A 61,392-nucleotide genomic window follows, 5' to 3' on the forward strand; every position below is an offset into this window, starting at 1 on the left:
TGATTTTTAAGGTTGCTTATAGTTAGTTTATGCCTAAAATTCACTTTCTTTCTTTGAACGAATAAACCTGAAGTGGGTGAGTTTTGAACAAGAAAATTTTGTACATTGGAATATTTGCTAAGGCCGAAACTTTATGGGTATGGAAAATGATGATTTTTCTCTTTGTACTAGGGATGACATTGATGGGTCTAAATAAAATATAAATAACTGAATAGGGAATGGGATGAGGAATTTCCCAATGTGGAATTAGTAGTTCTAATGGGTTAGGAAATTTGAAACTTTTTTGAGTTATCTACACTTTCCCAGACATTTACTTGTTAATTGTATTTGGGTAATATTGGTTTGGAATTATGTAAGGTGAAAATTGAAGGTTATGGTTGTGGTGAGAAGTGGGTGGGTGATCTTTCAGTGACTTGGTGCTTGACTTGGGAGTTTGGACGCCATGGCAATGGGGAAGGGATGATATTTTAGATTGTTATGAGTTTAATTTTGAGGATATTGGGAGTGGGTGTAAGGAATTCAAGGGTTGTCTAAGAGCTTGGATGAGGAGACACGATGACCTTATATATTTAATTATCAAATAATTTTATCTTTATTGCTCATCTTTGTTTAATCTCACAATAGTTTCAGATTTTGATTCCCATATTGTGGTCAGATATAATTCTGCTAACTTTAGGTCCCTTCTTTTGCAACATACCAACGGAATGGTTTTGAAAGAATTTTGTATTCATAAAAAATTGTGCATTTAGTCTACCTTCATTGGTCATTTGGATTGGATCAATGTTTAAATTAACTATACCGTTCTTCTGCTCATTTTTTTTTAATTTTTTCCTTAGAATTTTTTATTATCAATTTATCACTAGAGAGTAGAGAGCTTGAGTTGTGTCAGTTTCAACTTTCAAGAATACCCTTTTGTCTATTCTCTTTCTTTAACCCCCACACACTAACTCTCTTTCTCTCTCTGTCTCTCTCAGCAGATATTGGTTGAGGGCAAAGCTTGGTCTAGAACAGCAATTCTGAACAAGCCTTCAGTTCTCAATTGTCTTAGTACTGCAATGGTGTGTGTCTTTTACTAGATACTCTTTGTTACCCTGTGTGCATGTTTGTGTTTATATTTATAATTTAATTTCATCTTGAAGCACAAGACTAAATATTCTGAATGACTCACTACATTCGAGAAAAAGGGAAAAACTCGTTCCTTTTAAAACATGTAGTTCACCTTAGTAAGAAAAGGCATCATCAACAATCCACCACAATAAGTGGATGCAAATTAAAGACTCAAAAGTTCAAATACTCATCTTGTTACAACAAAGATTTACATACAGATGGATGAAGAAACACTATGATTTGCAATGAGGAAGAACTTCAGACCTGAATGAAGTGGACAAGCTGCACCTCAAAGTGAACTTCTTCCGAACCTTCTATCACAGGGATCAAAGGAGATTGAGTTAGGTACTGACTGGTGACATATACTACTGCCTTCTCTCCACGTGCCATCGTTCCAATACCCATCTCAAGACTTTTAGGTACCTACCTTATACATGAGCAATGATGCCCATATAGAAAAAGAGCATAAGTTAGGGGACAGAAAATAGTAGTTTCCTCTAAAGCTATGCCAATGAAGATAGTTTTCCTATTCAGCTAAAAAGTTCAATAGTTTCCTGAGTTACCATAACAAATAAGTACAGTATGTTGAATTATAAAAGAGGGCCTAAATATCAAACTCAGCAAATATAACCTCTAAAGCACCGACGCGGCTGGGAGGGTGCCGCACCGGCGTCCGACGTGGGGTGCGGCTCCCTGCGCATCAGTGCCGCATCTGAGCTTTTTTTTTTCCTCAAATTTGCACCAACTCGGCTTCGATTTGCGCCAAACCAGGCCGATTCAGCTAGAATCAAGCCATATCAGCCAGCGACCGAAACAGGCCAAAATTGGCCTTGAATCATGCTGGAACAGCCGAAATCGGCTTTAAATGAGGCCCAAACATCCTAAATCTGTCCTTGCTCAATTTTATTTTGAATATTTGTTGCTTCTTTTTTGTTGTGTTTTCTTTTTTGTTTTGTGTTTCTTGCCTTCTTCTTCCTTTGTTTTGTGAATCAAGGCCATAGTAATGTGTTTTTTAAGAATATTTTAATAGTAAAAATATATAGAAAATATAAATAAAAATATTTTTAATAATTTTTTAATCGCCGCACTCCGCCGCACCCACTCCCTACTTTTTCAAAAATTGCCAAGTCTCACACCCGCGCCCAAAACCGGAAACGCACCTGTGCTTCATAGAATATAACACACGTTTAGAAAATTCTAATGATGCACATTATTTCACTAAGTAAACCAAGCACACCAAACAAATCGAAGAAAGTAAATTATGAGAGATGTCTTACTGACCTCTGATTTTCCAAAAGTAAAGAAATATGGTTCTCCTTCCATATATAACAGAATCAATTTGCCATCACCAGTCTCTGCAGAAATCTTGGAAACAATCATACTCCAATAGAATCTTCAAGCATTCCAATTGGCAGTTTGACATAAAAACAGAAGCGAATATATATGGGCAAGAATAAGTTCCTACCTAGCTGTTACTTCATAAGGTTCCCTTGGTGATTCCCAACCCAGCCCTTCATTTATTACCTGTTCATGTAGGAGTATCTTAATACTATAGTTATTGCATACTTACCCAAGAAAGAAAGGTGATATTGCCATCACATTTCTTTTTCTGGACAGCAGATTAAAATCATGTATATTACAAAATACAGAATATCCACTCATATGTGTTTATATTTTGTTTTGGTGCATAGCATATATTAAAATAACTAATAAAAAACATGTTGACCATATTGAATTTATTTGTTCCCTCAATTCTACAATCTAACAGGAAAATATTAAAAAATATCATTCTTGACCCAATGATATATCAGATAAGAATGTCCTCAGGATTATCCGTTCAGTTCAATATAAGAATAATGAGGCAATGTAACAATTCAGAACAGAAACTCCCATTAGTAAACTAAAAAAGGAAGTTAAAAACACACAAATTTAAAAGGTTGCAGTGAGCAGCCAATAGAATAGAGACAACCTTCTTATATAGTGAAGGAGATTAATCATAATGAATTTTTCACTGTTTTCATCATTTGAAAGCATATCAGAATCACAATATGGCGCCCTTAAATAATAACAAGATGTTCCTATCAAAATTACTGAAATGCAACAATTCATATAGTTGCCAGTACCTTCTTTACAACTCCCAAATCATCACTTACATCCTGAAAATCAACACATTTATGAAAATATTGATTAGATTTAAAAGAAGTTGGATGCAAATATTTTTATTCTTGTCCTTCATAGGTAGAAAATGGAGATGAGGGGAAAGGCTAGTAAATGTGTGTTTGTTGTTAGGATCACCATAGGGAGTCTTCATGAAAGTTGGGTGCAATTATAGAACTACTCCTTAGAACTAAAATGTCAAAATTAGGTGTAATGTTAGTCAAGAGATACCAACATTGGATTTCAGATATAAAGGCCCTCCAATTGAAGGTCTATGATCTTGAATAAATTCCAATGAATGGAATTGATATTGCTAGTAATAACTCCATGTAATGATGAAATCCACGTGTGCAGTGTGCTGGTAGTAAAGTTCAAAATGTCATGATTTTAAAGATGAATATCATGAATCATTCCCATGATAAAGAATTGAAAGTGGACATTCTTGCCTTGGCTTTGAAGAAATCTATCATCTCAATCTCAAAATGAAGTTCATCATCATTCGGAAAGTCATGGGCAACAGAAACTGGACAATCATCCTCACCATAGTGCAATTGAGGTTTCATCTAGAACTGAAACAAGAAACATTACAACCTCGTAGTAAGTTAAATATACAAGCATAATTTTTTCTTTTCATAAAGTAAAATATACCAACATGATCAAACCATCATTTAACATAATTTTCACTCCCAAACAAAATCTGTATTTTTTTTTTTTTTTCCTTTTCTTTTTCAAATTAAACTTGTCTTGCTGTAGAAGGTTCTTTTTTCCAGGAAACAAAGAAAAAAAATTGTCAGATATGCCAACTAAAAATGAAACCCAATAGGATTAAAAAAAAAAAAGGCTACACGCCTTTCTTCAAATGTGCATTGTATACATAACATAATGATTAATTTGTTCCATTCTTTGCCATATTTTTTGCCAATTCTTTTTGTGATATGCAGAGTTTAAGAAACTAGGAAAACATTACCATTGCCACTTCACCCTTCAACATTGTTGAGATTCCTTCTAGCAATTCCACTATCATCTTACTTTTGCCCAAAACATGTCTTATTGGGGCACCTCTGCCTGTCATGTATAGTAAATATTTATTCAAGCCAATAACTGTAGCAGAAGGCATTTTAACATTGAAATCAATTTAGTCGAGGCCTAATTATTAAAGAAAGAATCCTCAATATTGTGTTGGAGGCAAAGGGACAACTTTCTTACAAAACTTCGGTACATCCATTACAAGCTAAACGAGATGTAAAGAACACAATTACATAAAATTAACTAGAAATATGTTGAAGCTTCCAATGGAATTTTAAAAGCATCTGAACAAAAAAACCTTAAAGCATGGAGCAAAGAACTTAAATGCAAGGGTTAAAGTCAGCATTAATGATTTTTCTACACTCATAACAAGAGTAAAGAGCAGCCTAAGCCAGATGATACAAAACTACCCGACCATGTAGGCATCAGTGGTGCATAGGATAGAATAGCAACAAATTTTTAAAATATACCATATAACCAGGAAAAAAGATAGGACTGTTTTTCTAGTTTAGTCACAATGTGCTTAGACACATATAATCATGCTGACCTCCATTTTCTGATCTAGTAGATTCAACAACTCCATCCAACGTTTGAATGGTGCAATGATATATGACCTGCAAAACATGAATTCAACATAAATTTCTTACTTCACTTCCCAACTATAAATTCCAATAGCCCAAGTTCCTGATGATAATACAGCCACTTTAGTATAGACACCATTTCAATTGCAAGAATGTCCACTAAACAGGTTGTAAATTTATAAATTAAAACATTTACCACCACTCAGATGCCCAATTGAGCATATATAGTACTGCCTGTTAAACCGGTCACAAACATTTAAGACTAAAAAGAGTACAATCAAGAACGACTAGAGAGAAACAAATAAATAAATAAAAAAGTAACCTGATCACCATCTGAAGGCCTTGAATCACCCCCACCAGGCCTCGTCAAAGCTTTCATCAAACTTCCAGGCACAATTTTCTTTCTCCTTTTTATCACAAATGAAAGAACAAACCAAACAAGTTTGAAATAGCATTTCCTTCAAAAATATTCTTTATTAGGAAACACACACACACATATTACATACATACATACATACAAGGTTATGATCCTGGTCTAACTCTTTGCAATGTTACACCAGTCCATAGTTTAGGATTAATATTTTAAAAATCCAACCATTGGATTACAAATTTTTGTAGTTCTTAATATGGACACCAAATTTTGTGTTGATTAGAGTTTATCTACTATCTGATCCACAACTCATGTTTTGTGCATTCACAAACCCGTTAACAAAAACCAAAAAAAGGTGAGCTTTGAAAAAAAAAATGTGGGGTTTTAAACACGCACAATGTAATTCAACCCAATAGTCAATTTTGAAATTATGGAGTGATATAATATAGCATAGAGCCTGACTCATATATATATATATAGCCATAGCCAATCACAACAGTGACTGCAAAATTGATGACCAGTGTAGATTTTAATTACTAGAGTTTCACAGTGAATTGAGCTTAAAGATAATTATAACTAAGCATATCATACCACATCATATCATATCATATGTATAGCAAACCCATTGATCACAAACCCTAATTTTCCTTCCTGTTTTTTCAGTATTAACTTTCACGCAATTTAGCTTGGCATAGCATAATTCAAATGGTTGGTAGTTCGTTCATTTTTCCCTCAATTTTCTCGGCAACCAAACAGAAGGAATAATCTTGCATATGGAAGTGTTCAAAACGGAGTAGAATGGTAATGACAATTACCTGAAGAAGACGAATCAAATTTAAATGTAAAGAGTAACTGTAAATTTTTTTTTTTTTTTTTTTTTTTTTTTTGAACATTGGAAAAAAAATCTTAAATTTTAGTTTTTTTTTAATTTAAAATAAAATTTATTATTTGACATTTATAACTCTATTTCTAAATGAAGTTACCATTCATTAATGAGGGTATTTTTGACATGAAAAAAGTCCAATTAAAGAAGGGCAATCCTCTTATATATAGTATAGATTTTTAAAATCGATGATTAATGTGTCTTAATGACATACATTAATGAAAAAAAAAAAAATTATGAGATTTTTTTTTTTGCTGGGAGAAAATATAACATAGGAGTTGGACAAACGGTTGGATGACACAAACAAATATTGGTCATTAATCCAAAGGGTCAGGCTTAGGTCTAGTGTCCAGTAGTACTGGACCTATTGAGATGATGACATGTGTCCACTTTTGGACACATGTCACCATCTAACCTAGTCCAGTGCATTAAATGCACTATACCTAAACCAAGTCCTAATCTAAGAAGTGAAAAACGCTCATACACCCCCTAAACTTTCAACTACTGGCTAAAAGACCCCCTGAATTTTTTTGTTGGCCAATTTACTGCTTAAATTATTCACAACTGCCAAATCAATATTTCAGTTAGTCACACGTTAAAACACTAACAAAATAAGCACATGAGACTCACGTGACTTTTAAAAACAAACTTAGAATCACCCAAACGTCCAAAACCCAGCAAAAAGAAGAGAAAAGAAACAAGTCCAGCGAAGAGAGAGAATCCACACTGTTCAAAGCCACTACAGAGCTTCTCTCCGCCATCTTGCCACCCTTGTCTCGGCGGCACCTTGATGGTTCAACTGCATTGTTCAATCATGTTAGGTTCTAAGAAATTAAGAACTAATGTATTGAAACTTCAATATGTATATGTTAGCAAACCATGATCAAAACGTTTAGTCTAGATTTAGGCCGCTCAAAGTGTATGTATGTGTAAAGTTGGAATTGAGTAACTACAGGAAATTACTGTTCAATTTCTGCAAGGCTCGATCGATCGAAAATTAGACTCAATTGATCGAAGCTTATGCAGATTGTTTTTCTGCAAAATTTTCCAACTCAGCCGAAGCCCATATAATGTGTAGGGTTTTATGTTTTGCTTCAAGTATAAAAGAAAAAATCCTAGCCACATTTTAAAGGTTGTTGATATGTTGTATGTGTGAATCTCTTGTGAGATCTAACGGTGTTTGCCTTCATACATATTTAGGGTTATCAAGATCAAGATTGATATCGAGAGCTTGGTGATCGCTTCGGTTGCCGTTTTAAGAGTTTAAAGAAAACACAAGTGAAAGTACTTGTGGTTGTTGTGGATCAAGGAAAGAAGTAGTCTGTAGACTCAGAGCTGTCACGTGGTCATGGTAGTAAGTTTTCTACTCGATGTAGCAATAGGATGTTAGTGATCTAAGTCGCTATTGTAAAACTTCAATTCTTTCATAGTAGATTTATTTTACCTTGGGAATAGCTAGGTTAAATCCTCCTAGGTTTTTTACTGGTTTGGTTTTCTTAGGTTATCATATCGTTGTATTTTTTTATTTTCCGCATTGTTTACTTGATATGATTTACTTGTGTTAACCTAGATTTGAATTATTTACCTAAGTAATCACTTGGCTAAATAACTAGGTTAAACAACTTATGTTTTAAGGGGTCTAAAAACATACAAGTGGTATCAGAACAGGTTAGCTCTAGTATCTAGATCTTTTGATCTAAGAGTTGATCCTTGGCCCCTGCTATCATAGAACACAATCACTCTCTTGTGATCCCACCTCACTTTGGTTTAATTTTTGGGTTGGGTCTCTGTAAAATTCTTGGTTTTTTATTATCTCCATGTGCCTTTCACTAGCTATTGCATTTGAGTTTGCCATAAAGCTATTTGATTAAATGCTTGAGAGAGAGATATGGCTACTACTAATGGGGTTTAATTGCTTGGTTTAATCTTTGGGATTAGTGTTTCTACAAGGTTGTTTGCAAAGGTCTCATCAATAACTATTTCATGTTTGATATTGGTTAAAGAAAACAACAAATACACAAAATTTCATAAGAAAAATATGATACGTTGGTATCAAGCACCTTATTACTGACTTAAAACAAAGCAAGGCTTTCTGGATTCTCTAGTTTAGTGTTAAAGTTATGGCTTTTGGTTAGTTTTTTTTTTTATATATAAATCTTAGGACTCCATGAGGTTTAACTTCCCCACCTTAAGGGTCTTGGTGTAATGATTTTAGCAATATGGTCTATTGAATAAGCCACCATCCAAAAGAAAAAAAAGAAAAAGGAGCACAACAAAGCAAGTAAAGAAGATAAAGCAAATTAAGTTGGTATTTGTTGCAATTATTACCTCATCTTTGAACAATTCCCTGCTCCATCAAAGTTTATTTGTTTGATTAATATTGTAAAAACTAAGAAGATGTAATAGAATTTGAGTATAAATTCAATATTTTGTGGGTCATGCTAAGCCACTACCGTGGAAACTAGTATCATTGATCATGTGCATAATCCATTTATAAATGGTAAGCAATGATATTGATTAGTAGCAATCATGCATATTGTAATATTTTAAATTATGTGAATTAAATTAGTAGCAATCATGCATATGTACATGTGCAAATTGTAATTTTTTTTCCCACTATTCTCTCTCTCTCTCTCTCTCTCTCTCTCTCTCTCTCTCTCTCTCTCTCTCTCTATATATATATATTCTTTTTTTTTTTTTAATTTTGTTTTCTCAAGCTCTTCTATTAATGTTCTTGTTATTTTTGTATTGTAGCAATGGATGAATGTCCGCTGTCACTCCCTGAAATTCATCTTTTATGCCAAATGTACAAGCCCCTCAATCCCAATATGATTCTACTGAGGCTGATGGTCAATTTGAAATTTTTAATGTTCCAATTGATGTGAAGGATGAAGAAGATTACAATTTGAGTGATTTTTCTTAATCTGATGATGATATAAATGAAGATTTTGGTATGGAGGATGATGGAATCAATAGAGCAATTAGAGTTAAGCAGCTTGAGGGAGTTTGGAATGGTGAAGGAGACTTGGACCATGGGGACAGTGATGAGTTAGGAGTCAGAAGGGTCATCTGATGATGAAGGGAATTCAAGCCTAGGTTCCTGAGTTTAACCAAGCATTGGCATGAAGAATGTAAGCTAGTGAAGGATCAAAAATTTGCATCACATGTAGTCTTCAAGGAGGCACTAAAGGAGTGGTGTATTAAAGAAAAACACATTTTGAGTATAAGCACAATGATAAGTGAAGAGTGACAGCTGTATGTAAAAAAAAAAAAAATATATATATATATATATATATGGTTGGAAGATACATGCATGCCAAACACAAATGGAAGATGCCTTTCAAATCAAAAGTTTTAAGAGCATACATACGTGTGGCAAAGATCATAAGAATAGTAAGGTTTCTTCAAGGTGGCTAGCCAATAATGCATTGAAGGGTGCAGTGTTTAGGGACCATGAAGTTGATGTGACTTTGGACCAATGTTATAAGGCTAAGAGAATGGCCTTTAAGATGATACATAGTGCTGAGGAGAAGTAGTATGAGAGACTTTAGGACTATGCAACTACTATTAGGAAGTGGAATATAGGTAACACAGTGAAGATACAAATTGCTAATAATGTGTTTAAGAGAATGTATGTTTGTCTCAATACTTGCAAAAGTGGATTCTTAGCAGGTTGTAGGCCACTTATTAGGATAGATGGTTGTCATTTGAAAGGGATAATAGAGGGACAGTTGCTGGTTGCTATTAGAAAAGATGGGAATGATAATATCTTCCCAATTGCTTATGCTATCGTTAAAATTGAGAATAAAAGCTCTTGGACCTGGTTTCTACAATGTCTATTGGATGACATCAGACATGCGGATAAGAATGGATGAGTCTTTATCTCAGACTGACAAAAGGCAAGAAAAAATTAATGTGCATGTGTATTATTTATTTATTTTTAAAAAATATCATGATCTATAACCTGAATATGAATTGCTAATGTATATTTGTGTATTTTTTATGGTAGGGATTAGTAGAGACCTTTAAGGATTTGATGCCTAATGTGAAGCACAGATTTTGTATTAGGAATTTACATGCAAATTTCAAGAATAATTTTCTTGAAAAGGTACTCAAAGATGCAATGTGGAGTGCTGCTAGGGCAGCAACAAAGAATTCTTTTGACGTCCACATGGATGAGTTGAAGAAGCTAGATGTGAATGCATTGAGTGGATTGTGAAGTTAGATGCGAGAACATGGAGTAAACATGCTTTTAATCCAAGAAGCAAGAGTGACACTCTAGTAAAAAATATAGCAGAATCTTTCAATGCTTGGTTTTTGGAGGCTAGGGATAAACTAGTGTTGACAATGATGGAGATTATAAGAGTGATGTTGATGCAAAGGTTGCAAACCAAAAGAGATCATATGAAAAGGTATGAAGGGAGGGTTTGTCCAAGAATCCATAAGAAGCTTGAGAGGATAGAAAGCAAGGTTAGACATTGCATTTCTCGTTGGAATGGAGAGTCCAAATATGAGGTCGAGTATGTTTATGGTGGAAGATATGTGGTGGACTTGAATGAGAGGACTTGTGGTTGCGGGAGATGGGGATTGAGTGGAATCCCATGTTTTCATGCTGCTCCTGCAATAATTGAGCATGTAGAGTAACTTGAGACTTATGTAGACATTGCTTACAATAAGGAGATATTCCTAAGTTGTTACCAATGGATGGTAAGCCCACTTCCAAACCATGAACAGTGGCCAAAAACACCCTATGACCCAATCAAGCCCCAAAATTTACAAAGAAAGTAGGCAAGCGTAAGAAGGTAAGAAAGAGGGAGGCAACGGGTGAGCAAGAAAGGAACTGCCATGAAATGTGAGAATTGTTTCCAATGGAGCCATAATCAAAGAACTTGTAAAGCTCCTGATAACCCAAACAAGAAGGCTTATAAAAAGAAAAAGAAAGGGCAATCAGGACAATCACCTACGTCTAAAGCTAAAGGAAGTAAAAGATTATCATTAAATTTCAAGTACTACTTTGTTGAACTTTTCATCCAAATTTCAAGTACTACTTTGTTTAACTTTTCCAGCCTTTTTGGCTTTTTATAGGTAGGTAATCAACGATCAAGTCAAAGTTATACGAAGGACAACACTAGTGGAAGCAAGAAGGATAAGGGAAAGGTTAAGGCCTAGTGGCAGCAAGAAGATAAATAATTTTTTAGTTCAATATATTGTTTAGTGATACATGGTTTTTTAAAAATACTGATGAAATCGGTATACTTTTGTTTTTCAATATTGTTGGAAAAGTGTAATTATTGATTCATTGTGTTATTTTTTGGCAAACAATATACTATTTGTAAACACTCATTTGATATTTCAATTCATGGCATATTGAGATCCTTTTAACTGATTGAGATCCTTAGAGTTATTGCATAAAATTCAATTCATGGTAGTTTGGGACACAATCATTTTTTTGTGGTTATTAATTCATTCATGGCAGCTTGCTTTAAACTTATACACGTTTAAACTTATACGCAATTAGAATGCACGTCTATGTTAGGGTGACATTTCTTTGGTCATCTTGAAAGCTATGACAATTATAATAAAAGCACATAAATGAATTTACAGCCCTTCCGGCCAATATTTTTCCTACCACACCCTAAATTAAATGGTTAGTTTCAATTAGTTCCTCCAAGAACCCACATTTAGAATGGACCAATATATATTGAATGAATTAAAAATTACAAATGGAAATGTGGCAAGTGGACAATGCTGTGGTGCAATTTTATTGAAACATTCAAACTGGAGAAAAGCTTTTCAAGAGATCATAAGCCTTGGTGCTTAGAGACATACTTCCATTGATACTGAGTTTTGGTAGTGCACTAAATAATAAGATAGGAAAAGGGAGATGTGGTAAATTGCATCTTAACAAACATAGGGCAATTTAAACTATAAAATCTAAGGATATTTGGCTCCAAAAAGTTCCAAATGCTCTTTTTTTAAAGGAAAGTACAAATCTGAGCATGGCAACAGATAATTACTAAACTTGAGAAAAAATACTGCCATTAATTTCATAAGTTGAACATTACATAGTTGTGAACATTTTTAAATTACATTACATCTAATTTTCACATATAGATACATTACATTATAAATCCTTTTTTTTAGTACTCCTACATATATAGTCATTGCAAATAAAGATGACTTTAAACGTTAACACTGGGACCCCATACAAAAGGCCATCACAATCCCACTATTGATTTAAGAAACCACTAATAATCACCAAAGCCACTTAGGGATTCTCTTATGCATTGCAGCTTCATTCTTTAGCCTTCAATTAGTGTCCAATAGTCTAGCAATTACACTTTTTTCTCATTGGTGTGAATTCAATGTCATGCCTCTCAAAGTAGTTACATACATTACATTCTTTAGTCTTCAATCTGATCACCTAAGACAGCTGTAACAAAAGTTCCCTGCAACAAACAGTTTTTAAAATCATAAGAACCCCAGGTTACATAAACCAATAATTTTTTATATCACATTCTACTACAATTATATATGATGTAGGACAAAATATTCTAATTAATTTCTGTAATCTTTTATATTTGGTATTTTTTTGTAATTTTCGTTATTTTAGGTTTAGGGCATTTATTTCTTTATTTTTAGGTGCATTTAATGCTTTTTAGGTCAAATTTGATTCCTGTTATGGTTAGGTATCAATTAGGAGTTAATTTAGATTATATTTTCTTGTCAGTTAAGTTTTAAGGAGCCCTTAAATAGGCTCCTAAGTCTGTAAACGTTTTTCATAGACTATTATCAATAAACACAAACATTTTGTCAATTTTCTCTTCTGGTGAATTCCAGTTTTATCTCCTTGTGGATTCAGGGAAACCCCTCGTGAATTCGAGGTTTACTACCAGAAACTAACAGTTTAGTTTCTGTTTCATCAAGAGAGCATCGTGTGTGCTTTTCTTCAGGCATCCGCGACATCAATATACTACCAAATGCCAGGTTTTAATGAAATTTTAACACAACTCATTTATAAGCTATGTGCACCTAAACTGACCGTTACCCTTCATTAGAAAATAATTATTAAAACTAGACAGGAAAAGGTTATAGATAAGAGGTACATCACTGGCCACTTTCCCTATAGGTTTGTATCATGAGAATTTAACCAAACCAACACAAATCTAATGCAAAGAACTCTGATTCAAACAGAGTTAAAAACATAAAATGCAATTAAGCTAGACAAAGCTTTTTGTACCATAGAAGGAGTTAGACCTGTGGAAAAAAAAAAAAATCAAATACTAAGGCCCATCTATTGGAAATTAATCTATAATATATAATCCTATATATAAACAAAATAAAATCAGTTTAATAGTAAACCTTCTCGTTATGTTAGCTGCGATCATATCTTATGACGAGAAGATCACTAGTTCAAAACTCCTTGGGGGTGGGGGGAGAAGTAGAACTCCACCTTGCATGATGAGGCACTCCAATGGTCGATGTAGGCATGACAATTATGGCAAGAACTTGATATCAGCTTGATGAAGTAATGGTCTGGCAGGGGGAAGCCAATAAGTGATAGTTGCATATTTTCTTTTGTGGCAGGGAAGCAAATAAGTCTTTGTAGTAAATGAAAATTTGAAGCCAATGTATTTGACAATTACTATAAAGAAAGCTTTTCATATTTGACAATTACAGCATTGAAATTATTTGCAATTTGTATCTTCACTGATGCGTGCAGCCAGTTTCAGGCAACATTGGTTAAACCATCAGAGCAGTAGCCATATGTCTTTCAAGCATTTAATCAAACACCTAGTGAATGACGCATGGAGATATATATATAAGAAGAAGAATTTCACAGAGACCAAACCCAAAAATTAAAACAAACAAATAATTCTTACTATAGAAATTCTCACATGGGCATAGAAAAAAAAAAATTCTTTGTGGATTTAAATAGCAATACATAAGAGGGGAAAAAAAAAACATCCAGGTGGTACAACACCCAACCAAGCTCACAGAGACCCAACCCAAAAATTAAACTAAACCAATAATTTCTATTATAGAAATTTGTACATGGAGATTAAAAAAAAAATCATTGTGGATTTAAACTCAGGGGGAAAAAAAAAATACCAAGATTGAATGGTGCGGCGGAACCACCAAGGCGCCATCGGGACAACGGTTGTGAGACGGCAGGGAAAAGCTTGCAGTGGCTCTGAACTAACCGCCCCTCTCTCTTCCACCGTTGGACCTGTTTCTCTTCCCTCTTCTTTTTGCTGAGTATGGGACTTTTGGAATTTTTTTTTGCATTTAGCTTTGTTGTTTTAATATTTTAGCTAGTTGTCTAGTTTACAAAACTATTCAACAAACTAGCATCTCGATTTTCTAAAACTTGAGTTCCAAGATACAACTCGAGTTTTTAAGACTCGAGTTGCAAATGGTAGCATCCAATGAAAAAAAAAAATCCACATGGAACTCGAGTTCCACCATTTTCTTTTAGATCAGACTGTTCAGCTTCTTCTTCTTCTTCTTCTTCGCCTATTCTTTTTCATCTGCTTCTGCATTTCTTCATTCCAAATCACTTCATCTGTTTTTCAAATCGTTCTTCTTTTTCAGATCTCCTTCTCCAGATTCTTCCTCTGCTTCTCCAAATCTTTGTTTTGCTTCTCTAGATTCTTCCTTCGGTTCTGGCTTCCAATCTGGTTCTTCGGTTCTTCTTCATCTTCATCTGCAAATACTTCTATACAAATCAAGTTTAGAAACTCGAGTTCCACGTGGATCAATTGCTCCATTTCAGCACCAAAACTCGAGTCTTTGAAGCTTGAGTTTGTCACCGAACTTAAGCTTCATAGACTCGAGATGCTACTTTCCAATTTTGTTTCCACTGCATGCTAACTTATTATATTGACTCCCACAATTATGCTAGTTAGAAAATTACCTCGAACTTTTGGGTGATTAAGTTTGTTTTTAAAAGTCACGTGAGTCTCACGTGCTCATTCAGTTAGTGTTTTAACATGAGACTAACTAAAGTATTGATTTGGCAATTGTGAATAGTTTAAAGAGTAAATTTGCCAATATAAAAGTTGAGGAGGTCTTTCGACCCGTAGTTAAAAGTTTAGGGAGTGTATGACCATTTTCCCTGAACTATGAATTCAATTTTATGAACTTTTTGTGAAGATTATGAATGCAGATAGGATGCATGTCCTCAAACAAAAGATCTCAGTGGATATAAATGAGAAAGTGAGTGAAATTTTTTCTCTTGGATGGAAGAAGTAAGACTGTAAGAGAATCCACAACAGTGGTGCTAAAAAGCCATATTGGTATTTTTAGCTTCTCAAACCCCTAAAAACCATGCTGCAGCAGCGGAAGCATAGGTAAAATTTTTACCTATTGAACTACAGTGCACATCCATCTATAGATGTGCACTGTAGTGCAAAGCTAATATATATATATATATATATATATATTTTTTTTTTTTTATTTAACAAAAAAAAAAAAAAAATTGATTAGAATTTATTTTTAAATTAAATTAACGTTAGGTGCTTGGACACGTGTCAACTCACAAAAGCCTAGAGGGAATGTGCAAACTAGCACAATGAGGAGGAAGTATATCATAAGTTAAGATGTGTTTGAAAGAATGTTGCAAACTAGCATCTCAAGTTTTATAGACTTGATTTCAATCTAAAACTCGAAGGTTAAAGACTTGATTCCCACTTGATGAGTTGGCAGTATGATGCCACATAGATCTCAAGTTTCAGAGACTCGAGTTTCAAAAAGCAAAACCGAGTCTCTAAGACTCGTTTTGTACTTGAAGAACATCAGATCTGAAGAACAGAGGAAGAATGATTTGAAGAGGCACAATCTGAAGAACGAAGAGACGTTTTGAAGAGGCACAATTTGAAGAACGAAGAGACGATTTGAAGAGGCACAATCTGATCTGAAGAGGAAGAATGAAGAGACGATTTGAAGAGGCACAATCTGATCTGAAGAGGAAGAATGAAGAGATGATTTGAAGAGGCACAATCTGATCTGAAGAGGAAGAACGAAGAGACAATTTGAAGAGGCACAATCTGATATTCAGATCTGCCGTCAAAGAACGAAGAAGAAGAAGGATAAAATAAAATGCAAGGAAGAAGAAGGTGAGGAAGAAGAGCGCAGGAAAAAATAAAACGGTGAAACTTAAGTCTTAAAAACTCGAGTTCCACGAAGATATTCTTCCACATTAGATGCCACCGCTTACAAATCGAGACTTAGAAACTCGAGTTTTAAACACTTGAGATGCTAGTTTCCCACATTGTTTTGAAACATGACAACTAACAAAATTATTTGATATTAAGGTTATTTGGAAAGAAAAAAAAAATCAAATATATTACCACAATATTATACAAGCCAAAGTTGTACAAAGAAGGACAACACTAGTGGAAGCAAGAAGGATAAGGGAAAAGCTAAGGTTTAATGGTAGCAAGAAGATAAATACATTTTTAGTTTAATATTTTGTTCATTGATACACGACCTTTTAAAAATACTGATGGAGTTGGTATATTTTTGTTTTTCAATATTGTTAGAAAAGTGTAATTATTGATTCATTGAGTGTTATTTTTTGGCAAACAATATACTATTTGTAAACATTCATTCAATATTTCAATTCATGGCATATTGAGACCCTTTTAAGAATACTAATGGAACCAGTATACTTTTGCTTTTCAATATTGTTGGAAAAGTATAATTATTGTTCTTTTTTCTATGGGAATGTAAAAAATTTATATATTTTTTTAATAATAAAGAAATTAAAGAGCTTTAGAGTTATTCAATAAAGTTCAATTCATGGTAGATTGGGACACATTCATTTTTTGGTGGTTATTGATTCATTCATGGCAGCTTGCTTTTGATTTATCATACCATATATGTAGTTAAAATGCACGTCTCTGTTTAAACTTATATATAACATCTAGAAATAATTATCAATCTAGTATCAGTGGTCAATGCCTCTAATAGTTAACTAGGACTCTTAAATTAGAGTTGACTTTGGTAAAAAAACTAGGGTGACATTTGTTTGGTCATCTTGAAAGCTATGAAAATTAAAATAGAAGCCATAAAGCTCATAAATGAATCTATAGCCTTTCCTACCAGTATTTTCCTACCACACCCTAAATTTAATGATTAGTTTTTAATTAGTTCCTCCAAGAACCAACATCTGGAATGGACCAATATATATTGAATGAATTAAAGAATTACAAATGGAAATGTGGCAAGCAGCCAATGCTATGGTGCAATTTTATTGAAACATTCAAACCGGAGAAAAGCTTTTCAAAAGATCATGGGCCTTGGTGCTTAGAGACATTACTTCCATTGATACTGAGTTTTGGCAGTGCACTAAATAATAAGATGAGAAAAGGGAGATGCAGTAAATTGCATCTTAACAAACATAGGGCAATTTGAACTATAAAATCTAAGGATATTTGGCTTCCAAAAGTTCCAAAAGCTCTTTTTGAAGGGAAAATACAATTCTGAGCAAGGCTGCAGATAATTACTAAACTTAAGAAAAAAATACTGCCATTGATTTCATAAGTTGAACATTACATAGTTGTGAACATTTTTATATTACATTACATCTAATTTTCACATATAGATACATTAGATTACAAATCCTTTTTTTTAGTACTCCTACATATAGAGTCATTGCCAATAAAGATGACTTTCAACGTTAACACTTGGACCCCATAGAAAAGGCTATCACAATCCCACTTATTGATTTAAGAAACCACTAATAATCACCAAAGCCACTTAGGGGTTCTCTTATGCGTTGCAGCTTCATTCTTCAACCTTCAGTTAGTGTCAAATAGTCTAGTAATTACACTTTTTTCTTGTAATGTTTTGGGCCTTAAACTGAAGTTTAAAAACCCAGAAAATTGGACTACCCAATTAGTCCAAATTCAAATAGTCATAACTTACTCAATATAAGTCCAAATTAAGCAAAATTTGTGTTCAAATTGAAGCCTAGGATGTCTAGTTTCCAATGAAATAAATATCACTCAAATATTCTTTGTGAAAAAAAAGTTATGGTCAAAATAGTGAGTAAAGGTCATTTTTCAATATTAATTTCAAAGCGATTTAAGCACTTTTAAGCNAAGAACTCTGATTCAAACAGAGTTAAAAACATAAAAAGCAATTAAGTTAGACAAAGCTTTTTGTACCATAGAAGGAGTTAGACCTATGGAAAAAAAAATTCAAATACTAAGGCCCATCTATTGGAAATTAATCTATAATATATAATCCTATATATAAACAAAATAAAATCAGTTTAATAGTAAACCTTCTCGTTATGTTAGCTACGATCATATCTTATGACGGGAAGATCACTAGTTCAAAACTCCTTGGGGGTGGGGGGAGAAGTAGAACTCCACCTTGCATGATGAGGCACTCCAATGGTCGATGTAGGCATGACAATTATGGCAAGAACTTGATATCAGCTTGATGAAGTAATGGTCTGGCAGGGGGAAGCCAATAAGTGATAGTTACATATTTTCTTTTGTGGCAGGGAAGCAAATAAGTCTTTGTAGTAAATGAAAATTTGAAGCCAATGTATTTGACAATTACTATAAAGAAAGCTTTTCATATTTGACAATTACAGCATTGAAATTATTTGCAATTTGTATCTTCACTAATGCGTGCAGCCAGTTTCAGGCAACATTGGTTAAACCATCAGAGCAGTAGCCATATGTCTTTCAAGCATTTAATCAAACACCCAGTGAATGACGCATGGAGATATATATATATATATATATATATATATATATATAAGAAGAAGAATTTCACAGAGACCAAACCCAAAAATTAAAACAAACAAATAATTCTTACTATAGAAATTCTCACATGGGCATAGAAAAAAAAATTCTTTGTGGATTTAAATAGCAATACATGAGAGGGGAAAAAAAACATCCAGGTGGTACAACACCAAACCAAGCTCACAGAGACCCAACCCAAAAATTAAACTAAACCAATAATTTCTATTATAGAAATTTGTACATGGAGATTAAAAAAAAAAATCATTGTGGATTTAAGCTCAGGGAAAAAAAAAATACCAAGATTGAATGGTGCGGCGGAACCACCAAGGCACCATCGGGACAACGGCTGTGAGACGGCAAGGAAAAGCTTGCAGTGGCTCTGAACTAACCGCCCCTCTCTCCTCCACCGTTGGACCTGTTTCTCTTCCCTCTTCTTTTTGCCGAGTATGGGACTGTTGGAATTTTTTTTGCATTTAGCTTTGTTGTTTTAATATTTTAGCTAGTTGTCTAGTTTACAAAACTATTCAGCAAACTAGCATCTCGAGTTTCTAAAACTTGAGTTCCAAGATACAACTCGAGTTTTTAAGACTCGAGTTGCAAAAGGTAGCATCCAATGAAAAAAAAAAATCCACATGGAACTCGAGTTCCACCATTTTCTTTTAGATCAGACTGTTCAGCTTCTTCTTCTTCTTCTTCTTCTTCTTCTTCTTCTTCTTCCCCTATTCTTTTTCATCTGCTTCTGCATTTCTTCATTCCAAATCACTTCATCTGTTTTTCAAATTGTTCTTCTTTTTCAGATCTGCTTCCCCAGATTCTTCCTCTGCTTCTCCAAATCTTTGTTTTGCTTCTCTAGATTCTTCCTTCGGTTCTGGCTTCCAATCTGGTTCTTCGGTTCTTCTTCATCTTCATCTGCAAATACTTCTATACAAATCAAGTTTGAGAAACTCGAGTTCCACGTGGATCAATTGCTCCAGTTCAGCACCAAAACTCGAGTCTTTGAAGCTTGAGTTTGTCACCGAACTTAAGCTTCATAGACTCGAGATGCTACTTTCCAATTTTGTTTCCACTGCATGCTAACTTATTATATTGACTCCCACAATTATGCTAGTTAGAAAATTACCTCGAACTTTTGGGTGATTAAGTTTGTTTTTAAAAGTCACGTGAGTCTCACGTTCTCATTCAGTTAGTGTTTTAACATGAAACTAACTAAAGTATTGATTTGGCAGTTGTGAATAGTTTAAAGAGTAAATTTGTCAATATAAAAGTTGAGGATGTCTTTCGACCCGTAGTTAAAAGTTTAGGGAGTGTATGACCATTTTCCCCGAACTATGAATTCAATTTTATGAACTTTTTGTGAAGATTATGAATGCAGATAGGATGCATGTCCTCAAACAAAAGATCTCAGTGGATATAAATGAGAAAGTGAGTGAAATTTTTTCTCTTGGATGGAAGAAGTAAGACTGTAAGAGAATCCACAGCAGTGGTGCTAAAAAGCCATATTGGTATTTTTAGCTTCTCAAACCCCTAAAAACCATGCTGCAGCAGCGGAAGCATAGGTAAAATTTTTACCTATTCAACTACAGTGCACATCCATCTATAGATGTGCACTGTAGTGCAAAGCTAATATATATATATATATATATTATTTAACTTTTCTCTCTCTTTTCCATTAAAATATTCTTTTTCTCTCTCTTCATTCTCTTTCTTTTTGTCAGACTCAAGAGTCTCAGCCCTCTTTCTTCCTTCTCTATCTCTTCGCTATCTTTTCTCTCTTCTTTTTGCATGATCGACGATGGTGTGAGCCAATGCGTTTCGTGGATGGCGTGGGTTAGTGGGTCGGCGATGGCGTTATTGGCGATGGTTGGTCTGGTTTGATGGTGGTCTGGGTTTGATAGTGGATTTTGTGCCTATTGATCTTGTTTATTCTCTCTCTCTCGATCAAGCTCAAATGGTGGGTTTAATGGTGGCCTGGGGTGCTAGCTCAACACTCTTGGCCTGAAAATCAAGCTTAGATCTATTGGATTTTTGGCAATGGTTGTGTGTGGTCTTGGCTTGGTATTTGTTGTTGGGTGGTTGTGGGTGGTTGTTCTTTGGCAGTGGTTATGGATTGTGCCGTTTGTGATGTTTGTTTTGGTAGTAGTATGTTTTATTTTATTGGAGTTGATATATTATTTTATTGTGATGTTTATATTATTTTATTGTATTGAAAGCTAAAATAGTGGTTGTCTCTTCAAACACACCAACCAATCTTTGCTTCATCTTGTGGTACCTCTTGGGATCTATCTTCAACCTATCTTTAATAATGGTTAGCACAATCTAGAACTTGACATTATCAGTGGAAGTTGGGTCCATAAGAGTCCCATTCTTCTTAAATAACTCCTCGGCCATAACGCCCTTATGGATGAGCAGAGTGGTGTCACCACCATCGTCGACTATGAGATCGGGCCCACCATCGGCACCCCAATCGAGAGCATGCTCAGTGCACCACCAGTACTCCTGGAGGGTCTCGCCCTTCTAGGCAAACACGGCAGCAGAGTCACGGGTGATGGCGACGGCGACGTGGTCCTAGGTCGAGAAGATGTTGTAGGAACACCAACGGACCTCGGCTCGACAAAGACATATCTAAGCTCGATGAAGGGAGATTTGAGCACAGAGAAGACAGATTGGGCCATGGCAAAAGGAGATTTAGGCAAGGGCATGACAAAGGTAGATCTAGGCATGACGAAGGTAGATCTAAGTGAAGTGAAGGCAAATATCGGCAAAGTGAAAGTAGATCTGAACCCAGCCTATTCTCTCTTTTTCTCTAATCTCGATCTTACTTGCCCTCTCAGCCTCCATGGCTGGAGCTTCAAGCTCTATAGATCGAAACCCCATAGTGAATCTTCGATCTCACCTTCTCTCGATACAGGCCGAAGGGGACTCGTGGGAATGTTTTGGTGAATAGATTGAATGCTTTGCTACTGTGGTTTTTATTTGCGGATGGAATGGTAAGTCTGGGCAAATGCTTGTGCAAAATTTGTATGAGTGGCTTTGAAATTTTTTGTGTTTGGTGTTTGTAGTGAAAATCAAGTGTTCACTTTAAAACTAAAAAAAGTAAAAATTTTGTTTGTTTTTTATTTGGATTTCAAATAAAGGAAAATGTCGTTGCTGGGTTTGCTCTTTGATTCTGGGTTTGATGTCGTTGCTGGGTTTGATGTCTTTGATATTCAATCTGGATTTGCTCTTTGATTCTAGGTTTGACGTCATTGCTGGGTTTATTTCTTGATTTAAGAAGAACATTGAAGAACAAGTTCTTATGTTCATAGATCTCAATTCATGTAATTTTTTGTTTTTAATTTTTTTATTTAATTAAAATTAATTTAGATACTGATGTGGCATTTTTTAATGTCAAAAAAGATTTTTTAATTATTATTTTAATGTACCGTTAGCCATATTAGCTTTTTCTGTTAGTTGGGTGACGGTAAGGACTTAAATACTACGCGTTAATTGGTTTAGAGACTAAAAGTGGTCAAATGAAAATGTATGAACTAAAATAGAAATGATCCCAAAATGTAGGGACTAAAAGTACATTTATGTTTTTTTTTTTTTTGCTGAATGGCCAAGACACAGTTATTTCTCTTACACATGAATGTTGCATTAAACCATCACCCAGTAAAATTTGTTTAATTTAATGACATTACCTGATTTCTTCATTGCCTTTTCGTAAAATTTATGACTCCTCAAAATGTCATAAATTTTGAGCTTCTTCCTTGTACTTCTTATCACATCGTTTTAAAAGAGCATGTGGATTCTTCTAATTTTTATCATCCAGAATGTGCCACGGTATATTGGGCTAAAAAAAAAAGATATATTGGGCTCAAATGGACAAAACTATATGATTATTATTAAGGTTGTGTTATATTAACAAGCTGGAATAGCTCATTGGACAGAGCGTATGGCCCTTAACCACAAGGTATCCTTGTAGGCTGTATAAGATTTTTTTCTTCAACACAAAGCCCAAGCTCGGGCCTCTTTCTTCAACCACAAAGCCCAAGCTCGTATCCCCTGAGTTATGACCCACAAAGATCGGGCCTCTTTTCTGGACCAACCCAGTTGTGGGCTTAGAATTATGGACCGTGCTACTTAACTCTAAGAGCATTTTGAGTTTTGGCTGTAGTGTCTCTAACAACTCTCAGTATGTTTAACAAGATATTTATAAATATGTATGTTTAAGTTTGGATGAATCATATGAATTTCTATCTGTGAGGGCTAATATAATTGGTTGGGATCACGCCTTGTGAAATAGTCGTCACTAATTTTAATCTCTCTTTCTTTCTCTCGTAAACTAAAACCAATTTTTTTTTTTAAGAAAAAGAAATTATAATATCAATATTATAGATCACTAATTTTAATCTCTCTTTCTTCCTCTCGTAAACCAAAACTATTTTTTTTTAAGAAAAAAAAATTACAATGTCAATATTATAGATTTTGTAATGTATTTAACTCATCTTATTTGTGGTCAAGAGTCTCATCTCCCTTATTATATTAAATTTAGTTTGGTTAATATTAATTCATAGAATTAACCTTGGTTTCATTAGTATTACATAAATTTATTTAATTGATATTTAAATATAAATACCCCTACTTAAAATTATCACCTTAGACCCCAACCATATCAAGCCAACCCTAAATAGAATAGGAGAGAAAAAAGCTTTAAACTTGGTTTTCTTCATAACAGGTTCTATTAGTTTGGGCTCCTAAACGATTGACCAATATTTATTTTAGGTTTCGTGCATGTCCTAAACAAGCAAAAAAAATCAAGTCTTGTGGCTAAGTAGAGTTGCTCAGTTCGTTCATTGAGGTCCCAAGTTCAAAATCAAATCTCTTTCCTTCTCACTTGTTATAAGGCAAAAAAAAATAATAATAATAATAAAATCAAAATCAAAATAAAACATACAAAATAATGTTCAAAATAAAGATCTCTATCTAACCATCTTGGGAGTCATTCCGAATTACTAAGCGATTTACACACATGAATTTTCCTAGTTGTAAATTGTGACATTATTTTATGAGATTAAATTCTGTATGAATGTAGTGTAAAACTCATATTTTACCACTTCAATCCTAACATGTCACATTATCTTATCACATATTTAAAAATAAACACAACTATACATAATCAATTCTAATGCCAATATATATATCCAACCAAATTGTAAATTTATTGAAATGTTACTAAGTGTGGTAGAGTGTATTGAATTTTAAGTAAAATGCTTATGTGACAATCTTTTATTGAATAGTATAAAACATGAGATTTACACCCCATCCTTACCAAATTCAGACTCTTATTTTATAGGGTAAAAATATATGACTAAACTTGTTGTAATTTAAGGTATGCTAGTGTAACCCTGGCATACGTATAAGCCACAAAGATCGGGCCTCTTTCTTCAACCCCAAAGCCCAAGTGTCCTTATGACCCACAAAGATCGGGCCTCTTTTCTGGACCAACCCAGTTGTGGGCTTACAATTATGGACCATGCTAATTAACTGTAAGAGCCTTTTAGGTTTTGGCTGTAATGTCTTAACAATTCTGAGTGCAATCTCCAAGAAAATGACACACAATTGAGTTGGTAGAGGTCCTAGATAGAGGAAGAAGTATTCAAAATGCATCGGTGGCCAAGTTTGTCTCCCAAATCGCATTCTATCCGATAAAACATCGCATTCTATCCGATGAAATATCGCATTCTATCATGTTTATCATGTTTATATCTTTAGGCCTCACTTTGTGGCAAAGAAAATGTGAAGATCGGATAGGGTTTTCATGGCTGATTTTTGGTGGTGTCGTATCTCTAGTCCACAATTTTAAATAATTATTTCATTTATAAATGATGTCTTATTGTGCATAAGCAGTTTTTTTTTTTTTTTTTTTAATACAATAGAATTTTAATATATATGCCAATTTTACAAGCTGAGTTAGGTAGAATCCACAATAAGTTTTGAACTTATACTTAGATATAAGTGTTTTATTCAAGTTCTTGGTCACTTTTGACCTTCAACAAAGCATCAATATATGCTCAGATTAATTTTGACTCTTAATGAATACGATCAAATTATATAATTGCTCTTGGAATAACAATTATAAAAGAATTTTACTGATATAGTATAATTTCTAATGCAGGACTCTTAATGCACAAGATTAAAATTACTTACTATGTAATTTTACCATGCAAGTGATCTTATATATATAATTTTCGCTTAAAAATCCATTAAAATGAACCCTGAAACATACAAAATTTCATTTTTGTTTATATTTTTTACAATGGTAAGTTCTAAGTATAAATAAAAAAGTACCATTATAATTCAAATTTTGATTATCTTTTGTTATTATTAGAACTGTAATTTTTGTTTTTATTCATCAATAAGAGGAAGTCTTTTCCCCTCACTTAAAAACCATCTCCTTCTGGCAAATTTCTTATGGAGTTATGAATTATTAAGCAATTTGACACTCATATCAACACAACTTATCTAACCTCTAGAGATAGGGAACACAAGGGGCCAAAATGGCCCTTTACCATCAATTTTTGAAATATTTGGCAAAAAAACACTGTTTCGAAAATAAACAGGAATGTACCACTTTTTCAAGTACTCAAGTTTGGTGAACTCGAGTACCCTATTTTATAGTTCCACCTTGGCTGCTGAGCTGGAAATTGGTGATTAAAAAAAATTAAGTGGTACTCGAGTTTGGAAAACTCGAGTACCATGCAACACAATACTCGAGTATACCAGGCTTGAGTACCTTTTATAAAAAAAATACAGAAAATTTTTTTTCTACAGTACTTGAGTTTACCAAACTTGAGTACTGTGTAAATTTTTTTTTTTTTTGTTTTTTTTTTTTTTTTGCTTGAGGATAATTGAAAAATAAACAAAAAGTGTTTATATATATATATATATATATATAAAGAGTTGAGTTCAAGTTACACCTGGTGTAACTTTAAGCAATATTACACTACCTAATATTTTTTAATCAAATGTGAATTTTGATAAATCCACCGCTGGATTACATTATCTTCGCATATTCTCCATGCTTACAAAATTTAAAGATGATCAAAGATCAATAGCCATGTCATCAATTAATTGTTTAAATTCAAGTTTTTATAGTTTAAAATAATGAATAAAAAATGAGTTTATATATCGAATGGTAAATTACATCCGATTAGCATGAAGATTGATATGCATGTTAAAAACATATAGAACATGTAATTCAATAATTGGATTTTCAAAATATGAATTTAATAATTTATTAGGTGGAGTAACATTATTTAGAGTTACACTAGGTATAACTTGAACTTAACCCACACACATATATATATATATAGTTTGGTATATTTAAATGTCGTTGCACCATGAAATTTTAAGGGTCAAATAAACTATCTCCATTTTAATTTTATAGATTATCAAAATTGTCATTTGGAGTAAAATTTTGTCTAATTGATCAAGTCCATTAATCACTAAAATTCATGTCATAAGAGGAAGGTGAAGGAAATAGATATGGTGGGGCCCTAGCGCCTATGCTCTGTTTGTGAAGCTAGGAGGAACCAGAGACAAAGAGTGGGATAACGAATACATCAGCAACCACCAAAACCAAACCTTGGACAGCGACAAATCCCAAGCCAAAATCTCACCACCCCCATATACCACACGCACACACACACACAACAATACATTAACCAAGCAAGATAAAGAGCTTTTAGAGAGAGACAGAAAGAGAGTGAGAGAGAAAGATATGGCAATGGCAATGGCGCTTCGTAGGCTTGCCTCATCCATTGACAAGCCGATTCGCCCTCTCTTCAATGGCGGTTCCCTCTATTACATGGTTCTCTTTATCTCTCTTTTTCTTTCTTTGTGTTCCTAATCATTAACTTTCTTACAACTTATTATCGTTGGTTTTGTTTCATAATTGATAGTCATCTTTGCCTAACGAGGCTGCGTACGAGAAGGAAAAAACCCGTCTCATTGTAAGTTTATTTATTTCTATATATATCTAAAAGCTGAAGCGTAGCATTTATTGTTGCTACGCTCCAGTTGAGCCACACCAGCGTCCATTTTATTATCTTTTTTCTTTCCAATTTTCCTATAATTTTTTTTAACATTTATTTTTTGTAATATTTACACTTCTCCAACCTTTTATCCTCTCTTAACTTTTCATCTCTCCACTACTTCTCCAACCTTTCTCCCTCTCTTACTTTTTCATCTCCCCACTACCCTCTACATTAATATTATTCTTCCTTTATTTTTATCTCTTCTTATTCATACTCTCTTACTATAAATTTGTCACTATCTCTTCCATTCTATGCATAGTTTTCCTCCACAAAAACAGGTTCTCTCTCTCTCTCTCTCAATTTTTTGTTGGATTTTTTTTTCTTACATCTCTGCTTTACATTGATAATCTTTTATATTCTTTAAAACTCTACTTTGGGTTAATGTGATTTTGTTTTGTTTTGTTTTTTTATTTTATTTTATTTTATTTTTTTGGTTCTCTTTTATTGTTAAATGTTATCCTATTGCGTTATAAAGAATTAAATATAGCATATAAAAATATAATATTATTCTATTACATAACATGATTTGGATAATTTGGTATTTATTGTAATTTGGTATTTATTCTATTACATAGCATGATTTTTTATAATGCTCAATTTAGATGTTAAATTATGAGACTTTACTCATTTTTGTTTATTTTTTAATCATTTGTGACGGATAAAATACTTTTAATAGTTGTATTAGAAGTACTCTGTAATTCCATTTATTTAGAGAAAAAAACAAAGGTTATCCAAATCTATATTCTATATATATATCTAAAAACTGAAGCATAGCATTTATTGTTACTATGCTCCAGTTGAGCCACATCAGCGTCTATGTTATTATCATTTTCTTTCCAATTTTCCTATAATTTTTTTTAACATTTAGTTTTTGTAATATTTACACTTCTCCAATCTTTTTCCCTCCCTTACATTTTTATCTCTCCACTACTTCTCCAACTTTTCTCCCTCTCTTACCTTTTCATCTCCCCACTACCCTCTACATTAATACCATTCTTCATTTTTCTCTTCATCTTCCTTTATTTTTGTCTCTTCCCTCTTACTATAAATTTGTCACTATATCTTTCATTCTATGCATATTTTTCCCTCACAAAAATAGGTTGTTTCTCTCTCTCTCTCTCTCTCTCTCTCTCTCTCTCTCTCTCTCTCTTGTTATAAATAATAATAAAATAAAAATGAAATTGCAAAAGCTAAAATTTGTCACCCTCTCAATTATTTTATTTGGTTAACCTTTGTTTTTCTTAAATAAATGGTATTATAGAGTACTTCTTAGAGTACTTCTAATACAACTATTAAGAGTACTTTATCACCACAAAGGATAAAAAATAAACAAAAATTAGTAAAGTCTCATAGTTTACATCTAAATTGAGCACTATAAAAATCATGCTATGTAATAGAATAAATACAAATTATCAAATCATGCTATATAATAGAATAATATTATATTTTTAATGCTAATTTAATTTTTTTAACGCAATAGGATAACATTTAACCCAAAAAAAAAAAAAACAAAAACAAAATTAGAAAAACAAAAAAAATCATATTAACCCAAAGTAGAGTTTTAAAGAATATAAAAAATTATCAATCTAAAGAGAGATGTAAGGAAAAAAAAATCCAACAAAAAATTGAGAGAGAGAGAGAGAGAGAGAGAGAANGCTTGAGGATAATTGACAAATAAACATAAGAATAAAAATAAGTAGCTTTTCTATCTTTTTATTTATTTAAATAGAAGCATTGTAAGATATAGAGATTTTAATTTCGAAATATGAATTTAATTTCTACATTGATTAAAATTGTTCATTGGTTTCTCATAAAAATTGTTCACTATTTTCTGTATAAACTATTTCTACGATTTTACATAAAATTATTTTCTGTTCAGCATTATTTAAGAAATTGTTCTCTCTCTTTTTTGCATAAATTATTTTCTGTTCACTATTTAAAAAAATGTTCACTGTTTTCTCATAAAACACCTAGTGAAATCATGTTTTCTAAATTTAAACGCCAAATCTGAATGCTTTTTCATGTTTGAATTTCACAATAATCGAATATATTTTTCTGCATTGATAAAATCTGTTTCTACATTTATGAAATTTTCTCTCTGCACATCATATTTACTGTATATTCAAATCTGTTATTGCATTCATAAAATCTGTTTTTTGCATTAATTAAAACTGTTCACTGTTTTGTCATAAAAATTGTTCACTGTTTTTTGCATTAACTATTTCTAGCATTGGCGCAGTTATTGCACTTAAATGGTTTTTGTGTTTTTCTAAATTTGTAACCATATGAATAATGGACAAACTCCATGAAAGAAAAATGAATGATTCGTATAAATCATCTAATGGTAAATGCCTCGAAAAATTCGAATTAGTTGAATGTAGAAATTCGAGAAAAATCAATGGAAAATCAATGAATGTAGCAAATCGTGAATGTGTACATAAGATGTACAGATAGTCTAGACTTGTTGAGAAATTTGATTTCGTTGAAAGTACAAAATAATGAAAATTCGAAGGAAAAGTATGTACGTTAGATGTATAGATCGTATGAATTTGTTTAAAAATTTGAATTCATTGAATGTACAAAACTGTGAAAACTCAAGGAAAAATTGTATACATTAGAGGTACAGATAGTAAAAATATGTTGAAAAATTTGAATTCGTTGAGTGTGTAAAATCGTGAAAATTCAAATGAAAATTGAAGAGCATACCAAATTGAGTAAACTTAATGGAAAATTAATTACATTAGATGTACAGATCATCTATTTTTTTGCATTGATAAAATCTGTTTCTACATTAATAAAATTTGCTCTCTGCACACCATCTTCACTGTTTTCTCATAAAAATTGTTCACAATTTTCTGCATAAACTATTTCTAGCATTTTGCATAAAATTATTTTCTGTTCAGCATTATTTAAAAAATTGTTTACTCTCTTTTCTGCGTAAATTATTTTCTGTTCACTATTTAAAAAAAAAATTGTTCACTGTTTCCTCGTAAAACACCTAGTGAAATCGTGTTTTCTAAATTTAAACGTCAAATCTGAATGCTTTTTTATGTTTAAATTTCACAATAATTGAATTTGTTTTTCTGCATTGATAAAATCTGTTTCTATGTTAATAAAATTTGCTCTATGCACATCATGTTTACTCTATATTCGAATTTGATTACTACATTCATAAAACCTGTTTTCTACATTAATTAAAACTGTTCATTGTTTTCTCATAAAAATTGTTCACTGTTTTTTGCATAAACTATTTCTACGATTTTGCATAAAATTATTTTCTATTCAGCATTATTTAAAAAATTGTTCGCTCTCTTTTCTGCATAAATTATTTCCTGTTCACTATTTAAAAAAATTGTTCACTGTTTTCTCGTAAAACACCTAGTGAAATTGTGTTTTCTAAATTGAAAATCCAAATCTGTATGTTTTTCATGTTCAAATTTCACAATAATCGAATCTGTTTTTCTGCATTGATAAAATCTATTTTGATACACATTTTGTCAAAATTATCGAACAATGATAGATTGTGATTGGTTGTTTATCTCTTTCTAATAAACTCACTATTTTTTCTACTTCACCTACAGTCTACCATGTAGAAGTATAGAACAAGTGTGACAAAATGAGTAGAAATTAGAGATAATTTGAATACAGTGAATCATAATGTATTGAAAATTTCCCTTTATTACATTTTATTATTATTATTATTACTCCTTATTTAGTTTATATAAAAAGTTAAACATTTTTGGGTTTATCCAAAAATCTATGCCACGAAATACATTGGAGGAAATCAAGACCAAAGAATTGCCAAAATAAAAATTGAGCGGCATTGTTGCTGTACTTAAATAAGTTGTCATAAGTAGCATAAATTACCAACCAACCAAAAAAAAAAAAAAAAACAGAAACTACATCCACCTGATCAAATAAAGGTGGTAGGTTGGGTTTTCAGTTTTCACATACAACTTCGAAGCAGGCTCTTGACCAAATATTTTGTTTCTTTAAAGCCTTTCAATATCAGATTTGTTATATACTTTCCCTCTATCTAGGGGCTGAGAGAGAATAGAATCTATATTTGTTATATACTTTTCTGCGTAAAGTATTCTCTGTTCACTGTTTAAAAAATTGTTTGCTGTTTTCTCATAAAACACCTAGTGAAATCATGTTTTCTAAATTTAAATGCCAAATCTAAATGCTTTTTCATTTTTGAATTTCACAATAATCGAATCTATTTTTCTGCATTGATAAAATCTGTTTCTACATTAATAAAATTTGCTCTCTACACATCATATTTATTGTATATTTGAATCTGCTTACTGCATTCATAAAATCTATTTTTTACATTAAGTAAAACTGTTCACTGTTTTCTCGTAAAAATTGTTCACTATTTTCTGCATAAACTGTTTTTAGCATTGGCGCAGTTATTGCACTTAAATGATTTTTGTGTTTTTTTAAATATGTAACTATATGAATAATGGACAAACTCCATGAAAGAAAAATGAATGATTCATATAAATCACCTAATGGTAAATCCCTCTAAAAATTCGAATTTGTAAAATAGTTCGAATTAGTTGAATGTAGAAATTCGAGAAAAATCGATGGAAAATCATTTTTCTGCATGTGGTTCGTATGACTACAGTTGGTGTTTGCGTAAATTATTTTTGTTCACTATTTAAAAAATTGTTTGCATTTTTCTCATAAAACACCTAGTAAAATCATGTTTTCAAAATTTAAAAGCCAGATCTGAATGCTTTTTCATGTTTAAATTTCACAATAATCGAATTGGTTTTTCTACATTAATAAAATTTTCTCTCTGGACATCATGTTTACTATATATTTGAATCTGTTTACTGCATTCATAAAATCTATTTTTTGCATTAAGTAAAACTATCAAGACAGTCCAAACAATACAAACAGATGTTCAAAAGTTACTACTGTTTACTAGCATGCGTAAAAAGAGATCTGATAGATTCCTGAGATTTGAAAGATTCCCAGATAGACACAGACAGACTATTACTCATCAGTACTAATTTCCATACCACCGACAGATTAACTTGAGTTAAATTTACCTACTCAGGTTACTTTATCATGGTTCATTTCACCTATAAAAGAGACGGATACGAAACAGAGAAAAAAAAAAAAAAAAAAAAAAAAAAAAAGATTTACACAGTACTCGAGTTTGGTAAACTCGAGTACTGTAGAAAAAAAAATTTCTGTATTTTTTTTATAAAAGGTACTCGAGCCTGGTATACTCGAGTATTGTGTTGCATGGTACTCGAGTTTTCCAAGCTCGAGTACCACTTAATTTTTTTTAATCACCATTTTCCAGCTCAGCAGCCACGGTGGAGCTATAAAATAGGGTACTCGAGTTCACCAAACTCGAGTACTTGAAAAAGTGGTAGATTCCTGTTTATTTCCGAAACAGTGTTTTTTTGCCAAATATTTCAAAAATTGATGGTAAAGGGCCATTTTGGCCGAACACAAGGAACACAAGTCATCCAAACAGTATTATAGAGAACCCGCAATTTGAGCACTTGCAATTCAATGTATATATCGAACCAAGAAATAACAAGATTGTTATGTGTTTGGAGTTCGTAATTTTTTTTTAACAGGGAAGTCACAACCTTAGCACGAGGGTTAATCTAATCAATGACAGAATCTTCTCCAAATCAAAATCAATTTAAAAAGAAAGTTTTGTATATTTAAGATTGGCAAAGTGTTTATATATATATATATATATAAAGGGTTAGGTTCAAGTTACACCTAGTATAACTTTAAGCAATATTACACTACCTAATATTTTTTAATCAAATGTGAATTTTGATAAATCTACTACTGGATTACATTATCTTCGCATATTCTTCATGCTTACAAAATTTAAAGATGATCAAAGATCAATAGCCATGTCATCAATTAATTGTTTAAATTCAAGTTTTTATAGTTTAAAATAATAAATAAAAGATAAGTTTATATATCGAATGGTAAATTACATCCGATTAGCATGAAAATTGGTATGCATATTAAGAACATATAGAACATGTAATTCAACAATTGAATTTTCAAAATATGAATTTAATAATTTAGTGGGTGGAGTAACATTATTTAGAGTTACATCAGGTATAACTTGAACCTAACCCACATATATATATATATATATAGAGAGAGAGAGAGAGAGAGAGAGAGAGAGAGTTTGGTATATTTAAATGTTGTTGCACCATGAAATTTTAAGGGTCAAATAAACTATCTCCATTTTAATTTTATAGATTATCAAAATTGTCATTTGGAGAAAAATTTTGTCTAATTGATCAAGTCCATTAATCACAAAAATTCATGTCATAAGAGGAAGGTGAAGGAAATAGATATGGTGGGGCCCTGGTGCCTATGCTCTGTTCGTGGAGCTAGGAGGAACCATAGACAAAGAGTGGGATAACGAATACATCAGCAACCACCAAAACCAAACCTCGAACAGCGACAAATCCCAAGCCAGAATCTCATAACCCCATATACCACACACACACACACACACACAACAACAACACATTAACAAAGCGAGATAGAGAGCTTTTAGAGAGAGACAAAGAGAGAGTGAGAGAGAAAGATATGGCAATGGCAATGGCGCTTCGTAGGCTTGCCTCATCCATTGACAAGCTGATTCGCCTTCTCTTCAATGGCGGTTCCCTCTATTACATGGTTCTCTTTCTCTCTTTTTTTCTTTCTTTGTGTTCCTAATCATTAACTTTCTTACAACTTATTATCGTTGGTTTTGTTTCATAATTGATAGTCATCTTTGCCTAACGAGGCTGCGTACGAGAAGGAAAAAACCTGTCTCGCTGTAAGCTTATTTATTTCTATACATATATATATATATATATCTAAAAGCTGAAGTGTAGCATTTATTGTCGCTACGCTCTAGTTGAGCCACATCAGCGTCCATGTCATTATCTTTTTTCTTTCCAATTTTCCTATAATTTTTTTTAACATTTATTTTTTGTAATATTTACACTTCTCCAACCTTTTATCCTCTCTTAACTTTTCATCTCCCCACTACTTCTCCAACATTTCTCCCTCTCTTACTTTTTCATCTCCCCACTACCCTCTACATTAATATTATTCTTCCTTTATTTTTATCTCTTGTTATTCACACCTTTTTATTATAAATTTGTCACTATCTCTTCCATTCTATGCATAGTTTTCCTCTACAAAAACAGGTTCTCTCTCTCTCTCTCTCTCTCTCTCTCTCAATTTTTTGTTGGATTTTTTTTTCTTACATCTCTGCTTTACATTGATAATCTTTTATAGTCTTTAAAACTCTACTTTGGGTTAATGTGATTTTGTTTTGTTTTTTATTTTATTTTATTTTATTTTTGGTTCTCTTTTATTGTTAAATGTTATCCTATTGCGTTATAAAGAATTAAATATAGCATATAAAAATATAATATTATTCTATTACATAACATAATTTGGATAATTTGGTATTTATTCTATTACATAACATGATTTTTTATAATGCTTAATTTAGATGTTAAATTATGAGACTTTACTCATTTTTGTTTATTTTTTAATCATTTGTGGCGGACAAAGTACTTTTAATAGTTGTATTAGAAGTACTCTGTAATTCCATTTATTTAGAGAAAAAACAAAGGTTAGCCAAATCTATATTCTATGTATATCTAAAAACTGAAGCATAGCATTTATTGTTGCTACGCTCCAGTTGAGCCACAGCGTCTATGTTATTATCATTTTCTTTCCAATTTTCCTATAATTTTTTTTTAACATTTAGTTTTTGTAATATTTACACTTCTCTAATCTTTTTCCCTCTCTTACCTTTTTATCTCTCCACTACTTCCCTAACCTTTATCCCTCTCTTACCTTTTCATCTCCCCACTACCCTCTACATTAATATCATTCTTCATTTTTCTCTTCATCTTCCTTTATTTTTGTCTCTTCCCTCTTACTATAAATTTGTCACTATATCTTTCATTCTATGCATATTTTTCCCTCACAAAAATAGGTTGTTTCTCTCTCTCTCTCTCTCTCTCTCTCAATTTTTTGTTGGATTTTTTTTTCCTTACATCTCTACTTTAGATTGATAATTTTTTATATTCTTTAAAACTCTACTTTGGGTTAATATGATTTTATTTTGTTTTCTAAATTTTTGTTTTTGTTTTTTTTTTTTTTGGGTTAAATGTTATCCTATTGCGTTAAAAAGAATTAAATCTAGCATGTAAAAATATAATATTATTCTATTATATAGCATGATTTGGATAATTTTGTATTTATTCTATTACATAGCATGATTTTTTATAGTGCTCAATTTAGATGTAAACTATGAGACTTTACTAATTTTTGTTTATTTTTTAATCCTTTGTGGTGATAAAGTACTCTTAATAGTTGTATTAGAAGTACTCTAAGAAGTACTCTATAATACCATATATTTAAAGAAAAACAAAGGTTAACCAAATAAAAATAATTAGAGGGGTGACAAATTTTAGCTTTTGCAATTTCATTTTTATTTTTATTATTATTTTATTACAATGCATATATAAAAATTTAACTCTTAGATTTTGCTCATAATTGTTTATTCAATAATATGTTTTGAGTGGACAAAATTACATTTTCTGCAAAGAAAATAACCTTAATAGATTATCAACAACAAATTATTTTCCTAATTGGTCCAATTAATCATGGTGTTTTGGATTGTAGACAGAAAAAAAATAAGGTTTGAGAAAGTTTGTTTAAAAATAAAAGAATAATTTCTAATTTTTTTTTAATGATTCACAAAATATTATTGTGGGGACTCAACTTGGATTGGACCTAGAGTATGAATGGGTTTTCAGCCCAACAAGCCCAAACAATAAATTTGTAGAGAGTGGATCGAAGGTTTAGGCGCTGGCCGGCGTTCACGAAGCATGAACTCTTTTCTTTTATTAAAAAAAAAAATACTTAGAACTATTTACAACTGGGGGATGCTCCTCGGCCCATGGGCCGAGGAGGCCTTTTCTTCTTTCTTTTTTTCCCCCCTCCTTTTACTTTACTCGCTCCTTTTATATAGTCTTCATTGTCCTATCTCGTTCTTCCATCTGTTGATCATCCATTCGCCTTTCTTCTGACCGTCTATCCCATCAGAGGCCTTATCAGCACTCAAGTGGTTCATCCTGATCAATGTTGCCCTGCTAAGGGGTTGCATCCCTATTAATGCGGCCAGAGGGGTTAGGTGAACGCATTAAGTGTGGAGGTGACAGCTTGCTCTGGGCTTGTCCCTTTCCAAAATTATCCTTAGTATGCCGAGGACGAAGAGGTCCTCGGCGTGGATCCAAAAAAGAGTCTCTCCCTAATTTAGCCTCGGATGGTCATCCTTCCTCGGCGTGGGCCTTGGGCCTACTACACGATGGGCTGAGGCTATCAGGCCCACGGGCCCTACAATAGCCCCTCAAAATCCTGCTGCATGTTCCCTCGGACGGGGAGGAGGGTTTTGATATCTACGGGCCCTCTAGACGAATTGCCCCACTTCGGTCCGCGCTAATGCTGGCGACTTTTCGACTGCCCGATGTACGTTTTGGCGTTTCAAGACTCAGTGTGCGCCCACATTAAATTTTGGCGGCTCCACGTTTCCCACTTTCAACAGTGTGATGGTAATTGTTCGGTGGGGATCTCCTGCTTTTATGGGCAGGCGGTTACATTTGGGGAACCTAAAGGGGAGTATAAGTACTTGTTTGAACCGCCTGGTTTCCTCATTTTCGCACTTACGACCATTGATGCGTATAATTTGAATCTGGTTCAACTTACACACTGCCCGAAGAGGATCTTCATATTTCTGTAAGTCTTCTTTTCCCGGTAACACCAAATTTTCTTTGATTCTACTCCTTCTTTTCTTCGTCTGGAACCTTTAGTCGTCCTTGGGGATGGGTAAGTTTAAGAAGTTGATTGAGTCCGACGAGATGATGAACAAATTCATTGTTGACTATGGGATACCCAATAATGTGAGTTTGAGGTACTGTGAAGAAAGGGAGTGGTACATTAAGAGGAGAGAGGGTGAAGTCGTGATCCCGATAGTCGCTTTTGTAGAGGGAGGGATGAGAATCCCTATGAGGTCAGTGACTATCAGCTACCTTAGGCATTTCCGCCTGGCTCCTACCCAGTGCGCCGTGAATGTATTTAGGATATTAGGGTATGTAGATACCTTGAATGAGAAAATGGGGCTGAGACTGACTCACCACGATGTAAATTGGTGCTACAACCTTCATCACTTGAGGGGTAAGACATACTATATGAAGACGAGGGACGACAGGGTCCGACTTATCCAGTGCCTTCCTGATTCCAATAAGGGGTTGACTCAAGATTTCCTCATAGTGTCGGGGGAGTGGCACAACGGTCTTCACTGCCCAACAGTAGAGGGGGAGCCAGGTAGGGTATCCGAAGTAGGAGACAATCTAGGTTTCAGTATTTTTGTTTATTTATTTATTTTTTTTTTTTTGCATATCTGCTTTGATTGATTAACCACAGGAGTTTTGCTTTTCTTTTCGCAGATCCGCACGCCTTCGCACGTCATTTTCACCTGGTCAACAAAGCGGATTTGAAAACCGTTCTTAGGAAGGAACTTTTCCTGAACGAAACTGATAACCAGGTTAGAGCTGCTCACAAAATCCTCGGATGCGACCCAGCCCAGAAATCATTTCCAGTCCCGAAGCACGTAATTAGAGCTTGTAACCCCCGACTTAGGCAGATTACCGTGGTGGAGGATGGTTTTGCATTTTCTGAGGGATCTCACATACCTGAAGGCATTCCGCTAGCAGGTCCCTCCTCATCCCACCAAGTAACGGAGACCGAGGAAGGACAATCTAAGAAGGCAGGGGAGGTGGTTGAACTGAGCTCTTCTGAGGACGAATATAGTGTGTTCAACCTAGCTGATCAGTCCGAGGATCCTTCTGGTGATCTAGGAGACCCTCATCTGTCCGAAGCCGATCTCCGGTCCCTAAGAGTTGGTACTCAGGTCGAGATGGGTTTAAAAAGACAGCCCCAAACCAATCTTCTTGACCTGCTTGAAGGCGGCTCCAAGAAGGGTGCACCGAAAGAGTCGCAGCCCAAGCTCTCAACACCTCCGCCCCAAATTTTAACTGTACAAATTAGGTCATCCTCTACCCCTACAGTATCAGACCCTCAGACCGAGTCTTATGACCTAAAAAGAAAGAGACCTTCCAAGGGTAAGGAGCCAATGGATGGGAGCAAATCCCATTCCCCGCCCGAGGAGGGTGGATTCCGCAGGCCTCCAAAGGTACTGAAGTTTGGCGGTCAACGCAAAGGTAGGAAGATCTTCCAGCAGTCTGAGGCCCAAGCCTGGCTGCCCGCTGCCATGCTCCATGATCAACCCCTGATGGATGACGCATCGAATACGGGAATCTCAAGGAGTTGAGGGGGCTCTCGTAGCCGATGCCTTGGAGAAGTCTCTTTTTCTTCCCACTGACATGGCCGAGCTAGGAAATATGAGTGGGCCAGAGGTTGTCCTTGACCTTAAAAAATATCTAGGCATGGTGGGTCTCTTGGTACCTATTTACTTTATTTGAACTTTGTTACTTAGTACCTTCCCTTCTCTTTACGGAGTTACTTGTTTTTATTGGCAGGCTATCCAGGCTCTTTTCAGGTTGGACGAGGAGGTCGATGGTCAGAGCAGGGCCTTAGCGCAAAAGCGTGACAAGTTCTTGAAAGCTGCCAGTACCCTCAAGAGATCTGAGGCTGACCTAAAAAAGGCGACCGAGAATCTGGAAGAGATGACAAAGTCCAGGGACACTGCTGCCTCCGACTTAGCCGCGGCTAGGAAGCAAGCTGAGGATCAGACCAATCGCTTGCAAGACGTTGAGGGCCACCTACAAGCTGCCAAAGAGGACATTGCCTACTTGAAGGAAAAGTTGGCCAAGGCAGTCCATGAGAAAGGTATTGCCGAGTATGCCAGGGACGAGGCTGTGAGAGCCAAAGATGAGGCGGTATTTGCAAAAATAGACACTGAGCGCTCTGTAGAACAGGCGGAGGATGAGGCTTTCGCAGATGGGGTGGCTAAAACTGAAGCCACCCTTCGGGCTCAAGTTCCTGTAGTGTGCAGGCATTTTTGTTCTGAGACCTGGCATGAAGCCCTCAACCAAGCAAGGGTTGATGCCTCATCTGACCTTAGGAGGGAGGACAGGGTATACTACCCCATTGCAATTCGCGAGACTGCCCCTGCTGCTCCCAAGGAAGGGTCCGCATTACCAGCGAGTGAGAGCCACAATAAGATCGCCGAGGATACATCTTCAGCTGACAAACCAACTGAGGAGGTTGAACCCCAGAGAATGTTGGGGGGAGTTAGAACCGAGGGTCAGGAAATGCCCCAAGACATGGCGAGACCTCCTGCAGACTCCTCGGCCATACCCGCGGACCCTCCGAGACAAGGCCCTTAGGCATTGGCTAAAGCCTTTTGATCTGCTTATCGAGTTAATTTGCCTACTGAGTTAGGGAGACTGGCGTATGACATAGGATAGTTCTGGTTATTTTTTCTTTTATTTCATTTTGTTTCTTGCCTCGGTGGCGTTGTAAGGAGACTGTATATTTTCTGTTTGAACTGAATGCTCAATACTTTGCTTCCAACTATGGATATTTTCTTTTACTTGCTTTACTCTAATATTCTGCTCAATACTTGTATTCTATTTTGGAGTTAGTCTCATGAGATCACCTGTCATCCTTCAAATATAAATCTAAGGACCGTATTATAGCTTGACTCTAGGTAACGCTTTGGTTTTTCTATAGATAGTTATTTTCTCCATAGGTTCGAGTCCTTGGACCATGCAATACCTTGGTTCTGTCCATCACTTCTATTTTTCTGTAAGTATCTAATTTCCTCATATGTTTGAGTCCGAGGACCATACAATACCTTGGTTCTGTCCAGTACCCAAATATAATAGTGTGATTAGTTTTCCCATAGGCTTGAGTCCGAGGACCATGCAATGCCTTGGTTCTGTCTATCACTTCTATTTTTCTGTAAGTATCTAGTTTCCCCATAGGTTTGAGTCCGAGGACCATACAATACCTTGGTCCTGTCTAGTACCCAGATATAATGGTGTGATTAGTTTTCCCATAGGCTTGAGTCCGAGGACCATGCAATGCCTTGGTTCTGTCTATCACTTATATTTTTCTGTAAGTATCTAGTTTCCCCATAGGTTTGAGTCCAAGGACCATACAATACCTTGGTTCTGTCTAGTACCCAGATATAATGGTGTGATTAGTTTTCCCATAGGCTTGATTCCGAGGACCATGCAATGCCTTGGTTCTATCTATCACTTCTATTTTTCTGTAAGTATATAGTTTCCCCATAGGTTTGAGTCCAAGGACTATACAATACCTTGGTTCTGTCTAGTACCCAGATATAATGGTGTGATTAGTTTTCCCATAGGCTTGAGTCCGAGGACCATGCAATGCCTTGGTTCTGTCTATCACTTCTATTTTGCTGTAAGTATCTAGTTTCCCCATAGGTTTGAGTCCGAGGACCATGCAATACCTTGGTTCTGTCTAGTACCCAGATATAATGGTGTGATTAGTTTTCCCATAGGCTTGAGTCCGAGGACCATGCAATGCCTTGGTTCTGTCTATCACTTCTATTTTTCTATAAGTATCTAGTTTCCCCATAGGTTTGAGTCCGAGGACCATGCAATACCTTGGTTCTGTCTAGTACCCAAATATAATGGTGTGATTAGTTTTCCCATAGGCTTGAGTCCAAGGACCATGCAATGCCTTGGTTCTGTCTATCACTTCTATTTTTCTGTAAGTATCTAGTTTCCCCATAGGTTTGAGTCTGAGGACCATGCAATACCTTGGTTCTGTCTAGTACTCAGATATAATGGTGTGATTAGTTTTCCCATAGGCTTGAGTCCGAGGACCATGCAATGCCTTGGTTCTATCTATCACTTCTATTTTTCTATAAGTATCTAGTTTCCCCATAGGTTTGAGTCCGAGGACCATGCAATACCTTAGTTCTGTCTAGTACCCAGATATAATGGTGTGATTAGTTTTCCCATAGGCTTGAGTCCGAGGACCATGCAATGCCTTAGTTCTGTCTATCACTTCTATTTTTCTGTAAGTAGGGGTTTGTCCTCAGACCGCTTTACTGGAGACGATTCTTCCTTGGGTCGGATTATGATCTTACACGTGGCGTTTATCTTGCCTCCAGCTCGAGCCCCTATCTTTTTCATTTACGAAGCGTGCCTTGGCCGTTCGTGTTCCGCGCTTGACGCTTCGGTATGCGAGACGCGCCTTCATTAATGTCCTCGTGAATTAACACAAGTCCAACGGTCTACGGCCCCCTTGGAATTTAAGAGCTTTATTATTAGCCCTGCTGATAACTATCTTTTTGAATTTTGCGTGGATTAATTCTCACCAACCCTCATCCTCTATATAAGGCTTTCCGGGGGGATGGTTTCTCCATACTCCATGAACCTCCTAACACAAACAGAAAGAACACACCCTTTCAGCTTCCCAAGCCCCTTTAACAACCCCGCCAGAATTGTGACTGGAGTTGGTAGCTATGGGGCGGCTTTGGGCGGGTGTGAGGACATCCGTGCCAAGAGCCATTGTGGCCGCAGCCCCCATTGGGCTTCTGGTGCGGCAGAGTCTAGGCGTAACCCCGATGGCGCCATGCACAGTGGCCCGAAGGGATGTCGTTGAAGTACCTAATATCTCTCCTCGGAGCGCACCCCCGACGGAGGAGACGTGCGAATTCATGTCACGGGCGGTGCTCGAGTGTTGCCGTCTCCAACGGCCAACGCTCGTGAGGATTGGAGAGAATCAAGGGAACATCACGGGGGAGGGTGTCCCAAAGCCCCTGCATCTGCTCCTTGCTTTGTTCAAGCTCCGCCGCTCCGAGAAAGGAGTTGTTGGTGGCCTTGAAGCGAGCCAGCCTCATCCCCCTTCCGCCCTCTTATTGTCAAGTTCTCCCATTCTCTTGATGCCAATAAGGTAACAGGTTGACACTTCCCTCTAGCTAGTTCTAGGACGAGTCCACCTGGGCCTCTGATTGTAGAATTAGCTTGTAAATTTGTTTGTAAAACACGCCTGCCTGAGCCTCTGATTGTATTTTGTACTTTTCTATTTATGAAATAATATCAAGCTTTCTCTCTTTGCTGTCGAATCTTCCACTTTCCTGCGATTTTTTTTTTTATACGTCGCCAACCTACTGTAAAACGACCACTTAGAACAATCGCCTGGTGCGCCGGCCAGCGCACTAATCCTCCCCACAGACGGCGCCAATTGTGAGGACTCAACTTGGATTGGACCCAGAGTATGAATGGGTTTTCAGCCCAATAAGCCCAAACAATAAATTTGTAGAGAGTGGATCGAAGGTTTAGGCGCTGGCCGGCGTTCACGAAGCATGAACTCTTTTCTTTTATAAAAAAAAAAAATACTTAGAACTATTTACAACTGGGGGATGCTCCTCGGCCCATGGCCGAGGAGGCCTTTTCTTCTTTCTTTTTTTCCCCCCTCCTTTTACTTTACTCGCTCCTTTTATATAGTCTTCATTGTCCTATCTCGTTCTTCCATCTGTTGATCATCCATTTGCCTTTCTTCTGATCGTCCGTCCCATCAGAGGCCTTATCAGCACTCAAGTGGTTCATCCTGATCAACGTCGCCCTGCTAAGGGGTTACATCCCTATTAATACAGCCAGAGGGGTTAGGTGAACGTATTAAGTGTGGAGGTAACAGCTTGCTCTGGGCTTGTCCCTTTCCAAAATTATCCTTAGTATGCCGAGGACAAAGAGGTCCTCGACGTGGATCCAAAAAAGAGTCTCTCCCTAATTTAGCCTCGGATGGTCATCCTTCTTCGGCGTGGGCCTTGGGCCTACTACACGATGGGCTGAGGCTATCAGGCCCACGGGCCCCACAATTATAAATAACTTTTATTTAAAAATGAATATTTTTATTAACTTGCCTTTTTAATTTGTGAGAAAAATTATATTGTTCTTGATAAGCCAAAAACGTATTGATCTTTTGTGATGAATTAATTGATTAATTAGTCAAGTTTAATTAATTAATCAAATTAACATGCAAATGCGTGGTAGGACAAACAAATCACCAATTAAACTAAGTATGCAGCGGAAAATAAATTGACACAGTGATTTGTTTACGAATGGGGAAAACCAACACGGGAAGTATCCCCCCAGATGATTTTAAGGTCACCATTCCCGATAATCCACTATTATCACAATAAGCAGTTACAAGTAAAGGAATCTCAGTACCTTATACCAATCTACAGTTGAACGCTTACCCTAATACCTAATTGGACTTGTTCTGTAGTGACAATCTCTCCTTTTAATGCACGGCTCCCAGTACGTGACTAACCAAATGCGTGGATCCCAGTGGTGACTTCAATTACCAATTAAAAAAGGTTGTTGGCTGTAAAGTTCTTCAATTCATCTAGATGATGAAGATCAAAAAGATGCTTGGTCACAAAACCTTACGGTGCACAAACACAGGAACTTCTGTAGTGACAATCTCTCCTTTTAATGCACGGCTCCCAATACGTGACTAATCAAATGCGCGAATTCCAGTACGTGACTTTAATCACCAACTAGAGAAGGTTGTTGGCTGCAAAGTTTTTCAATTCATCCAGTTTATGGCAATTACATAAAATAGTGACATATGTTCCTAACAAGTGAATCACATATGTCCTAACAATCTCCCCCTTTAACAATCCATGACAAAACCATAATAAACAAATGATCATATGAGAGAAGTCATAAATCACTTAACTCATATTCACTTGTTGAATATAATAAAATCTCTCCTAATACAAACTCTTGAAAAACTTTACAAGAAAAGAGTTTATGGCAAGTATACTTTGACAACCTGTATTTCTGAAACACTTTAAACAAAACTCATCAAGGCATCTTTGTAAGAAATAGAAATAATAGATTGCATACACTTAATAAGAAGCATGTGCATAAAGAGAGAAAAGAAACAACACATATAAGGGTAGGTGAAAGAAATATACATCAACATATAAAAAAATAAGTATAATGTATGTCAATAATGGTTACAAGAACTAGAGTACAAGAATAAATGTATCTAAAATAGAGAAAAGAAAAAAAATACATATAATCGTCACTACATCCCTCAAATATCAACATTCCCTCTACCAAAATGGTCCTATACTAACTTTCTCCCTAAGTATGACTACTCTCATATACAAAATTACTCCCCCTTTTTGTCATGAGTGACAAAGGGTAAGAGTGTCAAGTAGACATCTCATCAGTATCGGAAGAGCTAGCATCTTCATCACCATCATCCTAAGAAGCAGTAGCATCATCATCATCCTCAGCATCAGAAGCCTCTAGAGTACGTGGAAGAGAATCAACGAAGCCACCCATGATTACTTACCGTCGAGTAATACGGCCAACACGGATGCTCACCTAATACAACTCAGTAGAGAGTGTATCAAGACGAGCATCCATGTGCTGAAGCTACATCATGATGTCTCCTAGAGTCACATCGCTCGTAGAAGAAGAAGGAGCAGATGTGAATGGAGTAGATCGAGATGGAGCCGAACGAGAGGGAGGAGCTGCAAACCCAGACTGACTTGACCTAAACTGTGCCTCGCTAGGTTTAACGGTAGCGGCATCTATAGCACAAATATGGGTAAAGTGATTGGACGTAGGAAAGGGAATAGAAAAATGGCGTAAGATCCTCGTGATAGCAGAGGGGAAGATGAGCCTATCACGGGACACCGTATCCCTATAGACATCTAAGATAGAAAAAATAAAGTGAGAAGGAAAATCTGTGGAAAGGTGCTCAAGAAGGGATAACAAAAATCGAGCACAAGGCTCTGTGATAGAGTTATAATGAGAGAAAGGGTAAAAAACAAAAGTCATAACCATGTTCAAAAACCGAGAACCTTTTGCAAAGTCTGAACAGTAAGTGAATTGACGCTTACCCCAATTAGAAGGGCGTTCACAAAAACTAGATTTGAGCTCATCTTTGGACACAATCCTCAAATGCTCACAACCAGGATAGTCAAGAAACTCTACCCTAGGGACACGGAGCACATCCGCAACAAGCTACGGTGTGACAACAATACGCGTACCTCGAACACAAGTATAAAAGAGAGGTATTGAAAAATCAAATCCATGCATGTTGGAGTAAAACTCCTGGATCAGCACAGATGGACAAGTGGCCGGGACATCACACAGTAACTCCCAACCCCGACTGTGAATGATAATGGGTAGGTCAATGTCGGCGAAGTCTGCTAAAATGACTCGGCGTTTAGAATGAATGCCTCGTCTAGAAAAGTTCTTTGAAAAGGCCTTACAGGCATCCTCATCACAAAACCAAATATGTGATGGCGTAGGATCAGAGGAATTGGATGTTCCAAAATGAAGAGGGTTCCAGGATGAAGTAGACTTACGTTTAGGTGCCATAGACACAACTAATGCAAACGTGAGAGAGAGAAAGACAATCAGAAAAGTGCCAACATAGTTCAAACATAGCAAGTATATTGAAAAGAAAGGACGTACGCATGGGAAATGCATGAACATGTGACATGCAATATAAAAAGCATCATGGGCTTAACCCAATCCAATCCTACCAACACATAATCAATTTGCACACATCTAAATGGATGATAATACGGTTATAATGCTTATGTAATGCAATGGATGAGATTTTAAACTCATTTAAGCAAAAACTCATCCTAAAATTTCAACAAAAACTCAACAATTTAAAAATACCCCAAAAATTTTCAAAAACCCCAAAAATTTTCAAAAACCCCAAAACCTAGATCTAAATGCATGAAGAATGAAAAGAAAAGAAATCATACCAAGTGATTTGAAGCAAGGAGAGTTTGAAAATCACGTGGGTTGAAGGTTTGGAGAGAGAAAAGAGTGTTTGGGAGGTGAAAAGATGGATCAGTCGAGAGAGAGATTGAGAAAAGTGAGAAACGGATCGTGCTGAACATATATATAAGAGTTCAGTAAATCTCGACAGATAGAGGTGTCGAGGAAGGTGTTAAGCAACTAGACGTCAACAGATGCAGCTGTCGAGGATCTGTCATGGAACAATTCAACAGAAAAAATAAAAGAAGCTCGATCGATCCACTAGTTATCGAGAAGCTATCAAGGAGACAGAAATTTTCTCGATATATCAACCTAACTGTCAAGAAACTATCGAGATTGCGATAAGAAAAAGTTGAAAAGCTTGATACATAGCCAGGTGTCGAGGAGGTGTCGAGATTGCTTAAAAACAGTTTTTCAAGAAGGGAAAAACATAGACATGAATGCAATCAAGCATGCAACTCAACCAATAATTCAATCAACATTTTAAGCTCTCAAAATCATCTCTCAACAACACTTTTAAGCACATGGATCCCAAAAACACACATACACACACACTAAACAAGTCTAACCAATTTTATATTTCAAATACAAGTCAAGACAGTTTAATAAGTATACATTAACACATGTAAACCTTGTGATGGTTAAATCACATTGTACCTACACATGTATCAAGAATAGGAAAGAATATTCCGTGTTATGTGTGAAAAACATTGCAAGATTGCATAAGTATATACATGTTATGATAATTTGAGATATGAGACTATCATAACTGTTTGATGGGGACTATCACCTTCGAGGTACATTCTATAACTCCCACATCTCTTAGAATACACGCTTGCAATCATATTTAAAAACATTTTGATCTTTTTGCTTTTGATTTTTCTTTGCATATTTTTCTTTTTAAGCAAATCATGCATGGACATATAAGAGAAAGAAAAGAAATATTCAATGATGTTAAGTTTTTGACATTCCACTTTTACTATGCCGAAACATACAAATGTTATTAACATTGCGCTTTTGCTATGACGAAGCATACAAATGTCATTTCACGATTGACGAGCAACAGTAGTGAGATGGTTATTTATGCCTTTCTTTTAGAATTTTTTAGTCATTTCCATCAAAAAGAGTGATACGAGTGTTAAGTATAAAAGATTACTTAATTTTACTCATCACAAACATAAGCTACAAAGCTCACTTGCTTAGTTGTGTATAAAGATGATCATCTAAGCTACAAGAGATACAAAGTTTAGAAAACTTTGTTTCAATGGCCATCCAAGGTACACAAGTACCAATGTACACAAAACACACTGTTTTTGTATTTTTCTGATTTTTCAATTTTTTTTTTTATTTTCATATGAAAAAAAAAATAAAACAAAACTGAAAACTAATCGAACAAAAACATGTTATGCAAAAACAAAAACACGAAGAGAGAGAAGAAAGTGATAGAATCACTTGAAGCCCTTTTCCTTCACACCTTGGAAGAACCTTTCCGTCTAGCAAATCCTTAATCTGGCAGTGATGGGGAAGAATTGAAACCGTTCAAGTTCGAAAGGAACATAAAGGCTTTGAGAAGATCTTCAAGGGGAGTAAGAAAGGATTGAAACTAATTCTGGCTTCCAGATGCTATCATGCCGTTGCACTGGTGAGTTGCTAGCCACTTGTAGCAATTAGGTCGAGTATGATTGGCTGCTCCACAATGACGACAGAGATGCTACTTCTTTTGTTTAGGCTTTTAAGAGTTAACCTTTTTACCCCTAGGGTTTTTTAGCTTCTTTCTTATCCTACTTAGGGGCTGCTCCTAAGATAGATTTGCTCTTGTCTATATTCTTACTAGCTAAATCATTTTTAACATTATTGTTCTCAATTTCAACATTATTAGCAGGAGAAACAAAAAGAGTAGAACTAATAGAAGCAATACTTGGAGAAGAAAAATCATACCCTAAATCGGTTCGATCTGAAAAATTTTTTTGAATGCTGAGCATCTCGTCAAGCTTCGCACTTGAAGTCCTTTCCAGCTGAGCTCTGACTTGGAACAGTTCTACCTCAAGCTTCTTAATCTTCTCAACCAAATAGTTGTTCTCAAACCTCAGTACTCCAATAGTCTGATTAGATTCATCAAACTTTGTGGAAAGCTCTTCATGCTCAAGCTCCACATCACTAAGCTTTTTAGTGGTCAACCTATACATCTTCTCATGTTTTTCTAAGACCTTGTACAACTTTGCATAGGCTGTGTGGATGTCATCTTGTTCATCCATCTTCTCAAACTTGGACTCCACCAATTCCTCTTCTTCATTCATATCTCCAACAATCCCATCAGTTGGATTGATAGTGATAGTGAAGGCATTTAAGATTCCATCATCCTCATTGTTGGAATCATCCTCAGGCTTAGTGTTGCTCACGATAGTAGCAAGTGCCTTACTCTCCTCAATGCTCTTCAGATATGTAGGACACTCCTGTTTCATATGTTCAAAGCCTTGACACCTAAAACACTTTAGTCCTGAAGGATAGTATACTAACTGCCATCCCTAGTATCCTTCTTTCCTTTATCTTGGCTTTTGAACTGTGAGGAACTAGATTGCCTATGGTTCTTGTCGAAACCCTTCCCATTTGCATTCTTCATAAACTTCTTGAATTGCCGGGTGATATAGGACTTCATCTTAAAATCCTTATCATCTGAAAACTCATCAGTATCACTGCTCTTGGCCTTCAATGTCATGCTCTTGCCCTAACCTAACTTACCAATCCTTGTTAACCCTAGCTCGTAGGTTTGCAATTACCAACCAGCTCTGTCAAAGGGATCTTGTCAATATCCTTTGATTTTTCGATTGCCGTAATCTTGGCATGGAATTTCATGGGTAGAGATCTGAGCACTTTTCTCACAATCTTCGGTTCAGAATTGTTTTTCCAAGATTGAAAACTGAGTTCACTATATCCTTGACCTTGGCATAGAACTCATCAAACGACTCATCCTCCTCCATTTTGATTTCTTCAAAGCTTGTAGTGAGCCTCTGAAACTTTGAATCTTTGACAGCTTTGGTTCCTTCATAGTTTGTCTGGAGAATGGTTCATGCCTCCTTAGTAGTTTCAGTAGAAGATATCTTCTTGAATTCCTCATTAGTGACCACACTGAATAAAGCATTTAATGCTCTGCTGTTGAAGTTTGCTGCCTTGATCTTAGCATCATCCCAATTGGCATGTGCTTCCTTCGGCTTGGTTTAGCCTATCTCAATAGCTTGCCACACTTGCTCATCTAAAGACTACAAGAAAGCTCTCATGTGTACTTTTCAGTATGTATAGTTAGTGCCATCAAATAAAGGAGGTATAGTCAAAGACTATCCTCTATTCATGACAAACAGGGGTCAATGGATCAACACAACAAAGACTAACCCTAACCAGAGTATGCCTGCTCTAATACCACTTGATAGACCAAAAACGTATTGTCCCCTTGTGATGAATTAATTGATTAATTAGTGAAGTTTAATTAATTAATCAAATTAACATACAAACACGTGGTAGTACAAACAAATCATTAATTAAACTAAGTATGCAGTAGAAAATAAATTGAAACGGTGATTTGTTTACAAATGGGGAAAACTAATACGGGAAAAATCTTACCAGGTGATTTTAAGGTCACTACTCCTGAGAATCCACTATTATCACAACAAGTAGTTACAAGTAAAGAAATCTCAGTACCTTATACCAACCAACAGTTGAACCTTTACACCAATACCCAATTAGACTTGTTCTGTAGTAACAATCTCTCCTTTTAATGCACGACTTCTAGTACATGACTAACCTAATATGCAGATCCTAGTACGCGACTTTAATCACCAACTAGAGAAAGTTGTTGGCTACAAATTCTTCAATTCATCCAGACGATAAAGATCAAGAAGATGCTTAATCACAAAACTCTACGGTGCATAAACACAGCAACTTCTTCACAAAAAAGATAAACTAGGGCAAAACTCTGTCTCCAATCACATTTTGTTTGAACAAACTTTGCTCAATACTTGTGCAACTTGTGTCTACTTTGACGGTCCTTAAAATAATTTTTTATATGTTTAAAGTTGTGAGAAAAGAAAGCCCAAACACATAATCAAGGACTAGTGCTAAAACATAACTGAAAATCTGTTTTTCTTAAACCTTGACAGATAGCCATCTGTCGAGCAGCTATCGAGCCACGAGTCTAGAACAGCTCTTCAAGCTCGATAGATGCTAGCTGTCGAGTTTTAATGATAGACACTTTCAGACTTGAATCTTAGATAGACTTGTATGGCTTCAACACTTAATCTTGAAACAAAATTTCATGAAGTATTAAATACATCCTAAATCTACCCAAATATAAGTAAAGTGTGTTTTGTCAAAGGATTAGCCAATTACATAAAATAGTGACATATGTTTCTAACAAGTGAATCACATATGTCCTAATAGTTCTCATTTTGATATGACAATATTTATATTTATGATTTATAATTGCTCCATATTACATTTATAATTGTTCCTGTAATAAATAAAAATATGATTATGAAATACATTACTCTTTATTAAATTAGTTTAAATTGTAAAAAAAATAAAATTAATAAAACCACCATAAAAATAATTATCACATGCAATGCGCGGGTTCACAGCTAGTCTATATATATATATATATATAACCGAAACTTCTGAAACTCTCACAATTTTCCACATCAACACAATATTTAAATAAAATTATTATTTTTAGTTCAAACTTAACCAAAAGTGAAACTTTATCTCTCTAATAAGTCCAACTTAAACTCAAACTCATCATTATCAATTTTATTAAAATAAGATTATTTTTGTTTAATCAAAACTTAACAATGAGTGAAACTCTAATTCTTTAACAAGTCTAATTTAAACTCAAACTCAAACATTAATAATCTATATAAAAACAAAAATTATGATAGACTAAAAAAAAAAAGACTAACGTTGAAAAAAAAAAAGAGACTCACGTTGATAATCGTGGGTTTGGTTTTTGGGTTGAAATTTCTACTAATTATTTTTTTTATGTTGTATATGACAGATAAAGTATCTCTTTTTTTTTTTTTTTTTGGGAAAAAAAAAATCAAAGATGTAACCTATGTCTTCCAGCCTAAGCAACGATAAATTTTTATTTGGTATGTTATATATAAATTTGTTAAATTTGGTTTGGTTCTGAAGGAGAATTTGGAAATTCTATAAATTTTAAAGTTTTAAGTCTTGGGGTTTTGGTATTTGTGTCTCAGTATGTTGATCTTAATTCTTCACCTCAAATGCTTTTTATTTAGGTTCATGTGGTTTTTAGTTTTCTTATTAAAAGCTATATTTTTGGTTGATTAATTATTTGTTTGGATTAATTTCAATTATTATTATTTTTTATTCAGAATTTCTATTTACTCTTTGTTGGATTTTTTTTTTCTCAGAGTTAATAGTTTTTTCGTGCATCACATGGGTTAGCAACTAATTTTTTTAATCTCCAGTTCCTCTCCACCATAGCTTTATTATATATGTACTTTTATTTATGTTTTACTACAGATGTACGTGTTCACTGCATTTCCTACTTTGCTCTGTTTTTTTTTTTTTTTTTTTTTTTTTTTTTAATACAGTCGCCGAAGCAATTGAATTCTCCCTTGGAGGCTGTTGATCCCGAGATTGCGAACACTATAGAGCATGAGAAAGCTAGACAATGGAAGGTATACTTTCTCATTCTCTGTTAATCTTTGGACATACTGTGCGCATTTGTTAGTTTGATTAGGAGTAATTATTCCAAACAACTCATACATTTGAGGTTGATTTTAATTCAAACTCCGGTAAACGAATCACCAAATAATGTAAAGTGCAGTAAAATAAACAACACAGGCAAGTTGTTTACGGACTGAAAAACCAATGGACAATTCTAATGGAAAAAACGTAATCACCAACCAAATAGAATTGAAATTTATACAACTGATTGCTACCCTTGGCAGTGGTACTTACATATGTGACCCCACGCTGCTCCAAACTACTTGGACTCTTCTAATCTGGAATCTTTAGCAAGAAATGCATCTGTGACTTCAATGACCACCTTGAAAACTCCTCTATTGTACAATAGGTAAAACACTGTATCACCAAACAAAAGCTTCCTCATGAGGTTTGAATTGTGAACTCACATATTGATGAAATTAGGTTTAAGGTTTTCTCTTTTGTAGCACACGGCACAAGCTGTCTAAACCTCTATTTTCATAAACTATTATGTGCTCTTACATACATAGTTTAGCATGTACGGCACAAAGTCCCACTTAACAACTGACTTAATGGGCTTGTCAGCTTGATGAGACTTAGGTTTCCCGATCCTTGATTGAAAGAGGCTTAGAGGCTATTTGGATGGGCAATTTTCATGACTCAATTCTCAGTTTTCATAACTCAATTCTCAAAAATGGTGAGACTCATAGTAAAATACTCATTTGCCTGCACCAATACTCTATTTCCATAACTCTGTTTCCAATACTCAATTCTCTACTTTTTGAGTTATGAGTTATGGAAACTGAAAACAACTTTTGACTGTTTTCAGTTTCCAATTCTCATAACTCAATGACATTTTTGTAATTAAACATACAAAGGGAACCTACTGTCATAACTTCAGCCACCTTTTCAACTTTTTTTTTTTCCTTTCCTCCTGGGTTCGGTCTTCTCCACTCCTCTGGGTTTCCTCTTTTTTTTTTCTTTTTTTTTTCTTCAGTGGGTTCGGTCTTCTATCTGAACTTTTTTTTTTCCTTTCTTCTTTCACTAGGTTCGGTCTTCTCCTTCTTTTTTTTTTTTTTATTCGGTTCGGTCTTCTCCTGGGTTTTTTTTTTTTTCTTCTTCAGTGAGTTCAGGTTTCTGGGTACCCAAAAAAAAAAAAAAGTTGCACCAGTGATAGTTATGGGACCCACAAATAGTGTGAAAAATATTGAGTGATGGAAAGTGAGTGATGGTGCCAAACAGGTGTAAAAAATTAAGTGATGAGTGATGAGTAATGGAAATTGAGTGACCAAAAAAAGGTGGCCAAACAGCCTCTTATTTACAAGTCGATTGAGAGAGAATCAAGAAAAAACCATAACTGCCTTTATCTTGAGCTGAATCTTAGACTTGGTCTTGAACTTGATTTACAATGTTACAACTCAATCAAGAACTACATTGTCATGGATTTGCCAACACAATACCTAACTTTTGTGTTTGTGTGTGTGTGTGTGTGTGTGTGTGGAGGGAAACTTTTTATTGTTTTTGTATAATCTATATATTTAAAAACTAAAGCGTAGCATTTATTATTATTATATTCTAGTTGAGTCACATCAGCGTTCACGTCATTTTTTTTTTCTTTTAATTTTCCTATAATTGTTTTTAACATTTATTTATTTTCAAATTTTTACACTTCTCCAACATTTTTCCTTCCCCTACCTTTTCATTTCTCCACTACTTCTCCAACTTTTCTCCCTCCCTTACCTTTTCATCTTTCCACTATCCATTACCTTTTACATTAATATCATTCTTCATTTTTCCCTTCATCTTCTTTTATTTTTGTCTCTTCTTATTCACAACCTATTACCATAAATCTGTTACTATCTCTTCCATTTTATGCATAATTTTCCCTCACAAAGAAAAGGTTCTCTCTCTCTCTCTCTCTCTCTCTCTCTCTCTCTCTCTCAATTTTTTAGTGGATTTTTATTTTTATTTTTCTTGTTTCTCTTCTTTAGGTTGATAATCTTTTATATTCTTTAAAACTCCACTTTAGGTTAATGCGATTTAGTTTAGTTTTTATTTTTATTTATTTTATTTTTTTGTTCTCTTTGATTGTTAAATATTATTCTACTGCGTTATAAAGAATTAAATATAGCATATAAAATTATAATATTATTCTATTATATAGCATGATTTGGATAATTTGGTATTTATTCTATTACACGACATGATTTTTTATAGTGCTTAATTTAAATGTTAAACTACAAGACTTTACTAATTTTTGTTTATTTTTTAGTCCTTTGTGGTGGACAAAGTACACTTAATAGTTATATTACAAGTACTCTATAATGCCATTTATTTAAAGAAAAGTAAAGGTTAGCCAAACAAAAATAATCAAATGGGTGACAAATTTTAGTTTTTGCAATTTTACTTTAATTGTTATTATTATTTTATAACAATGCATATATAGAAATTTAATTCTTAAATTTTGTTCATAATTGTTTATTTGATAATATGTTTTGGGTGGATGAAATTACAATTTTTGCAAAGAAAATAACCTTAATAGATTATCCACAACAAATTTTTTTTCTTAATTGGTCCAATTAATCATTGTTAAGTTTATTAATTTTCTTAGTTACATTTTTCGGTGTTTTAAATTGTAGGCAGAAAAAAAAATAAGGTTTGAGAAAGTTTTTTTAAAACTAAAATAATAATTTCTAAATTTTATATTATTTTTAATGATTCACAAAATGTTATAAATAAATTTTATTAAAAAATGAATATTTTTGTTAACTTGCCTTTTGAATTTCTGAGAAAATTGTATTGTTTTCATTTTGGTACAACAAAATTTATATTTATGATATATAATTGTTCTTGTAGGGACTAGGTTTGGACACTTCTACGGGTTGAGAGAGTGGACCCAAGCCCAACTTGCCCTTCAATGAATTTATAGAGAGTGGGCTCAAGAACTAGGCACTAGTTAAGAATGCAACTGCCCTGCATGGTTGCATGTGAGCTTAACAACCTAAACATGAATTGGGATACACAATGATGCTCCTCGGTCTTGTCTTCCGGAGCTTGGAATTCTTATTATTTCTTTGAAGATTGATTACAAGGGTTGAGAGAACACAAGTTGCTACAGTACTTCTTAATGCAGATTTTTTGTCCCCCTTTCAAAAGAGACTCCTTACATTATATACACCTCTCTCAACTGATCCTAACCCTACATTCGTTAATCAGCCAGGCCACCACTTGAGAGCTTATCCCATCAGCCGCATTCTCATTCCTCCTGTGGGTTGCAGCACCCAAGACAGCACTGTTCAGGAGTCCTATCCTCATTAATGCGGCCAGGACGTTAGTTGAGGGCATTTAATGTGGAGGTGACAACTCGCCTTAGACTTGCTCCTTCACCGTGCTCCCGTCGCCGACGCGTGGCGCTTGCCCTTTCCTCCTCGGATATTCAAGAAGCCCCCTCTTTGGTGGAGTGGTGCTCATGTACTTATGAGGTCTCGGATGTCCGAGGACGGGGTCATCCTCGGATATGTTCCTTGGGGGCTAGACACCATACTTTCATCCTCGGACCCCATATGCATCCTCGGCATGGGCTTTTGGGCCTGGTTTGAGATGGGCCAAGGCTGCCTGATTTTCTGGCCCCACAGTTCTTATATTACTTTTATGATTGTTCCTATAATAAATAAAAATTACTAAGCCATAAAAATGATTGTAAAAATAAAATAAAAAACTAAAACCACCATAGAAATGATTGTCACGCGCAACGCGCGGATTCGCAGCTAGTTCATTTAAAAAGTTAATAAATTCTTAGTTTTTTGTACCCTTTATGTGAGAACATAGTTTAGAATTTATTTATTTTCACTTGTAAAGTAGTGTGAAAAACCAAATTCAACTAAGCCGCATATTTTATTTTTATTTTTTTGAGAATGAACCAAGCCGCATAGATGTATTAGGTTTATGGACAAATTTAAGAATAAAATTAAATTTTTTATTTTCTTTCATACTCTAGGTGATAGATGAAGGATTAGGGGTTTTGCTATTGCACAAATGTGTAATTACAGTATATTGTGTAATCTAATATCATCTTATTGGAATTCATTGTTGTGTTGGTAAAGGGGCTACAACTCATTCCCTCAGAGAACTTCACTTCTGTCTCTGTAATGCAAGCAGTTGGATCTGTCATGACTAACACTGTCAGGTACATTGACATGGCACAATCCTTATGCCAGAAGCGTGCTCTGGAAGCATTTCGATTGGATCCAGCAAAATGGGGAGGTAAATATATATGTGCGATACATGCGCATGAAATTTGTCTAAAAACCTTTCTGAATAAAATTAATAAATGGTTAGCTGTAACTATGTTTAGGGATGGCATTTTACATGAAATTACCCGTTCTTATGTCTCACGGACATGATAAGAAGTTAACTTACTAAATTTTAGGTTTGGTGGCAAATGGAGATGTGTTATTTATTTGGAAGGTTGCTTAATAGGAAGTTTAATGGGCTTGACTTTTCTTAGTATGTGATGGCTAACAAGTTCTCCTAAATTCATATCACCTTTGTCGTTGTAGTGAACGTGCAGCCTCTATCTTCAGCCAATTTTCAAGTTTACACTGGGTTGTTAAAACCTCATGATCGAATCATGGCACATGATCGAATCATAGTGGGCATCTATCCTTTGGATATCAGGTATTAACAGCTTTCATATAAATGAATTCGGTGAAGGTCAGTAGGCATCATTTCCCCAAATTTCGGTAACATTTCTTTTTTCTTGTAACAACTTTTGATTAACTCTCCTTGTTTGTGACACTATTTTTGGCTTGTCTTATAACCTTACATTGTTTCTTTTGCTGCTGTGCAGACTGACACCAAAAATATATCTGCAGTCTCTATATATTTTGAGACAATGCCATATCGATTGGATGAGAGCACTGGCTATATTGACTATGACCAGGTAGCATTGCAGCCCAACTACCTTATTTATTTTCAAACCCCCCATATCCATGTGTAAGTCTAACATGATTGTGTAACATGAAAAGATGCGAATCACAGTTGGAGAAAAGTGCCACACTATTCAGACCAAAGTTGATAGTAGCTGGTGCTAGTGCTTATGCACGGCTATATGATTATGCACGTATTCGTAAGGTAATATATTGATCTCTATCAAGAAATTATCGTGCATTAGTGTATATGGTTTTTAGCTAATGAATTTCTTGAGAATCCAAGGTAACATTTGTTTGCTATTTGATAGGTCTGTGACAAACAGAAAGCTATATTGTTAGCAGATATGGCACACATTAGCGGGCTGGTGGCAGCTGGTGTCATCCCATCTCCTTTTGAGTATGCGGATGTAGTGACCACCACAACTCACAAGTCAAGTGCATTAGTGTATATGGTTTTTAGCTAATGATTGTCTTGAGAATCCAAGGTAACATTTTTTTGCTATTTGATAGGTCTGTGACAAACAGAAAGCTATATTGTTAGCAGATATGGCACACATTAGCGGGCTGGTGGCAGCTGGTGTCATCCCATCTCCTTTTGAGTATGCGGATGTAGTGACCACCACAACTCACAAGTCACTTCGTGGCCCACGTGGAGCAATGATTTTCTTCAGGAAGGGGGTAAAAGAGATTAACAAACAAGGGAAAGAGGTATATTTGTTCTTGCCATGTCGACCCCATTTTTTACTTATTATAATTTACTTTTCCCCTAATATTGTGATAAATTTTATGAAATAAATCAAAAGTTTATACTTTTTGCTTTTCCTGAAGGTATTATATGATTATGAAGACAAAATAAATCAGGCTGTATTTCCTGGACTTCAAGGTGGCCCACATAACCACACAATTTCTGGTTTAGCAGTTGCATTGAAACAGGTTGGCAGCTAATAAGATTGTCATCATTTAATTATTTCCATAATAGTAGATTTTGTTCCAATTATTTGCAGCAGAAAGGAATCCACACCACTTACAATTTTTATTAGAATTGAGGTTTTTTGGGTTGCATTGTGACCACACCCCCAAAAGAGGTTGTTTCATAGTAATGTATACTATAGTGGACATTAAATTGGTTTTGAATGTTGAAGTTCCCAACAAAGTGAGTTCTGGTATTTCTTCTTCTTCTTTTTTTCTTTTTTTTTCCCTTTATTGCACATTCTAAATGGTACTAGGTTCATATTGTTTGATGGGGCAGTTTATACATGCTGGTGCAAAGGCATTATTGCATGAATAGTGTTTTGCCTGAAACTTATGGTACATTTTATGAGATTCGCAGAATGAGAGTGGAAGTGCCAAATTGGTTGGAAAAAAAAATCAAAATACTTTAATAGATGTGCTTAAAAAGAAATTTTTAGGACCATCCCACCCCACTTTTATTTTTTGGGAGGGGAGGTAAAATATATATATAAAATTAGTTTGTCCATCACTCGGGCTCTTTTCAATATTTTCAAAATCACACTTCTTATTTTCTTAATCTGTCTGGATGTAGGCTACAACTCCAGAATACAGAGCCTATCAAGAGCAAGTTCTCAGCAATTGCTCAAGATTTGCACAGGTATAATATTTATGAGATATAGCAAAACTTATGCTTGAATCAAAATTTTGTAAATACAACTTTACCTTGTTGACTTACATTGGATTTTGTAATTAATATGATGTTCTCTCATCAATGGATGGGTCTAATTAATTTGCTTCTATTATTTTATTGTTGAAATTTTGCAGACTCTGGTTGAGAAGGGTTATGAAATAGTTTCTGGTGGTACTGAGAACCACCTTGTTTTGGTGAATTTAAAGAACAAGGTAACCAAGGCAACCTTTTTTTTTCTTTTTCTTTTTAATCTCTTGACTTTTCTAGAGAAGCTTCGATACTAAAATTTGTGTCTTATGAAATCACCAACACTACCAATTAGTTGTGCTTTACATTAGACAACAACTTTGAAATTAATCTGCTACTGAATTTTGGTTAAAAGACAATACCAAGTGTCCTGGCAGAATGCATTAAAAACGTCAACTCTCTCAGATAGACGTAGGATGAATAATTAACCCAACTGTTATTAATTTCTCTGTGTACAGGGTATTGATGGCTCCAGAGTTGAAAAGGTCTTGGAATCTGTTCACATTGCAGCCAACAAAAATACTGTTCCTGGAGATGTATCTGCCATGGTTCCTGGTGGCATCAGGATGGGTAAAGGCTTTTCATTTATCAGATTGTACTTCTTTAATTATTGCTTAATGACTTAACCTGATGAATTCTTGTGAACTTCAGGAACCCCGGCTCTTACTTCTAGGGGATTTGTTGAAGAGGATTTTGCTAAGGTAGCAGAATTCTTTGACGCTTCTGTGAAGTTGGCGGTCAAGATCAAGGCAGAAACCAAAGGTATCTTTGATATTTAAAGTTCATGCTTCTTGGTCTTGTGTTTGTCTGATCACCAGTCATATGGACATGTACACGTGCTTGTGTTTGTAATGGTTGGTGTGGGGAAAATCTAGGCGCTTGAATCCTGCTTATATAGGGTTAATTGTGGTGTAAAAACCAGGAACAAAGTTGAAGGACTTCTTGGCTGTACAGTCTGCTCCTCACTTCCAATCTGAGATCACAAAGCTCCGCCATGAGGTTGAGGCATATGCAAAGCAATTTCCTACAGTAGGGTTTGAGAAAGAATCCATGAAGTACAAGGACTGAGAAAGAAATCCTGTTGTGTTAGGTAACTTATCACCTGATTATCTTTAGAGTCTTGCATTCGTGCTTACGAGGCCACTGTAATAGGGTTAAATCATATTTTTTGTTTGTACCTTTTTTAATTGAGAATAATCTATCAATAACAAAATGGTAGAATTTTAAAGAATGTAACTAATATTAGACAATCTGACTGATGATTAAGAGACTGAAAATAGGACCTCCTATGGGACAAACATGGTGTTAAGTTCAGCGACTCTCACAGGTTCTGTGGCTGGGGCATAGTTTTATGTTCATTGGGATGTGTCCATAGGAGTGTTGTGTACTTGAGTACATGCAGAGAAGAACAATGGAGAGTCGTAGATAGGATTACCTTCGAAAAATGTTCATTTTAATGTGAAATATGTCCTTGGGCTTCAAAGCATCGTTGATAATATAAAAATGAAAAGGTAATTATGACATTATTTGTAAGAATGATCTATACATGCAGATATTCTACACATTAGAGGGCTAATATAACATATTTCCAGGGCCCCAAAATAGCGTTTGATACATTTGAACTTGAGTCAGTTGAGTGATACCTAAAAGTAGAAAGTAATGCTTTACTCTGCTCTTCCATTATCTACATCTTTGTAGTGTCTTTGTTTAATATCCTTTTGATTGTTACTTATGAGGTAGATGGCAGATCACATCATGTTCTGTTTATATATAGTTTCAGTTTTGTTCTAACTGCGCATTCTTTTTTCTGGGAACAGGCAGTATAAGCAAAAATCAAGAGAGATTTCCTAGTTGACAAAGGGAAGGACCATATGTCAAGGATACGTATTTAGAGCCTTAATGTATAAGTCCATCAAACCTTGATCTGGATATTCATGAATCGTATATAAACATATTAACTGAGGCTTTGCAATGTCACAAACTAGCCTTGATCTGAAATGCAGCTATTTCTTTATCCATGTGATGTATTTAGTTAAGGCAAACTCTGATATGCTCTTTCACAATTGAAAATTTACATTCATAAACCCCCTCAGCAGAGCCCTTTGGTGACAAAAGTTGCAGGGACTTTTACCAAGAGGATTTGTTGAGGTGATATGTCAATTTAACAACTAGAAATATCACTTGTTAAAGTATTTTGTTGCCAAAAAAAGGACGTGTTCAATCTTGCCTATACCAAAAAGAAACTCATTAGTATTTTGGCCTAACGGTAAAGATTAATTGTAGTCGATAAGGGCTTGTTTGGATTACCATGATTTTGAGTGATATCACTAAGTTTTTATCACTAAGTTTCCAAAACGTGTGAGTCCCACCGAAAAAATTTTGTTTGGCTTGGTTTTTTAGCTATGTTTCCGTCACTCAAAACTCAAAAATTTGAGTGATGGATGATAGAAACTGAAAACAGAATTTTGGTGTTTTCAGTTTCTGAAATATGAGTTATGGTGGCAAAAAGTGAGTTATGTGACCAAACAATAATTTTGGAGTTTTTAAGATAAAGTGAGGTTTGGGTTATGAGTTATGGGTTTTGAGTTTGAATTACAAGTTATGAGTATTAAGTTATGAAAACTGAGTCATGGCCAAACCAAACGAGCCCTAATTATTTAACTCAACACAATGTGTATTAACTTAGGAGAACCACATTAAAATCTAGAAATAGCGATCTCGTTAGAGAAACAATTGGAACACTAAGGTGTCTCTCCTTTCACTAAGGGACATTGCTCAAACACTAACATCTCTTAAGTCTATTGCTAGGTTGATCACTCTTTCCCTTTCTGCCTCCCCCTTGAACTTGGTAGGAGGGTATTTATAGAGGAGACTCGAGTTCTTTCCCCTAGAAATTGGGGTTGGGAGGATGATTCTATCCACCTCCCCTATTTTTGTGAGAGTGAAGGGATAGGTATAGGGCTAATCCTACTATCCCTACCGTTTAAATGGGTCATTCAGCATTAAATGCATCGTGACTATCAGTAGGTGATAACAATAAATACAGAGACAACAGTTAGCTTTCTCTGGACATTATCCAAGAACCAAACCAAGGAGATCAATATTATGGGTCCGTTAGGATAGCACTTATTGTTGCTGAAAGTTGATAAAAACTGATTGTTGCTGAAAACACTGTAGCAAAATAATTTTTAAATGTGTGAATAGTATTGTGGGACCCACTTTTAATATTAAATATTGTGTGAACAGTGCATGAACAGTGCGTGAACAATGCA

General features: G+C 34.8%; 1 protein-coding gene and 1 pseudogene across 8 annotated transcripts in view; one reads left to right on the top strand and one right to left on the bottom strand.

Annotated features, from left to right (window-relative positions):
- Window positions 1–6,075, bottom strand: part of LOC112018908 (peptidyl-prolyl cis-trans isomerase PASTICCINO1) — a 10,179-nt gene extending 4,104 nt beyond the window's left edge. For 2 of the 8 annotated variants that reach the window (XM_065767893.1, XM_065767892.1), the window contains exons 1-6: window positions 5,194–5,591; window positions 4,838–4,904; window positions 4,232–4,329; window positions 3,711–3,833; window positions 2,389–3,263; window positions 1,372–2,267 (exon numbers count right to left, since the gene is read on the bottom strand). In XM_065767893.1, coding sequence (XP_065623965.1) covers window positions 1,372–1,512 — 141 coding nt within the window. In that variant the 5' untranslated portion in view covers window positions 1,513–2,267; window positions 2,389–3,263; window positions 3,711–3,833; ... (1 more) ...; window positions 4,838–4,904; window positions 5,194–5,591. Of the gene's footprint in view, window positions 1–1,371; window positions 2,268–2,388; window positions 3,264–3,710; window positions 3,834–4,231; window positions 4,330–4,837; window positions 4,905–5,193; window positions 5,592–6,056 lie in introns of those variants that run through there. The other 6 variants (XM_065767890.1, XM_065767888.1, XM_065767889.1 and 3 more) reach the window with 6 other exon arrangements.
- Window positions 6,076–26,650: 20,575 nt separating this feature from the next.
- LOC111992081 (serine hydroxymethyltransferase, mitochondrial-like) lies at window positions 26,651–60,138 on the top strand (annotated as a pseudogene).
- The last annotated feature ends 1,254 nt before the right edge of the window (window positions 60,139–61,392 follow it).

Source organism: Quercus suber, unplaced genomic scaffold (genome assembly GCF_002906115.3).
Source record: "Quercus suber isolate HL8 unplaced genomic scaffold, Cork oak 2.0 scaffold_858, whole genome shotgun sequence".
Classification (NCBI taxonomy): Eukaryota; Viridiplantae; Streptophyta; class Magnoliopsida; order Fagales; family Fagaceae; genus Quercus; species Quercus suber.